The sequence below is a fragment of the Bactrocera neohumeralis genome, unplaced genomic scaffold (genome assembly GCF_024586455.1).
Source record: "Bactrocera neohumeralis isolate Rockhampton unplaced genomic scaffold, APGP_CSIRO_Bneo_wtdbg2-racon-allhic-juicebox.fasta_v2 cluster09, whole genome shotgun sequence".
Taxonomy (NCBI): domain Eukaryota; kingdom Metazoa; phylum Arthropoda; class Insecta; order Diptera; family Tephritidae; genus Bactrocera; species Bactrocera neohumeralis.
The window spans coordinates 25,971,504-26,043,592 of NW_026089622.1; the positions used below are offsets into that span (position 1 = coordinate 25,971,504).

At 38.7% G+C, this 72,089-nt stretch overlaps 3 protein-coding genes across 3 annotated transcripts; 1 reads left to right on the forward strand and 2 right to left on the reverse strand.

Annotated features, from left to right (window-relative positions):
* Positions 1-14,585: 14,585 nt before the first annotated feature.
* On the forward strand, positions 14,586-15,789 carry LOC126764685 (uncharacterized). The gene has a single exon (XM_050482336.1). The coding sequence runs from the start codon at positions 14,586-14,588 to the stop codon at positions 15,771-15,773; it is 1,188 nt and encodes a 395-aa protein (XP_050338293.1). The 3' UTR covers positions 15,774-15,789.
* Positions 15,790-24,228: 8,439 nt separating this feature from the next.
* On the reverse strand, positions 24,229-25,461 carry LOC126764686 (piggyBac transposable element-derived protein 4-like). The gene has a single exon (XM_050482337.1). The coding sequence runs from the start codon at positions 25,459-25,461 to the stop codon at positions 24,229-24,231; it is 1,233 nt and encodes a 410-aa protein (XP_050338294.1).
* Positions 25,462-37,844: 12,383 nt separating this feature from the next.
* On the reverse strand, positions 37,845-40,514 carry LOC126764060 (ATP-dependent DNA helicase pif1-like). The gene has a single exon (XM_050481816.1). It carries the CDS (start codon positions 39,545-39,547, stop codon positions 38,051-38,053), a length of 1,497 nt encoding a protein of 498 aa, XP_050337773.1. The 5' UTR covers positions 39,548-40,514; the 3' UTR covers positions 37,845-38,050.
* Between the last annotated feature and the right edge of the window lie 31,575 nt (positions 40,515-72,089).

Genomic DNA, 72,089 nt, shown 5'->3' on the forward strand with positions numbered 1-72,089 from the left:
TAAAGGCTGGCAACAAATATATTTGGAATCGGTTACGAAAACGAAAAAAAAGTTAATATCGATTCCCAAGTATACGAAAGCCAAACCAATAAATGCGCAAAATGAGCAATAGCACAATAAAGTAATTTGATCGGAAAATGTCCGAACGAAAATCGACAAAAATTGCGAAAAAACGACCGATAATTGCAAACGCGGATCGGAAAAATTGCGAAAAACGAGATAATTTAATTTTGCAATTAATAATTTTTTTTTTTCACCTTTATTTCAAAATAAAGGGCTACCGCAAAATCCCAAAATCCCTTATTCACTTGAATTCGTATATGTAAGTCACAATATACGCAATAATAAGTATAAGTATGTATATATATACATATATGTACAATATTAATAAAATGCAATATGTACTTATAAAGTGAAAAAGGGAGAGCCAAAAACTGAAAGTGCACTTGTTTTGTTGTACTTTGCTTTTCTTTTTTTGCACTGCTTTCAGTAATTCGCACTCGTTACCTGGTGCGTAGGCTGTTTGCCGGCGCTTACGTCCCTTTTGCAGAGAATACAGTGGCAGCTCATTCCCACGACGGCAGCGGCGTTGATGGCAGCAGCGGTTTGATGGTAGCAGCGACGATGGCAGCAGCGGCGATGGTAGCAGCGACGATGGCAGCAGCGACGATGGCAGCAGCGGCGTTGTGGTAGCGGCGGGTTGATGGCAGCGGCGACGATAGCAGCAGCGGTGCGGTAATAGCCAAGTGATGGCAACGAAGTAATTACCGCAGCAACGGATTGGCAGCAACGGATGATACCAACGGTTTTTGGGCTTACCGGTTTTTTACTTTTGCGGCACTTTAAACAGTTTAGAAAACTGTTATATATATATATATATATATATATATATATTTTTTTTTTTTTTGGTTAGGGCAGAAACTTTTCGTTTTTTATTTGCGCCCACCACTGTACCACATAAATAATTCACCTCATACACTCATAAGTACCACTTTTTATTTTCCTTCGTTATGTGCTAAGTATATTTATGTATATACGTATGTCTATGCACACACTTCACAATACTTCCCTTCTCCTTCTTTTTTTTTTTGATTCTACAGTAGGTATATGGGTAAGTATTTATTTAGCACTCCACTTCACGTTTATGTATGTATGTACATATATTTATATTTGGTTTTTATATTATGTTTAAATTCACGTTTCACATATATATTTGCTTTTTATTTAGCCACTTTATTTTTCAAAGTATTCACGTATATGTAAATATTAAATACTTTTCCGCCACTTTTTCTTTTTGTTCTCACTCTCGTTTTGTGTTTTATATGTAAGTAAGTATTAAATAATTTTGCCGCCACTTTTTCTTTGTTTTTGTTTAAGGTTTATGTTTTTTAATTTGGTTTTTCCACTTCACTTCGCGTAGACCGAAAACCGACGATTGACAGGCAATTGAAAACGAGAATGGTTAATGTAAACGAAAGTTAAATAAAATATTCTTAGCTCACGCACTAAGTCCCTCCAAGGGTCCAGGGTTCATGTCCCTGCTCGGGCGCCATGAAAAATTCTCAAGCGTTTTTGAGAAGCGATAATACATATAACTTGGGAATGCGCGAACAAAGTCAATAAGCCTAATTGCCTGTCACAAAAAATGCGATAAAAATGAAAACGCGTGCGTTCGGTCATACGGTTCAATTACAATAGAAAGTTCTTTATTTCTTCATTTAGTTGCTTAGCCTAAATCTTAAACTAACGGCTTAAACTAGTGGTAATGTTCATATGTATAAAGAAGGGGTAAATATAATTATCTTCAACTTTTCGTTCAATATTGTAATAGATTATGGTAAGTATTAAGGTAAGTAGTAGATTAGTAGTATAAATGCATAATTAAGGTAAGTATACAATAATTTAAATAATTCAATATTTTATAATTTTTTATAATTCATTTTTTCTTAATTTTAATTTCAGGTTTAAATATACATATATCTTGTCGCTTGACGCAACAGATGTAATGCTCATCTTACTAATAAAAACAGTTTCTTTATACCGGGATTTAGACTCTATGTTACTAACAACTCAGATGAAAAGGCACATAGTGGAACAGCAGTGTTGGCTTGACAACGACTAAACAACAATATCTATAAAAAAATTGCTGCGACGACTTAAACCTGACGGCTATATACAGCCCTCCTTGATTTAGAATTACAAACATCGAATTTAAAGATTTTTTTTGGATCGCTAGGTCATAGATTTCTAGCTGGTAGAGATTACAATGCAAAACACATGTATTGAGGCTCACGACTAATTCACCCAAAAGGAAGACAGCTGTATCATACTTGTATAAACAGGCACAATATGCTTGACATAATATGTCCTGGTAAGCCGATATAACAAAATACCAGATTTAATTGAATTTGCTGTAATCAAAAATATGATCACTCTCCGGTACTAATAGACATGTGAACAACTCATACTATTCGTTGATCCAAAAGTGGGTCTAATATCTTATAATATGACCTGGTTAAATAAAAAAAATATATGAGTAGCCACTTTAATACTTATTTAGTAAAAAATACAAACATGAAGATATGTTTACGAAAGCATAAGAGAACTCAATGCTATAATAACTAACGCCGCTGCCTTAGCAACACCTAACAAAAACAGTTAGCCGTTTGGTCCCAGAAAAATGACTAATAGAGAAATAGAAAAGCTTGTAAATGAAAAAAGGCGTGCAAGACGAGAGTGGCAGATAAACCGCTCCCCTTCCACTCAGCTTCAATTTAAATCTGCTAAATTAAAAGAAAAATGCTTAAACGCCGGGAATAATTCAATGCCGAAATATAAACATAAAGAATCTGTGTTCAAATTCAAGAAATCGAAATTTCCTTTGGAAAGCCCGAAAGTCCATGAAGCCACCAACTGACTCCAACATGCTTATACGAGACTTAGGTGGAAATTGGGTGGTGAGAAAAAGGCAAATTGTTTTGCAAATCACCTAACAAAGGTATTTCAACCTAATTTGCCAAAGAACAACTTTAAGTTGTCTATCTTACCCAACACAGCTAAAGAGTCGCTCAAGTCTTTTAAGACTTCACCTTCAGAAATTATTGGAATCATAAAAGAACTTAGTCGCCGAGACATGATAATATGTTTTAAATAATATACTATATATCTAAACTCCGAAATCACCAAAACCCTCTTGCTAATGTTTTTGTACATAAACTAAAAGAGAATGGATGGCACAGGAGTATGCGACTCATCAGCGCAACTTGCAACATCTTTGCAGACGGTTCAAAACTGGCTAATGTAGTAAGAGCTGGAATCAAGTTCTCAAGTGATTCTTCCAGTTTCCGGAATACTGCTTTTTCTTCCACATATAAGTGTTTGTAGTCAGGAACGCAGCTGAGATAACTTAGAACGCAGGAAACAACATAAAAAGAATTGCCAGGTGGCAATCAATGCAATAATCTCACTTCGCAGATATCATCCTTATAAAGCGGGTGGATATATATTGTGTTCCAAGCCACAAGGGAATTCTAGAAGCTTCACAGTTCAAAGAACATGACGAAGTATCAGACTTAAGGGGTCAGTAGGATAATCTTTTTTCAAAATTTCTTTTTCTGCATTTTCTGTTCCAAAAAAGGCCCAAAAATAATAATACCGCTCGACGTTCGGAGCGCTCGGAGTGCGCCTTAAACGCGTTTTTCTCAAAACACACTTTTCTAACCTGGCGGACATGATTCCGGTCGAACTACTCAACCGATTTGCTTAATTTTTTTTAATGTTCACAAAACGCCTAGCCATCATCCCTTTTTTTATAAAAAAAAAATTTTATGAAAAATAGGTCAAAAAACAGGCCAGATTACCCTACTGACCCCTTAAATATCGAATCGTTTTTAATAATTGCAAAAAAGTGCATTATGTACATATATTATGTACAATTTGAATCAAGCTGTTGGAAAATTGTAGAGGATGGAGTCATGTGTAGAAGTCACTCAAACTCTCATCGAGACCCTCGGGTCTGGCCAGGCATATTTTGTTTTTAAATGTTATTTAAATATATTTAGATTGTAGCAAACTTGCGCTTCCAGGTAGCTTCCTAGAATTTTATTGTCTATAGAATTCAGAAAAAGAAATCAAGGATATCGTATCGAAAAGGACGAACAAAGGATATTGTAATATTACACCTTAGTGCACCAATGGTGCTTGGCCAGACCCCATATATTTTGTATGAAAATATATGAACTTTCGTATGTTTCTATCACTTCGCACGGTTGATTTATCTGTTTCGTGTTCGTTACATGTCCAAATTGGTTTGTATGTTTATCTAGGTCAAATACTTTAGCCGCTAGAGCGTTTTAAAGGTTAAGAAAAATGTAATTTTTCTCGAAATGTTACATTTTTTGTGAACGCTATTGCCACGCCCCTGGTAGGGATAGAGCGGAGGTTGAGGGCTTTCCTGAACTAACTCGCGAAATGGTTTTGATCCCCCCGGCCCCATACCCCCCCTGTAGTGGAAAATTATACATTTCCTGAAAGCTCTTTAAATTACCTAACCGGTGAAATTTACTTGATCCACCTAGGTCAAATACTTTAGCCGCTAGAGCGTTTTAAAAGGTTAAGAAAAAATATAATTTTGTTCAAAATGTTACATTTTTTGTGAACGCTATTGCCACGCCAAAATTTCAACCAAATCGAGAGGTAAGAAATTTCAAAAATGTATCTATATTGTATATATATGAGCGTAAATACAACACGTATTTCCATACAAATATATGTTAACTAGCCTAGGCCTAGCCAAGCACCATTGGTTTCGACTAAGTGTATCAGACCGTTGGTCTCGACCAGGGTTAAATATGGCTAAAGCATCTCACGACTTTCGGACTTAGACCAAGTATCCTCCGTGAAAGTGTGTGTTCTTAAAAAAATAAAAAAAAAGTAAAAAAAGCCCCAATGAAAAGAAAACAACAGTCTCAACGAGAGTCCCCTCTTTTGGCGACGACCATGGCAAACGCATTAAGAATAATGATTTAAGGGCATGCTCCTGGAATGTCCGATCTCTTAACTGGGAAGGTGCCACTACCCAGCTGGTTGATGTACTCGTGAAAATAAAGGTCGACATCAACGCCGTCCAAGATGTTCCTGCTGATGATATCGATATCATTGGGATCAAAATCGCGCCGTTAATTCTGTTTTCACTAGTGATGAGCGATATTTTACTACCGGTGATTTTTTCACTGTGATTGAAAAATCGCAAATCGCAACTGCGATCACATTTTATAAATAGCAGTTCGCTTCTATGAACTGCGATTGCGATAGCAGTTTGAACCAGTGATTTTCGATAGCAGTTCGAAACAGTGAATGGCGATCACAGTTCGAACTTGTGAATTACGATCACAGTTTAAACCTGTGAATTGCGATCACAGTTCGAAACAGTGAATTGCGATCACAGTTCGAAACAGTGAATTGCGATCACAGTTCGAAACAGTGAATTGAGATCACAGTTCGAACCTGTGAATTGCGATAGCAGTTCGATTTTGTGAACTGTGATTTTTTAATAGTACAGTATATGCGATCACAATAGCAAATAGCAGAAAATTAGCAGCTTTCTTCAGGGTATTGTATACATATATATATGCGTATGTGCTATTTTTCGTCATAGCGGTTTGAAGTTTTGAGTGTAACGTTCTTATAATTGTTAATAATGGCAGGAAATTTATCAAGGAAAAGAAGTAGACTATGGCAGATGTTTCAAGTTGTAGATGAAATATATGCAAAATAAAATATTTTCAAATCAAAAATTTCATATAAAACATCTGTAACAAATTTAAAAAAACATGTCCAGAATAGACATCCTACAATGGAACTACCAGCTCAAAAGGTATATATCTAATAATTTAAAATTTTTTAATATAAAGTTATTAACTTTTGCTCTACTAATAGAAAGAAGCAAATCATATTACAACTACTGTAATTCTAACCCCCTCTAACTCCGAAGCTCCAATAGATATTGATAATGAGCCAGGAACTTCGAGACAAATTGTTACGGTGGCAGAGGAAAGAGTTGAAAGTAAGTTTGAGCTTGTTATACGTTTAAAAATTACTAATAATCGCTTTTATTTTTAGCCACAACTTGTTTAAGACAAACAAAAATAACGGCGGGTTTTGACAAGACAAAAATGTCTACGAATACAAAAAGGGCAATCGATGACGCACTACCTATGCTTTTTATAAAGGATTTACAGCCGTTTAGCATTGTAGAAGATGATGGATTCCGCCAATTTGTAAAAGCTTTAAGGCCAGATTATCAGTTGCCTAGTAGGCATTCAGTTTCTAATACAATAATACCTGTATTGTATGAAACATGCCTTGAACAAATGAAAGAAAAAATATGTGAAGGTTCCCAATTCTGCATAACAACAGATTGTTGGATATCGCGTAGTACCGTTAGCTTTATTGCCAGCACAGTTCATTTTCTCAATGCAAAATTTGATATGTGCAATATATTATTGGAATGCTGTCCAATGACTGAATCGCATACTTCAAAAAGTTTGGCAGGTGAATTATTGAGAGTTACTGAGGAATGGGTGATCACTAATAAAATTTTGCTAGCGGTCTCTGACAATGCCTCCAATATTAAAAATGCGATTCAGAACGATTTAAAGTGGCGGCATCTTGGATGTTTTGCACATATGCTCAATCTGACAGTAAACAAGTAAGGAAGGGCTAAGTTCGGGTGTCACCGAACATTTTATACTCTCGCATGATAAAGTGATAATCGAGATTTCATTATACGTCATTTACATATTTTTCAAATACCGTATTTTTGTAAAGTTTTATTCCGCTATAATCATTGGTTCCTAATGTAAGTATATACTCGTATTATACAGAAAAGGCATCAGATGGAATTCAAAATAGCGTTATATTGGAAGAAGGCGTGGTTGTGAACCGATTTCACCTATATTTCGTACATGTCATCAGGGTGTTAAGAAAATATTATATACCGAATTTCATTGAAATCGGTGTGGTAGTTCCTGAGATATGGTTTTTGGTTCATAAGTGGGCGAGGCCACGCCCATTTTCAATTTTTGAAATAAGCCTGGGTGCAGCTTCCTTCTGCCATTTCTTCCGTAAAATTTAGTGTTTCTGACGTTTTTTGTTAGTCGGTTAACGCACTTTTAGTGATTTTCAACATAACCTTTGTATGGGAGGTGGGCGTGGTTATTATCGGATTTCTTCCATTTTTGAACTGTATATGGAAATGCCTGAAGGAAACGATTCTATAGAGGTTGGTCGACATAGCTATAGTAGTTTCCGAGATATGTACAAAAAACTTAGTAGGGGACGAGGCCACGCCCACTTTTCCAAAAAAAAGACGTCCAAATATGCCCCTCCTTAATGTGATCCTTTGTGCCAAATTTCACTTTAATATCTTTATTTACGGCTTAGTTATGACACTTTATAGGTTTTCGGTTTCCGCCATTTTGTGGGCGTGGCAGTGGGCCGATTTTGCCCATCTTCGAAGTTAACCTTCTTATGAAGCCAAGGAATACGTGTACCACGTTTCATCATGATATCTCAATTTTTACTCAAGTTACGGCTTGCACGGACGGACAGACAGACATCCGGATTTAAACTCTACTCGTCACCCTGATCACTTTGGTGTATGTAACCCTATATCTGACTCTTATAGTTTTAGGACTTACAAACAACCGTTATGTGAACAAAACTATAATACTCTCCTTAGCAACTTTGTTGCGAGAGTATAAAAATAGTCTTATTAAGCACCGCTTTGGGCAGAACGAATTCAAAGGTAGCTTCATATTAGATGACAGTAGTTACGTCGTTAACAAATATAGCATATAATAACTTCACTTTCACATCCAGAAACTGCTGCATAGCTGTTATGTAATGAGTTATAAATATGTATTGATAAGCTTTCCGCTTTGGTGTTCAGCGGCTATTTCCAGTACTTTTCATTCGATTGCGACCTAAGCAACAAACGACTATGGTACTTATTAATGATTGCGGAATTTTACTCAACATTATACATCAGAACCAAAAATGCACATCCATCTGAAGAATAAAATTCTAATTTTAAAGAGTCATACTATGCTTGCATGTGAGTCTTCTTTAAATGGAACTTGTATAATGAATCTCACACAAGCACTTTGTGGTTGATAATTCGGGTGGTGGAGCACGGTGCTCGTTCGTTCCAAAGATGTGGTTGGCCGTGGAGAAACGGTCGGCGCAAATGATTCCACAAAGTTAAATAAAAACCAAAAAGTTTCATATAATATATATATTTTAAATAAATAAATTGGACAAACACTTACCACGTCTGTATCTCTGAACGGTCGCAAAAGGAGAGAGCGCGCGCACTTTTAGTTAGAGTTTAGTTGCGCGCTAATTAAAACTCCGAAAAGAAAGAAAAGATTACTCTGCTGATACAGACGTGGCAAAGAAATTGAGCGGGGACGGCGTCAACATTCTCCCCGCCTTGCAGTATTACTGCAAATGCAGTTTACAATAAATTGCTTAAAACTAACTTAACTAACTGGGTCCTGCACTTCCTCTTCCACGTCTTCTCTGCAGATGGGGTGGCCGACGAGACGAATCGAGTCTGGTTCGGTCCGGGAAATGCCGCTGAGATGAATCGAACCTCAGTCGGTCATTGCCATGCCGCCATTTTGCATAGAAGTCACCACCTTCCGAGGTCGGCGAGACGACTCGAGTCTAACTCGATCCTTGGTAGGTGGTGAATGTGAGAGGCGTTGGCAGCCAGTGCACTTTATTGTGCCGATGTTATACGACACCGGATATTATATATCCCAGTGTCGTATTTTGGGCGATGAGTTGGCCCATTGACGCTGGTTGTAACCCTGGCAATATGAGCCGGGAGTACACGTCCGCTCCCAAGATTACTTCTACTGGCGCTGCTCTGTGGAACTCATTATCTGCCAGTCTTAAGTTGCGAAATTGTTGAAATAAATTCTCTTCCAGAGACCTTACTGGCGTTGGTGGTAACGGACGACGTTGTATTTGGGCACTCACGGAGACTTCTGTTTCTCCACCCCGGTTGTCCCGAAACATGAGTTCGCACACTCGGCTGTCTCCTCGGGCATGCGTATGCAATCGCAATCGTGCAATTGTGGAGGCGAGGATAACCGTGGCTGGACTAACTGGGCTAATCATGGCCCGCACTGTTACGAACCTCGTTGCAGTTCGAACGCTTATTAAGGCGGTTGGTGATAGCGCAAGTCTTTGCTGCCAAGGTTGTGTTGCATGCCTGTTCTTTATGATACGGCGTGCATCGGCTTGACGACGAACGTCTCGTCCACGCCTTCGCTTCGGATGGGGTGGCCGACGAGACGAATCGAGTCTGGTTCGGTCCGGACAATGTCGCTGAGACGAATCGAGTCTCAGTCGATCGGTGCCATGCCGCCAATCCGAAAGGAAGTTTCCAGCACGCCGAAGTCAGCGAGACGACTCGAGTCTGGCTCGATCTTGGGCGTGTGGTATGCGGGAGAGGCATCGTTGGTCAGAGCTTTGCGGCTGCTTGACTGTTGACGTTGGTGGACATGGTTGATTGGGCTCCGAATACGTCGGGCCGATTGCCAATGAATTCTCCTCCATTTCCGCTGCCTCGACTTGCTGTGCCCATGTCAATTAAATAACATTGTCGTCTTGTTCTTCGGCGTCTGACCCGATGCCATGAAGCATCGTGTGGTGTGGGTTGCCGCAACGTTTGCAGCGTATTACGCTGTCGCATTCATTTTTCGAATGGCTCGACGCGAGGCAGTTGCTGCAAAATCTGTTCATCAATGTGGTCCTCAGCCTATCTTCTGGGGACATCTGACGGAACTTTGGACACCAGCGGAGTAGATGGCTATCTACGCATAGGGGGCAGTTGATTGTTGACATTTTAAATAATTTTCTAACGAAAAGAAAGATTATTAACGTGAGAGTTTATAATATGAAGTTAACATTGATTGGGTACAATGACAATCTTTGTGATAGGCCGACAAATTAAACCGCGTTGAGTTTGGATGTCCACCACCCGAACTCGTTGATCCAACCCTGGATATACTTCGATGATGCTGCCTAATCTCCATTCATTTGGAGGTACATTTTCATCACGAACTGCCACCAGGTCGTTGACTTGGACGTTCTGTTGGGAATGTTTCCATTTCTTTCGTTTCTGCAGTTCCTTTAAGTATTTGGTCTTCCATCTCTGACAAAAGTGCTGACTTAAGTCCTTTAAATTTTCACATTGGTTTACGAATGATAGCGGTCTGTCGGTTATTTCTGGTTCTGCCAATGCATTTCTATTCCGCTGATTGCTATTGTGTTGTTGCTGCTGATGATGTTTGCGTTGTTGTTGTTGTTTAGGTAAAAAATTTGTAATTTTTACACTACAAAAATGATTTTGTGTTTGTTGTTGAGATATTGTTGAATTTATTTTTGTTTCTTCGGAGGGAACGGAACCTGTTAAAATCCAACCGAACACCGTACGTTGTGCAGCGATGGATCCGAAAATTTTCGATTTTACCCCGTTTAGTATAATTTTCGGGTAAAGATCTGCTCCGATCAACAAGTCAACCTTTTGACTCGTATAGAAATTTTTATCCGCTAAGGGGATATTGGGTAACCTTTTAACAATCGAAGGGTTTATTGATCTGGATGGAAGCAGTCCAGTCAATTTTGGCAGTACCAATGCCTCCGCTTCTAGTCTTAAACTTTTGTTACGGGGCGAGCCAATTGTAATCGAGCATACCGATTGAACTCGTCCTGATACGGTATTATTCAATCCTGAAACTCGCGCGCTGATATTTTTGCTTGCCAGATGTAAGCGTTTTTGCAGACTATTGCTTACGAAGGTGGCTTCAGATCCTAAATCAATCAGGGCTCTGACAGTGAAGGTGCTCTCGTTGTGACATACGGTCACCATGGCTGTACCTAAGAGCATGCTTCGACTGGTAGGCACATTTGAAATATTGGCCTTAATAGAGGCCACATGAGATTTAGTAGAAATCTCAGTAGGGTTTGTGCTGTCGGACATCTGAGCTATTTCCTCACTCTGATCCCGGTGAATCATGGAGTGATGTCTCTGTTTACATTTATTACAATTAAACATACTTTTGCAATTTTTGACTTCATGTGAGTCCGATAAACAATTTAAGCAGACGTGAAATTTTCTGACAGCATTTAATCGTGCATTAGGCTGCATCTCAATGAATCTTTGACAACTTTTCAAAATGTGCGATTGAGATGAGCACAGTTTACATTTGATATTATTTGTCTTGGCGTGATGGGAATTGATGGGTTTGGATCCAATCCTTGACTGCAATATTGGTATCCGACCTTCACCATCAGCCGATTTAATCTTGGGTTGAGTACCCAAATCGCCTTTGAGGTTTGATACTCTCTCAAGCGTTTAACCCGTTTGGTTAGAAATTTGTCTAAGTCAACCCATTTTGGGATCTCTGAATCCAAATCCAGAGATTGTTCCCAAAGCCACAGTGTATAATCCGGGTGTCGGATAGAACACAAATACGTAAATATGGCATCCCAACTATCTACATTGATGCCATGTATTTGTAAAGCTGAAATGCAGCTATTAATCTCCCGCTGTAAATTTCTGAGTTCGGTCTCAGATTCTGTTGAAATGTGCGGGAGCTTGAACAATACATTTAATTGTGTGTTAACAAGCACTCGCTTGTTTTCATACCTACACAACAAATTGTTCCAAGCCAATGCAAATCCGTCATTCGTCAATGGCGCTTTCGAAACGATATCTTTTGCCTCACCTCGCGTTTTTTGATTCATATGGAATAACTTTTCTACCGGAGATAGCCTTGGGTTATTCCCAATAAATGGCGGCAAATAAATCCCTAAATGAGGGCCATTGTAAAACATCGCCATGAAATATTTCGGTATCACATGGCGGTAAGTTGATTGTATACCTCACGGGTTCTACCGTTTGTTGTAACCGTTCAGGTTGAATCACCGTAGAATTTGAAGTTGGGCTTTGGTTGAACGCCGTGAGGTTGTGCATGTGTTCGCCCATCAAGGCCGCGCAACACACATACGCGTGGTAACAGCTTGAATATTAAAGCTTAATGTCGTCAATTGAGCTTGTGTCGGAAGGATCCACTTTTGGCAAACACAACTTGTATTCTGACTTTACCTCTGCCCACAGAGATTTCAGTTCAGTTTGTTGTACTTCCAGAGAGTAGGCACTTTGGTTGTTTGCTGTTGGAGTAAAAGACTCCTCAAACTCCAGTAGAGCGTCTGCAGCTGTGTTAAATGCTCTGATGGCTTCCATTGTGTTCAAAAATTGAACCGGAACTGCAAAAATGTTGCACAAAGTCGGATCTAAAACTTGAAATTAAAATTAAAAAAATATTTGCAAATATGTTGCAAAAGTTCAAAAGTTACAGAAGCACTCACGGACAAACTAAAAATTGAGTTGTTGAAAAGTAGTGCGTTGTTTCTTTGTGAAGCGTGAATTTTCGAAAGAACAAAAAATTAATAAATTTCGTAAAGTATTTTTGCTTGCTGGGTAATCGGCCCAATGCACTTGTACTTGCACTTGCAAATTTAGTGAAGTATTTTTTCAAAGTATTTTTCCAAATTTAATTTGAATGTGCTTGCTGGGTAATCGGCCCAATGCACTTGCACGCCTAGTACTTGACTATGTACACAAACAAAATTGCTTTGTGCTTAATTGCTTTATTAAAATCCAAATACAAATATAAATAAAATTCACAAGCACTTTACTTTCACATTTGATCACGGGGTTATTTTTGAATTCCCCACTACACTATTCTATTTGTTGCTGTCCTTCTGGGATGGCTGCTGCGCTGCTTTGCCTTTCTGCTCTCCCTTTGCTGCTTCGCCTGTGCGTCTTTGCTTTTGCTGCTTTGCCTTCGCTGCTCTCCCTTTGCTGCTTGGTCTTTGGGTCTTCGCCTTTGCTGCTCTGACTTTGCAGTTTGACTGTGCTGCTTGGCTTTCTCGCTGTCGCTCACTTCACTTGAAATTTTGTAATATTTTTTTGTTTGTTTGCACTCGCGAAACTGCAGCTGCGCTATTGCTGCTTGCCTTTATTGCTATTGGAGCAATATATGGAAAGGCAGAGTTGAGCGACTAGACTCAAATTAATCACAAGAAAAAAACAAAAAACCGAGAGAGTTTGCCGACGCTCCAGTCGGGGCTTGTGCGTCCAAGAATTTTATAATTTTACTTGAATAACAGTGTGTGTTTTTTTTTATATGTAAAGTGAAATAATCAGTGCATTTGCCAGGTGTATTTATTGTTGTACTTAAATGAAGTACAATACTACCTGCAATCTTGTGCGTTGATTTAGTGGGTAGAGTGCCAAAAATAAGTTTTAGTCTCCACTTCACACAGCACAATTGGTTTTGTACATAAATGATGCACAAATTAACCAATCTATTGCCTTTTAGCTTGCAGAGCACAAATCCAAAATATGTTTGGCTGTAACTTGCGTGTTGCTAAATTGGGCAAATTATGCACTTTCACTTTAAATAAAAAATCAACTTGTTACCTGTTATCCGGCTCGAAGGACCAATGATAATTCGGGTGGTGGAGCACGGTGCTCGTTCGTTCCAAAGATGTGGTTGGCCGTGGAGAAACGGTCGGCGCAAATGATTCCACAAAGTTAAATAAAAACCAAAAAGTTTCATATAATAAAATGTATTTTAAATAAATAAATTGGACAAACACTTACCACGTCTGTATCTCTGAACGGTCGCAAAAGGAGAGAGCGCGCGCACTTTTAGTTAGAGTTTAGTTGCGCGCTAATTAAAACTCCGAAAAGAAAGAAAAGATTACTCTGCTGATACAGACGTGGCAAAGAAATTGAGCGGGGGCGGCGTCAACAGTGGTATTTTCAAATTGCTATAAAGTTAAGATAGCCTTGGGATGTAGTGCAGGTCGCCTCCACGCTGGTGCATCCTGGGTAACGCCAAATGGCCTGCGGCCTTCACGGCCTTACAACTCCCTAGACGACCTTAGGCATCGAACTGGTTTTAGAATAGGAAACTTATCTGGATCTGTTAGAACCCTGGGCTGGTGGTGGCGGCATTCTGGCACCTGAGTATGATAGGGTGACACCTAGTCAGAAATGGCTGTCGGGCTAATGTCGAAACTGCCTCCGTCCCGTTAAAACCCTGGCAGGCCTCGGAGTACGTTCCCCCCCCGTCGTCGTTAAGTTGGCGTGGTAGGTGTAAGTTGAGAGGACTCCTTCTTTACGCTGGTCGGCTCTGAACGTATTGCCTCATAAGGGCGTACGTCAACCCTCGCCTTGGCCTCATCACTGAGATAACCTTGGGACCATAAAAGGCGACTACCTTTCCGGGGGACGGATAGCGGCTCTGAGTGGGGACCCTTATTGCATGGACACTTCATTAAACACGGACGAGAAGGTGACGAAGGGAGGTGATGGGGCGTCGAAATCGACACCCAGATCTGTCCCAGGCGGGGCTGCTGCTCCCGGGGCGACGAAATCGTCGCCAGGCAGCAATAGAACTAAGACCCTGGTAGGAGTCTCCGCATCAAGCGGCAGGATGGGGAAGCCGGCAAAAAAGGTAGTGAAGGGTGGAGCCTTCATACGCGGCGGAGTCGCCAGCACTAGTAGAGGAACTTCTGCTAGAATCATGAAGGGCTCCACAGGGGGCATTAGCAAGGGGGCTTTAGCTAGGAAGCTGAAGTCGGACCGTCGATTAGCGGCGAAGATAGTGGAACGCTACGGTGGTGAGCATGCTGGTCAGGTATCTGAGCAGCATGCTAACACGCTTGAGTGGGCCAAGAAGGTGCTTAGAGAGAGCGAGACCGACGAGTCACGACTCGAAGTAAAGAGGCAGGGACCAGCGGTTAAGCGACAAAGGTCGCACGAGGGAGAAACCTCCCTCGGCAAAAAACCGAGAACGGGCGCGGCGCCAACTTTCAGCGAGATTGCTAAAGGTGCTGGTGCAAGGGTATTGGGCGTGCTTGATCGCAGCAGGGAGGACGGGGCTATCTCCCATGAGGAGTGGAAGAGAGTAACGGCGGCTATCTCTTCGGTCTTCCTCAAGGTGGTCAAGGAAAACCCGGGGCCACCTCCAAAATGTGTCAGTGCCGGTTGGCACCATGGGCTGCACAAGCTTACTGGGTGTGCCGATGAAAGATCGGCCATCTTATATAAGAAGGCGGTGTCTCTGGTGGGGGAGGTTTGGAAGGGGGCCAGACTGGAGGCCGTGGACAAAGAGGATCTTCCCCTTCGCCCTAGGGCTCGCGTCTGGCTGCCAGCTGAACCATCCACTGCGAAAGAGATCGAGGAAATCCTCAGATACTGCAACCCCTCACTCCCCGCGCATGACTGGAGGGTCATAAGGCTGGAGAGAACCGATAAACCATATCGGCAGGCGCTGATAATGCTTAACGCGGAGTCTATCGGTCCTCTCAGCAAAACCAAGGGAGCCATCAGCTATGGGTTCGAAATGGTGGTACTTAAGGTACTCCCAACGGATGCCAGGGCTGATGGCACTCAAGCTGCAGGTGCGGGGGAGAAGGAGGAAGGCGTTAGCGATGGTCAAATGACCTTGGAAAACGACCCAAACCTCTCGGACGTGGCGAGCTCTGGAGGCGGATCGTCGATGGGCGACTCCGTTTTCAGCCTCGAACAATTGTTCGAGGAGGTGAGGGTCGATCAGGACTTTAGCGCTGAACTAGCGCTACTAGAGGAGAGTCTGAAGGATGAAATTCCTCCAGATTAACCTCCATCACGCAAAGGCGGCCTCCGCCAATCTACTGCTTCGTCTGGAGCAAGACGAAGCCGATGTGGTCCTGATCCAGGAACCGTGGCTAACTAGCAACGGTATATCTGGACTGAGGACGAAGAACCATAAGCTGCTGGTGGCCAAGGATGCAGGTAGAAACAGAGCCTGTATGCTGGTCAGAAATGAACTAACGGTATTTATTTTACCTAATTTCAGCAACGCTGACGTAGTTACAGCAAAGCTAGAGTGCGGCACCGGAAATATCTGGCTAGTCTCGGCGTACATGCCTCACGACGATGAGGTAGAGCCGCCTCCCGCATTACTGAGGAGGACCTTGACTGAAGCGTCCCGGAATGGTGCCGGTGTTATCATCGGTTCGGACGCCAACTCGCGGCATTCAATCTGGGGGAGCTCGGATACCAACACTAGAGGTGAGTCGCTTTTTAACTTTATTGTTAGCGAAAATCTTCGCATATGTAACAGGGGAAATTCTCCTACCTTCGTGACCGCGGGTAGGGAGGAGGTCCTCGACCTCACCCTTGCCTCACACGGGATTGCTCCGCTGATCTCGAACTGGAGGGTTCTCGATGACCACTCCTTTTCTGATCATAGGTATATCGGGTTTAGTCTTGACGGAGAGGGTCCGCCTAGAAAATCTTTCAGAAATCCCAGAAACACGGACTGGGAAGGTTACCGCAGAAGGCTTCGGCAAACTCTTCCACGCGCACCGGGGGTGGGCGCGCTGGCCACCGCCGATGTGGTGGATGGGTGGGTCGAAGCTTTCAGCTCGGCGTGCAACACTGCATTGGAGAGCTCCTGTCCATTAAAAACACCGAAGGGCAGAGGGAAACCTCAATGGTGGACTGTGGAGCTCTCGGAAATTAGGGCGTCCTGTAGGCGCTTATTTAACAAGGCCCGTAGGAGCGGGCTACCTGATGATTGGGTCCTGTATAAAACAGGACTTTCAATATATAAGTCCGAGCTTAGAAGGGCTAAAAGGATCTCGTGGAAGAGCTTCTGCGAAAAAGTGGAAGGCTGTCACGAGTCCTCTAGATTCAGGCGAATCCTCGCGAAAAATCCTGTGTCCCTGGGGTATCTTAGGGATGCAAATGGGAAGTGGGCGCCGAGCAGTGAAGAAACTCTACAGATGCTCCTTGATGCTCACTTCCCTACTAACACGTCCTCTATGGAGGTATCTCTCGGAACGTTGCATGCTGACTACACAGCCTTTGTCGGCCTTCTGGATGAGCGTCACTTGACTTGGGCGATAAATTCGTTCAAACCGTTCAAGTCCCCGGGACCGGACGGCATCATACCAGCGCAGCTGCAGCAGGCTGTTAAGGTATCTTGCGGCTGGTTGGCACCGATCTATGCGAACTGCATCAGATTAGGTTACATTCCGGGGACCCTGAGACGAGTCAGAGTGACGTTCATCCCGAAGGCGGGCAGGGGCTCGCACGTCACGGCCAAGGATTTCAGGCCCATCAGTCTCTCCTCTTTTTTATTAAAAACTTTGGAGAGACTGCTGGACTGGTATTTGAGAAGGCGCATTCCGAGGGACTATCTATCAGGAGCGCAACATGCGTATCGTAAAGGAAGGTCGGTGGACACTGCCTTGCACACTATCGTGTCGTGGCTTGAGGAAGCAATTGAGGCTAAGGACTTCGCAGTTGGGACCTTCCTTGATATTGAGGGAGCTTTCAACAATGTCCTGCCAGAGGCAGTCGTAACTGCTCTAGACGGTCTTGGGGTTGAATCGAACCTCAAGCACCTCATTTTCAGTCTTCTGTGCGACAGAGTGGTTGAAACAGAATGGGGCAGCGCGAGCGCGCGGCGGAGGGTAAGCAGGGGAACCCCTCAAGGAGGGGTTCTTTCCCCTCTTCTATGGATTCTAGTCGTTAACGACCTTCTCAAAAGGCTGGAGGATCTTGGCTGCAAGGTTATTGCCTATGCAGACGATGTAGCACTTATGGTGAAAGGAAAGTTTCTAAGCACCGTGTATGAGTTGACGCAGGGATATCTCGGCGTGGTAACAAAATGGGCGGTCGAAAGTGGACTCGCCATAAATCCAAATAAAACAGAAATGGTTTTATTTAGTAGAAGATACAAGATCCCTGAGGCGCCGTTGCCGCTATTGGGAGGTATTCGCTTGCAACCGGCGGATACTGTGAAGTATTTAGGGCTCATCCTGGATAGAAAGCTTTCATGGAAGCCGAATATCGAGGAGAGAGCCAAAAAGGCATCGATTGCCCTTTACTGCTGTAGAGGAGCTATTGGCAAGAGATGGGGCCTCTCACCGAAGGTGGTACTCTGGCTCTATGACACCATAGTCAAGCCCATAATGTTCTATGGAGTCTTCATGTGGTGGAGGGCTTTACAGAAGATCACACTTGCAAAGAAACTTGAGAGCGTTCAACGAGCTGCGCTCATCAGCATATGTGGTGCATTAAAGTCCACCCCAACCATTGCACTTAATGCAATTCTGAACATAACGCCGGTGGATATTGCCGGAAGGTGTATGGCCGCAAAGGTGGCCATTAGGCTCAGGGAGTATGGATTCCTAAAGGAGCGGGTATCTGAACACTCGGATATCCTCACAAGCTTCGACTGCATACCGGATCACCTGGATCATGGAGTCGCCATATCGAACTCCGGTGGCTCCTTCTCTGCACATATACCGACGAGGGAGGCTTGGCAGGGAAGAAGCCGTTGGAGGAGAGGGGCAGCAAGCTTCTTTACGGATGGGTCGAAGCTTGGGGGGAAGGTTGGTGGAGGAGTGTACTGTCGGGAGCTCTCCATAAAATCCAGCTTCAGACTTCCCGACTATTGCAGTGTTTTCCAGGCTGAGGTTGCAGCCATCAAGGTAGCAGCAGATATGCTGCTCAGTAGAGCGTCTAACTTCAGGGAGGTGACCATTCACTCGGATAGCAGAGCGGCGATTCTAGCCTTGAACTCATTCACAGTGCGTTCAGGGCTGGTCGAAGAGTGTCTGGCGTCACTGTCTCTGGCGGCGAGAGCTTTCATTATAAGACTTGTATGGGTGCCGGGCCACAGCGGAATCGCGGGTAACTGCAAAGCTGATGAGCTAGCAAGGAAAGGCACCCTAGAATCACTATCGGTAGAATGGGAACGGGTAGGTGCTCCGGCATCCTTTTGTGTTCTACTACTAGATAGCTGGGCCTCGCGGCTGCTCGGTCAGCGATGGGCCAGCATTAGTACCTGCGCGGTCGCAAAAGCCTTTTGGCCAAAGATAGATCGAAGGAGATCTAGGGATCTCTTTGCCCTCAACAAGGCTAGCCTCTCATTAATGATGGGGCTCTTGACGGGCCACTGTCCCATTGGCATACACGCTGTAAGACTGAGAATTTTACCGGACGCCGCATGCAGAAGCTGCTTGGAAGAAGATGCAGTGGAAACTAGCCAGCACTTCCTTCTTGACTGCCCTGCTTTTGGGAGATCAAGACTGAGGCACTTGGGGGCACATACTTTCAGATATCCCACCGATCTGGCGGGCATTGAAATTAAGCGCCTCTGTAAATTTTTATTGGGTACTAAACGGTTTGCCGATCTCTAAGTTCGAACACGGGAGTTCGAGTTTCAACGGCTTCACAAAGGACTACTTCTAGTCCATGTGCGATCTCCGATCAGCCGTCTTACCTAACCTAACCTAACCTAAGATAGCCTTTTTGTATGTTCTTGTTAGTTTGTACCTCTTCCAATTCTCAAAAATGTTCCAGATTATTTATGGCTGTTGACACTTTTTCATAAAGTTTTTTGTTTTTCATTCCAGATAATTTCCACTCACTTTTCAGCGCCGAATATTTTTGTCGAATTCCGTTTTCGATTATATTGCTAAATAACATATCCGCCAATCCCGGTGTCATTTCCATCTAATATTTTAAAGTTGGTTAGATTTTTCTCTGGTCAGAATTGGTAGAACTCGTTATTCACCTTGTTTGTTCATTGACTTTGTATTTCGATTAATGAAGTGAATCATATAACTTTTACTAGGGTAATTGCTTCAAAAGTGGCCTCAAATTTCTCATCTGTTATGATTGGCCTTGAACTTTAGCTGCTTATGACTTTTCGAATTTTGTAAACATATTTTCGGTCACTGCTTCCAATATCATCGTTGTTACATAACGATTTACGAATTATGCCACACTGAGCACCCCTGTCAATAAATGCCATAAGAGAATGGATTTCGATTTACACTTTGAATCATCGATCGCATGTACTTTGTTACATCTTTGCTTACGTTAAAGTTTTTGGTAATGTATGTATGTATATGTGTCCAAATTTTTTTTGTAATATTAGTTAACCTTTTTTTTATTAGAATTTCGTATTGCAGTGGGCTGTTACAAGAAGATAAAGCGTGCCACCCGAGTACGAGCGACACGGACCCTTCATCTTTCCTGTGTGTTAAACAGCACTCATGATTACGCAGTCCTTCCCTCGCATATATTGCTGTTTCACTTAATTTATTACGTCGCTTAACCCATTTACAACCAAGGAGTCAAAAAATAAGTTTATTTAAAATTTTCAGTTTTTATTGATTTATACCATCGCAGAGATGAACAAAAAATTTTATTTTTTCTTACATAAACGAAAATTTTTTCTGTACCCACACGAGTACAATGGTCAAAAGTGTATAAAATATTTATGAGTGGGCTATTCTAAAACAGTCGCGTTCCACGCACAAAGCAGTACCACATAGCTCGCAAATCCACCTGATTCGTTTATGGCAGACAATATTTTATTATTGTGGTCGTATTTGATCTTGAAATATCCTCTTGCTTGTTTTTGGAAATATTTTTTTGGATTCAAAGGACATTTTTTAGTTCTATTTTCTCTCGTTGCTCCTACGGCTTTATCAAACAGTGTCTCAAATACCTCAACGGGACTTCTACCATCCAAATCCATTTTCATTTTCATCTTATTTTCTAAATATGTATACAGTGCACTTTATTGTGCCGATATTATACGACACCGGATATTATATATCCCAGTGTCGTATTTTGGGCGATGAGTTGGCCCATTGACGCTGGTTGTAACCCTGGCAATATGAGCCGGGAGTACACGTCCGCTCCCAAGATTACTTCTACTGGCGCTGCTCTGTGGAACTCATTATCTGCCAGTCTTAAGTTGCGAAATTGTTGAAATAAATTCTCTTCCAGAGACCTTACTGGCGTTGGTGGTAACGGACGACGTTGTATTTGGGCACTCACGGAGACTTCTGTTTCTCCACCCTGGTTGTCCCGAAACATGAGTTCGCACACTCGGCTGTCTCCTCGTGCATGCGTATGCAGTCGCAATCGTGCAATTGTGGAGGCGAGGATAACCGTGGCTGGACTAACTGGGCTAATCATGGCCCGCACTGTTACGAACCTCGTTGCAGTTCGAACGCTTATTAAGGCGGTTAGTGATAGCGCAAGTCTTTGCTGCCAAGGTTGTGTTGCATGCCTGTTCTTTATGATACGGCGTGCATCGGCTTGACGACGAACGTCTCGTCCACGCCTTCGCTTCGGATGGTCAAAAGTGTATAAAATATTTATGAGTGGGCTATTTTAAAACAGTCGCGTTCCACGCACAAAGCAGTACCACATAGCTCGCAAATCCACCTGATTCGTTTATGGCAGACAATATTTTATTATTGTGGTCGTATTTGATCTTGAAATATCCTCTTGCTTGTTTTTGGAAATATTTTTTTTGGATTCAAAGGACATTTTTTAGTTCTATTTTCTCTCGTTGCTCCTACGGCTTTATCAAACAGTGTCTCAAATACCTCAACGGGACTTCTACCATCCAAATCCATTTTCATTTTCATCTTATTTTCTATATATATAGTAGTCGCATCCATTGTCAAGTTGCATGCTTCGTTGTTCCAAATAGGGCTTACAGAACGTATTTCAGCACCCATTCTTTGTAGCTGGGCAATCGGTATTTCATCTTCGCTGTCAAAGTTTATGCTGTTATTGAATACTTCAACGCATCCAGCAACGTCGCCAGGCAAGTTTATTTCATTTATGTTATCTTCATCACCTTCCTCTTCGTCAGTATTGACATCGACATCAGGAGGAATCATAACGATATCGACGTCATCTGCCTCATCATCATCCGCAATGTCAGCTAAAGCCTGTGAAAGTTGTTTATATCTCTTTCCATAAAAACACGAAGTGGAAATAGCCATCCTAACCTAAAGATACAATTTTTTATTTCAACTACACATTTTGCCATTGTACCTAAGCGGGTACACAACTTTTAAAAGGCACATACCTCAAATAAGAATAGGTTTTTCAAATGGGTTTTTTGTAAAATTTATCTCTTTGGTCTTATCTCACACAACACACAATTTTAAAACTAACAATTCACAGATAATAGCTCATCAACAGCAAAATAATGACTAAAGACACAAAATCACACAATATGAAAAAACCGCACAGAAGTTGACGCCACAAAAAGTGCCGTTATGAATTCGCGTGAAGCGAATGTATTTTTTTTGTTGTTTGTAGGACAAAACTACGCATATGATCAAAAATTTGTGTGCAAATACTTAGCATTGAGTTACGCCACATGCCTAAACTTGACTGATTTTCTGTACACAAGCGAGTACAATGGTTGTAAATGGGTTAAGCGCACAAACATGACATACCTACTTTTTCGTTTTGTCTACGCATAGCACCAGACGTTTCAAAATGCATGTATTTCTACTTCATAAAGTGAATTACTGAACTTGTGTTTCAAGTATTTTGCGAACATATCCCATTTGGAAGGTAGCCTTTCTTACGCATCGAACAGTGGGCATTTCTCATCGCATTCATACGCACTCATAACACTTCTTTCTTCAAAGAATTGTTCTCCTGACATTGAACCATCATTTGCCAAATTAGATTTTGGTTTTCGTTAATTTGAGTTACTGCTGCATTTGTACTAGCATAAGGGGAAATGATATTACACGATTGCACATATGTATATCTGTACATGTGCTGACATTATCTGCAAAATAAATAGCGACAGCGGTCCTCATACGGAAAAAGAGACCTGCATACTTCTTGAACTAAAAAATCAGAGAACACAAGAATCGTTCAAAATAGTCTTAGAGGAAGAGGTGGGTGAAAAACCTCATAACGTTACAATATTGCGTAAGGATCTAGACGAAACTACAACACTTGAATAAATCTCCGAGGCACTACTAAAAGATTTGAGTAAACAAGCGTCAAAAGTATGAGAAAACCCCGCAGACTTGTACAAATAGCTTTTGTATGCCAGTATACTACCGATTCCAAGGCTTCACTCAACTTGGACAAAGTTAAGATAGTGTAGTCTATCTGTCGCCTCCGGGAACACTTCATTGTTTTAGGTATTTCAACCTGTGACATATGGAACTGAAACTGGAACACAAGTTGCAAATATATGCACAAACGCTACAAGATGCATGCTCTGGAAATGTGATTATTCGGCCTTGAGTACGACTTGTCACAAGTATCTGAAGACGATGACATCAGTAAATAATTAAAAATTTTGCAGTTAAATCTTAATCACTCTGTTGAACATATGTAGGATGTGCTTGAATAAACGATTTCAGAAAAAATAGCTGCGAGCAATACTGGCGGCTGCAAAGGCACTAAGCGAAGATGCAGCTCCAACGCAACTATGCTATTATAATGATATATTTTTAACCCTGGTCGAGACCAACGACCCCTATGTGTTTACGTACATTTGTATGGAAATACGTGTTGTATTTACGCTCATATATGTACAATATAGATACATTTTTGAAATTTCTTACTTCTCGATTTGATTTGGGCATACTCTGAACTACCTGAAAAAGAAAAATGAAACTCGTATGCGGCTTTTAAAATGAAATAGAACGCATTCCTTTTAGCTCATTTTTTGATTTATTTAGGAGCATATGAATCATTTTGGAGCGATTTTTCAATTGATTTTATGATGATGGGTCCTGAGGAATACAAAAAAAATATATGTAATCAATTTTCGAATGCTGTTGACAAACTGGATTTGAACATTTAGAACAGAATCGAGTTTTACGACGCAATTTATCGCTTTCTTGCAAACAAAGTCTGCAATCTCTCCTTCCTTTGAGTGTGTCAGCACTTTTTGATGTTGAAGCTACTAATTGTGATGGGATGTTGAGTGAACGACCGAAAAAGGATTCAAAAGCCAAACGACAAGATAGATGTTTGATGACATTGGGATTGTTCATACGATTTTCGATATTGGGCGTTGCCAATGTTCTCGATAAATTGTAAAGAAAAGTGCGTCGTGCATCCTTTTTATCTAGATGGTCGATTTCTTTGCAAACTACGAAAGCAGCCAATCCCGTCAAATCCAACAAGTTGCAAAAAAGGCAAATGACCATCGTTTCGTTGGCCGTTTTGTAGTGTAATGGGTAACCATCTGATCCATGCACTCAACGCCGACCTTTGTTGAATTATAATATAACCAAAGGACCAGACGGATTTTTTTTCAATTCTTCGGGTAAACACTTCTTATTGGCGCGAATAGTACCGACGAAAGCAAGTCCAATGGTAGCCAATTGTTTGGCTCCTGTCAGTGTTGTGAAAAAGTTGTCAGCTACTATTGTTCTGCCGGTGTTTTGGTATCGTTTCACAAGTTTGAGCAATACGTTTTCTACTTGGTTCACTTTACGCTCTCCGCCATCCTTTTTCCCCGTGTACAATATACCTTGCAATGGGTATTTTGTTTGTGAGTCACATGCCCACCAGATTTTCACACCGTATTTGGCTGGTTTTGATGGTATGAATTGCGTAAACTTTGTCTTGCCACGATACGGAAACAATTGCTCATCAATCGTTACATTTTCATGCGGCTCATAGTTTCTGGCGAGGTTTTCATTTAAAAAATTCCATATATCGCGAATTGCGGCAGCCTTATCAGATTGTAGTCGGAATGAACGTGTGCGGCCATCATCGAAACGGATATATCGCGTCAATAACTTGAATCGTTTGAGTGGCATCGCCGCTCGAAAGATGGGAAGAGAATCTGTTTGCCACAAAAGTGGTGTAAACTGCATATTATTGTGCGTTACACCAGAAGCAACAAGAATGCCAATAAATGCATCAAGTTCGGTGCTAGTGAAATCCACCCAAACTTTAGGTTTTGAGGTTAGATTTTCTGCATTACATTTTGCAAATTGGTCTCTTCCACAACGATTTGTTTGACTGATGATAATGAATGAAATGTTGGTAATAAAAAACTGTTTGAATACCTCGATGGGAACAGAGTTTTGTTGCTTCGGTCCAGGCCGAAAGCACATAATATTGTGTGCACGAGTACGAATTGCTTCATTAGACTCTTTTTTCCATTCTGTCCCATCTTTACCGTAGTAAGAAATTTCAGTAGCAGCTGGAGTTTCACGCTCTTCTTCTTCCACACCATCGATTACTTCCTCTTCGTCGCTATCTAATATTTCATTCGGCTCGATTTCGATTTCATTTTCAATATCCGATGCATCTTCAAATGGCACATAATCGACATCTGTATCATCGTCATCGCTTTCGTATGGATCCACTTCTTCACGCACAACATCATTATTTTCATTTTGAATGTCATTTACCAATGCTGATGTTAAGCGATCATAAAAATCTGCACTGATGTTTCTAGAACGTAATCGTGTATTATACACATAAGTATTCCACTTCATCACTCATTATTATAACCAAAGCGAACAGAATAATAAAAAACAAGATGAGAACTGGCGCGAAATATGCGTATTTTCACAGTAATATCGGGTGATTTTTTAAGAGCTTGATAACTTTTTAAAAAAAAAAAACGCATAAAATTTGCAAAATCTCATCGGTTCTTTATTTGAAACGTTAGATTGGTTCATGACATTTACTTTTTGAAGATAATTTCATTTAAATGTTGACCGCGGCTGCGTCTTAGGTGGTCCATTCGGAAAGTCCAATTTTGGGCAACTTTTTCGAGCATTTCGGCCGGAATAGCCCGAATTTCTTCGGAAATGTTGTCTTCCAAAGCTGGAATAGTTGCTGGCTTATTTCTGTAGACTTTAGACTTGACGTAGCCCCACAAAAAATAGTCTAAAGGCGTTAAATCGCATGATCTTGGTGGCCAACTTACGGGTCCATTTCTTGAGATGTATTGTTCTCCGAAGTTTTCCCTCAAAATGGCCATAGAATCGCGAGCTGTGTGGCATGTAGCGCCATCTTGTTGAAACCACATGAGTCAACATTTAAATGAAATTATCTTCAAAAAGTAAATGTCATGAACCAATCTAACGTTTCAAATAAAGAACCGATGAGATTTTGCAAATTTTATGCGTTTTTTTTTAAAAAAAGTTATCAAGCTCTTAAAAAATCACCCGATACTATCGGCAGAGAGCACTCAGTGCTACACCACAAACTGCCTGAGCAGAAGTATCAGAAGTAATATCAGATTTCAAATTAAAATTTAAGAAACAATTGCCGTATACTTCTGGTAAAGCAAACAAAATCTGTAATCCTCTATCGAGAGTGATGGTCAAAATACATAGAGTACATTCAGCCATTCATTTGTAGATCGACAGACGAGATGGGAACTTGAATTTCCACCTAACCCAAATACGAAGTGAGCATGGTTGCTTTCGAAGGTATCTGTTCCAAATTAATCATGACGTTGGTTCCTACTGTCCGACGTGTACAGAGTGCATAGAAAACTCTGAACACGTATTTTCTCAGTGCCCCGTTTCTTAAGCCTAAAGGAAAAGTTAAAATTTCTAATATGCGTGAACACTTCACTTCTGAAATGAAAGGATCCGAGTCAATTTAAAACTTTACATATCGTTATTGAAATTAACTATTAAAGTTCAATTATTAAAAACATCAAAATAAGTAAACATAGGAAATGAATTCACGGACGCCTTAAAAAAGATACAATAAATCAACATTGTAAATATTGTTGAAGCAATGTCTTTAGCACCTATCTGTAAAAAATGGTCAAAACAAGTACATAATTTTTCACAGCCCATTGTTACTTGTTATTTGCATAACTAATATACATATGTAAGTATTACAAAGCTTCGGGTGGGCTTTATCATTTATAGCCATATTTTTTATAAATAATGTGTAAATCGAAAAAAATTGTTATTTTACTAACCGCCATAAGGTTTAATGTTGAATGTGCACGTTTCTTTCAAATACCTAATATAATAAATTTAATTTTAGGTTAAAAGTAATAGAGAAACTCAGATTGACACTATGCCACTTGGTTGTAGAAATAATAATCATTGATATTAACCTTCCCACATCACTAATATGATGAATATAGTAATTTGTATAAGTTAAGTTTATCTATACGTTATAGTGTATTATCTATTTACAATAATTCAAAACAGCGCCATTGATAACTTGTTCGGACAACTAATTATGTATATGGTATTATTTTTGTAATATTCAACGGTTTTAAAACTTCCCGTTACTTTTGTACCTTATTATTTTACATATCGGTAAATATATAAGATATCTTAGATAAATTAAGCAAGGATGCATAGGGAGACCCAAAACTAACTCCAATTTAATTATTGACGAAGTTCAAGCACAAATCCGACCATAATTTGTATGAAATTTTCGAACTACAACCACTAAGCTCTTATAATTTTTGAAATTTTGTTTTATAACGAAGACAGGTTCTTCCATCGTATAATAATTTTTACTACGTCATACTTAATGATGGCAAGATTAAACGAATAATTAATTTTAGCTAATTATTTTCTCTTACCTACCGGTTTAATTGTATCCTAAATGATCGTTCGTTAATTGGAAATTTAACCGATTATTTCAAAATAATCGTAAGTGCGTCACCACCAAAATTTATGCTTTTGCATATATGTATAATATTTTTAAGCATCTAAAATTAATGAAGTAAAGCGAAAATGCTTCCAATAGTTATGCTTTTGCATATATAAAATTATTAAGCATCTAAAATTAATGAAGTAAAGCGAAAATGCTTCGAACACTTAGTGCAGTATGGAAATAATTTTCCAAAGAAAATTCATTCAATATACGATGGAAATTGTGCTGTAAAATATTAAAATGCTTGAATAATACATCAAATATGAACTGCAACGAGTAATAAATTTTTGTCCATAATCGGGTATTGATACTCTGTCCGATTCTGTCACTTCGATTCATGTACACGAATCGAACCGTTTCTCTTCAGATCAGCGATAGCGAAAAACTTTGAATCACTAGCGATCAGCTTATACATGCATTAGCAGAAAATACCCGAAATGATGCATACTTACATTTGACAGATGTCGCTTGCAGTCTGTCGCACTCTACATGTTCAGAGCGTGAGTATGCATCATTCCGGGTATTTTAAGCTAATGCGAACGTTCATGAACAAATCATGTATAGCTGATCGCTAGTGATTCAAAGTTCTCTATCGCTGATGACATACAAACCGAACGTTGTCGACCATTTCAATCAAAGAAACATGGCGCTCTGAACACATAGACCACGACGGACTGCAAGCGATATCTGTCAAATATTAAAATACACACGTTCTTATGGGCACAGTTATTGAGACAGCTGCACAACTATATATTCGATCGGTTGGAAATCGTTTCGCCAAACACGACATACATAAGTGCCACAAGCAAAATTCTTCGTGGTGATCTTTCCTACTCGGCGACACGAGAAAAATACATTTTCTCGAACATGGATTGGTATGCGCACAAGCCCATACACGAGTAAATTGCAATCACATGTGAGTCGTGTATGGCCACTTTTACTCGATCGTGACTGCCGAAGGACAGATTGTTCATGTTGCATCAAATCAGTTGGCACTAGTGGGTACGCGAATTGATCAAAAATGTTGTCTGTGATGAACTGAATTGATTTGATTGTGTTTTTGGTACGAGTGTTTTTTCTGATTTAATCGTACTCGTTGCAGCTCTCTGAAGTAAATAAAAACTTTTTCTGCATTTATATTTATGTAAATAATGATCATTATGCGAATTAGGCACCATTTGAAAACAGTGAACCCAGATGTAACACAGACAGTTGTGAATTGCCCAGCACGAGCGAGAATTCAGCAGCAAAGCACAAACAGCTCAATATTCATTCGGTTTTTTCAAATGTGCATAGCTTAGCATCAGTTAGTTCCAAAAATACAAAATTGACGCAATCAATAGTAGAAATTATTGTAATGGATAGTTTGCCATTTTCACATGTTGTATGTATTTTTCCTACCATTCTTATTTTTGCATTGTAGTAACTCTTATATATATTTTCAGGAAAAGTTTTTTTTGTAGGTAAGGAACAACATTTTCCACTTTACAAAGTTCTAGCTAGGAATAAAATAAAAGCAGAAATGGTAAAAATATAGGGGAAACTGGGGTACCTTTGACTTTGGGGCACATTTGACTATGGCATTTTCGAAGTCAAGCCAGTAAAATCAATCGCATTTATAAATTGGGAATGGTGCAGTAATTGATTTTATTCAATATGTTGAAGTTTACCAGTTAGTGTTTATACATTTTGGTGAAGCAACACGTGTTTTTCTCTTTTCTCTGCGTTCTGTGTTATTTTGTGGCAGTGATATGCAAGACATTTGTGAAGTCAATTGAACACCATTATAAAGTGCTAAGTGAACTTAACTAGTATTATTATCAATAATTTTGAAAAGATTTGGAAATTTAAGAATAAAAGAATTGAAAGGGTAAGAAAATTGAAATTTCTAAAGTAAACTCAGTTGGGGTACATTTGACATTTTTGAATGGGGCACATTTGACTTTTGTCAAATGTACCCCGTCTCTGTTTTGACTAAGTAATGAATGCACTTTATTCAATTTAGTGTTGATATTCAGCAGGAAAATGGTACGCAATTACAAAAAAAAGACTAATCGGTGTGCCATAAATGAAGATAATATTAGAAAGGCAATAACGGATATCAGAAATGGGACTGAAACGCAAACTACAGCTGCCATCAAATACGGAATAAATAGAACAACTCTAATCATGCGTTTAAAACATAAGGCACCTTCTGGCAATCTTTCAGATTCTGGCAATGATAGCAGCTCTGATGATTATTTTAAATTTCAATCGAAATTCACATCTCGCCAGACATTTAATAAGCAACAAGAAACCGATATTTGTGATTACGTCAAGAATTGTGCTTTTTATTCTTACGGCTTAACTTATCAAACTTTAAAAAAGTTTGCATATGATTACGCTAAAGCTAAAAATTTGGTTACTCCAACTGCCTGGGAAAAATCCAAAGAAGCTGGAGAAGATTGGCTTTACGGATTTCTTAAAAGAAATGATTCTATATCTCTTCGTAAACCTGAAAAGATCAGTTTGGCAAGATTACGCGGTTTTACTAAATCAGCAGTGGAAAGTTTTTTCAAAAACCTTACTACGTTGTTTGAAAAGTACTCATTTCAGCCAAAAGATATCTATAATTTGGACGAAACTGGTTTAACTACCGTGATGGAGCCTATTAAGGTAAGATAGGCTTATAAATTTAGTCGTATTTTTAGCCTGGTTGAAAATACACGTTAATGACTTTAAATAACATATTTCTTCTCTAGATTTGTGCTGCAAAAGGACAACGTTCTGTTTCTCAAGCATGTTCCGCTGAGCGCGGCAGCTTGGTTACAATCGTTGGCATAGTTAACGCTTGCGGAAATCGTTTGCCTCCGGCTTATATATTTCCTCGTGTACGTTTCAGTGAAAGATTCGGAAATGGATGCATGCCCGGTTCGTTGATATTGAATACAAAATCCGGATGGATGATTTCCGAACTCTTTGCAAATGTGCTGAAACACATTAAAAACTTTACGAACTGTTCAGTTGAAAACCCAATTCTAATTCTGCTTGATAATCATGCGTCACATTGCAGTTTGGAAAGCATTAACTATTGCGCCGAGGCTGGAATTGTATTACTTTCTTTTCCTCCACATACATCCCATCGTCTACAACGCTTGGATGTATCAGTTTTCGGACCCTTTAAGCAATTTTGTCGCAAAGCCTTTAACGATTTTTTAACCACAAATCCTGGAAAACAAATCAGTATATATGATATCGGCACCTTAACTCAACAACCATTTCAAAGAGCATTTTCCCCAGAAAACATAATGAACGGATTCAAAGTAACAGGAATTTGTCCTCTCAATACGCAGGTTTTTCAAGATGAAACATTTGCGCTGGAGTCTGTAACAGATGAGGAAGTTGAACGCGTTCATCCTGATAGATCAGATGATATGAATTCATCACAAAATGCTACAAAAAATCCACAAAGCAACCTATATTATAACTCACCATGTACTACGCCAGAATCAGTTAGGCCTATATCGCAACTGCATGCATCCACGAAATCTTCGAGAAGTGGAACTTCCCGAATCCTTACTTCTTCAACTGAAAAAAGAAGGATTGAGCAGCTTACTACTATAAAGAAAAATTTTAAAACCGCCAAGCGCACTCTCAAGTTTTCACAGAAGAGAACACAGCAGGCTAAAAAGAAGAAACTAAAAAGAAAACCTCAACTGAAAATCGAATCTTCAGACGAAAGTACGGGTAACATTAGCTACGTTGACACAATTAACTCTAATGGATTCCCTCCTGATGATGAAGGTTACCTTGAATCCCGGGCAGATGATTTAGAGACACACAAAATAACTGATGATGATAATTTGACTGTGGGAGACTACGTTCTGGTAAAATTCCAAGAAAACATCAAAAACACCGTTTTCTATGTAGGTCGAATAATAGAAACGTTTGGCAACTGCACTTATAACATCAAATTTTTCCGAAAGACATCTCCTTCAAGCATGGCTTTTGTTTATCCAGAAATTGAAGATTTGGCTATAATTATGCGCAGTGAAATAGAGCTGAAGTTGCCAGTTCCTGAAAATCCTGCTTCAACTTCACGGTGTCGTACAAAATACATTTTTAAACTGGACTTATCAAAGTATTATATAAAATAATTTTTTATCAAAACTTATAATTCATTTCCTTTAAATTTTTCTTTTCTTTTAATTCAAAACTTGTAACTGAAATATTTTTTGCTTTCCAAAATTAAAATAAAATGAGTTTATATACAAAATGCTGGTTTTATTTTAATTTAATGTAGGTGTCAAATGCTCCCCTCCTAAAGTCAAATGTACCCCGTGACAGGGGCACATTTGACAAAATGGCTTTTTTTTTAAAACTGTAAATTAAAGTGTAAAAGGGAGTCGCTGAAAAAAAAACTCCGGCAATATTATAAAGCTGAATAATTGCTCTAAAGCAGGTAACAACTTATTTTATGATAATTCAAACACATTTCGAGAAATTTTATTTCAAAAAAAGGTGTCAAAGGTACCCCAGTTTCCCCTACGCCAAGGATACTGAAAAATTTAAAACAATGTTGCCGCATGTGCCTAATTCTATTTGACCACTAACATATGGAAGAACATTCAGATGAACAGCATGCTCGGTGTGACGGTCCACGGTTTGTTTGAAAACAACCAATTTTATGGAACAAGTGGCGTTTTAAAATTGACAAATGCTTATATAGCTGCACATATTTCGAAAGTATAACAAAAGTAATGTTCTCGCATTGGTAACAGATAATGGCTATAAAATTCTTAAAACTATTTACAACACTTTCGAGAAAAACCACCATATTCCATGTTTTGGGCTTTAACTTTATTTTGTGACGGTTTATTGACTGCAACAACTGCGAGCTGCCGCTGGAATACTTGAAGGTAAAATGCTAAAACCTGTTCTAAATGTGAAAACCAGATGGAATTATATATGTGGGAACAGGTGAGGATGATGCGTTATGCTTGACGTCCAATCGCAGAAGAGATTTATTTCTTATTCGTTATAACTTAAGAGCTAGTAAGAACGTAATAATAAAAGGAATGAAAGATTACAAACATATGATAGTGCTGCCTTTAGGAGTTAGGTAGAGTTGTATTTTAAGAGTGCTGCGCCGAAGATTAAATTAACGCCGTAATGATCCTTCGAGGTTGCCACAATACTCCCCTCCTAGACACTCTGTGGAGTGGCGATGAAAGCAGGTTTCAAACGATCTATTGAAACTTTAATAACGCTGTTGTTTACTTCCACTAAGAAGTATTTGGGAAATCGTTGAATAATTTTGTATGGTCCTTTGTATGGAGGCGATAGCGATGGTCGCACCAGATCGTCTCGAATAAAGACTTGTTGGCAGGTTTTTAACCCGGAATGAACGAATACTTTTTGTTTCGCGTGCCAAGTGGTGTCGACTGGTCGCAGATCTCGCATACAAGAACGTAGTTGCTTGACCATATCAGCTTCGCTGTATGTTGGTTTGCTATCGATGAAAAATTCTGAAGGTAGTCGCAGGTTCTCGCCATATACTAGATCGGCTGGTGCTGCATCCAAGTCGTTTTTGTATGTGGATCGTAAGCCCAGTAAAATAAGTGGTAAATATGAAGTCCACTGACTAGTGTTATGGCATAGAAGCGCTGCTTTTAACGTACGATGCCATCTTTCGACAAGACCATTTGCTTGGGGGTGGTAAGGCGTGGTTCGAAAATGTCGTGTACCCAATAGCTGTAGTAATTGTTGAAACAGGGCACTCTCGAACTGACGTCCTAAGTCTGATGTGATGGTTACAGGTACACCAAACCGTGAAATCCAGCCGTTTAGTAGTGCTTTGGCAACAGTAGGAGCTGTTATATCTGGTATAGGTAACGCTTCTGGCCAGCGTGTGAATCTATCCAGAATAGTAAGACAATAGCGGTTTCCTTCGGATGGTGGAAATGGTCCGACTAAGTCGATATGGATGTGCGCGAAACGAAGTGTTGGACATTTTTGACGCTGTAACAAACTTCGGTTGTGTCGTATAGTTTTATTCCGCTGACACTGCAAACAGCAGCGAGCAAAATTTCTACTGTCTAGCTGGACACCAGGCCAAACAAATCGCTCTGTTACTAATCGTGTAGTCCCCCTTATGCCTGGGTGTGAAAGATTGTGAGTTGACCGTAAAAACGTTTCTCTAAAGTTTTTGGTTATGAACGGTCGAACACGGCCAGTTGAGGTGTCGCAGCATAAGCTTCTGGAACTAAAAGGAAGAGCGAAATTTTGTAGGTTAAGAGAGTGTTTTATTTTACCATTTAAAAGATTTCGAAGCTCCTCGTCCTTGGACTGGTCCTCAGCCAAGTTATCATAGTTTAAAGTTTCTGCGGAAATTGAGTTTATTCGTGACAGCAGGTCTGCTGTTACATTATCTTCGCCGCTTACATGTCGAATGTCGGTGGTGATCTGAGCTATGAAGTCGAGTTGACGTATTTGTCGGTTAGAAGCTCGATCTAGCTTTTGTTGAAATGCATATATCAGCGGCTTATGGTCTGTGTAAATATGGCAACGGCGACCTTCGACCATGTATTGAAAATGTCGTAATGCTAGGTATACAGCAGTCAGCTCCCTGTCGTAAGTACTGTATCTTTTCTCACACTAGTGAATCTGCGAGAGAAAAATCCTAATGGTTGTAGACTACCATCCACGAATTGATTTAATACTGCGCCAGCAGCGAAATCTGATGCATCCACCCATAAAGAAAGATCCGCGTTGTGCGAAGGATGAGCGAGTAATGCACAATTGACCAGTTGTTCCCTACATGCAGCAAAATTGTCTGCTGCTTCCACTGACCAAGAAAGTGGTGTAGTATCGTTTCGTCTATTACCACGAACCATATCGAAAAGGCAAGCTTGTGTCTTCAGTGCATGTGGTATGAAACGACGGTAGAAATTAAGCATCGCTAAAAAACGCTTTAAGTCCTTTGCGATAACCGGTCGTTTAAAATTACGTAGAGCCTCAACGCGTTCTGGGAGTGGCCGAGTACCATCTTTAGTGATAGAATGTCCGAGGAATCGTAGTTCCGAGACGCCAAACTCCGATTTACTAACGTTAATAGTTAGGTTGTTTTCCCTGAGTCGTTGGAAAACTTGGCGCAAGTGGTTTTGATGCTCTTCTTCTGAAACGGATGCAATACATACATCATCAAGATAAACAAATACGAAGTTTAAACCACGAAAGACTTCGTTAATAAGTCTTTGGAATGTCTGTGCTGCATTCCTCAAACCAAACGTCATATGCGTAAATTCGTAGAGTCCGAAGGGAGTCGTTATCGCCGTTTTACAAATGTCTTCTTTGTTTATTGGCACTTGATGAAAGGCCTTTTTTAAATCGATTTTAGAAAACACGCGTTTTCCGGCCAAGATATTGGAGAAATCGTGCAAAAATGGCAACGGATATCGATCAGGAACAGTTACTGCATTTAGTCCACGATAATCCCCGCATGGTCTCCACGTTCCATCGGGCTTACGTACCATATGTAATGGGCTTGCCCAGTTACTACTGGATGGGCGACAAATGCCCAGTTTCATCAGCGAATCAAATTCAGCTTTTGCGGCGGTTAGCTTCTCGGGTGAAAGACGTCGAGGTCGTGCGAAGACGGGTTGACCGGTGGTAATAATTCGATGTTCTACCGACGATTTTGTTGGTGAATTTAGCGGATGAGAGCGGGTGATATCACTATAATCTGCGAGAATATTCGAATAATTAGATTTCACGTTAAAAGATTTTATGCTGAATATACACTTTTTTTTCAATTTCGCAAACCGTTCTTAATTCGGTTTTGCGATCAAGTAGACATCTGTTTTTGAGATCGACCAAAAGCTCGAAATGAGACAGAAAGTCAGCGCCAATAATTGCTTGAGAAACATCAGCAATAATGAAATTCCACAAAAATTCGCGTCGTAAATTTAGATTAAGTTTCAGAATCGCCTCACCGAATACAGAAATCGGCGATCCATTTGCGGCAAACAATTTCATACCGTTAGGAGAAGCTCGAGCTGTGTTGTTGCATTTTGGTATAACGGAAACGTCCGCACCGGTATCTATTAAAAAATTTAATTTTGCTGACGTATCGTATATGCGTAAACGGTATGTCTTGAAGGTTTTAGACTGTTTGCCCAACTCTAAAACCGTAGCAGCCGAGCGCCCCTATAAAGGTTTCTTCAACAAAACATAATTGCACGGCTCTCGGCATTTAGTTGCTTTCGTACCGTATTTACTATGGTACCAGCAAATCGGTTTATCCGATTTACCTAAAGACGCTTGAGGTCCACGTGACTTAGATCGAGACCGCGAACGAAAATTTGATCCTTTGTTATTGAAAAGCTTATGCACTTGCCTAGTCAATTCCGCTATTTCGAGTTTCAAGCTCGAAACTTCATTAAGTGCCAGACCCTCTTGCGCGTGGTTGGGTCGCATCCCAATAGTTTCGATGATGGAATCCGCTATCTTTAGTTTTTCCACGGTAGCGACGTTTGTAGCAATAATCGCTGCTTGTACATACGGAGGAAGTCTGCTTACCCATAGATCGTGTAAAATGCTGTCATTCAGAGTCGTCCCGGCTGCGTGTTTCATGTCGTTAAATAACTCTCTGGGGCGTCGGTCGCCTAGAACCATATCTTTAAGAACACGTTGCAGCCGCCGCTGTTGGCTGTCCGAAAAATGCTCAATGATCTTGTCCTGAATGTATTTGTGTTTAAAATTTGTCGGTGCAGCGTCTATGATGCAGCGGAGCTCTATCAGCTTGTTAGGCGGTACACATGCAAGAACGATGTCGAATTTCCTATTATCGTTGGAAATTGAAGAAGCGCTAAACCAAAAGTCCAGAGAATAAAAATAAGCTTCGATGTTGTCTTCGGTCATTGTTGGTAGTGGTAGACGTGGAGTTGAATTTGGTAAATCCCCAATATTGACGTCGGAGTACCGGTTGCCAGAAACCACATGGCTATCGTTTAGCGCCATTGCTATAAAATTAATATATTCAATTTACCTACGGGGTCACCAGATGTGGGAACAAGTGAGGATGATGCGTTATGCTTGACGTCCAATCGCAGAAGAGATTTATTTCTTATTCGTTATAACTTAAGAGCTAGTAAGAACGTAATAATAAAAGGAATGAAAGATTACAAACATATGATAGTGTTGCCTTTAGGAGTTAGGTAGAGTTGTATTTTAAGAGTGCTGCGCCGAAGATTAAATTAACGCCGTAATGATCCTTCGAGGTTGCCACATATATATTAAATATATCAGCCAAATTCTAATAAACTAACTAAAAGACAACATTAAATAATTTAAATTAATGACGACTCAAATAAGTGGATTTATGGTCCTTTGCGCATTGGCAATGGCAAATATCGCATTCAATAGAACGATGAACTGTACGATTTATACGACGACATTGACATAGTTCACCGAATTAAGAGACCGCTACTACGCTGGCTAGGTCGTGTCATACGAGTACTGAAAGTATTCGACGTAGTATCCACCCGTGAAGCAGAGAAAGAGAAAGACCTTAACTCCGTTGAAAAGATCAGGACAAGAAGGACCTGGCTACATTTGGAATTGAAGAAATCTTTGGTCTTATCGTGTTTCTCTTCCGTCAGGGCGTGAGCCGACGATATGTTGAACAACTTCGTTTTGATGCCGATTACGGCTAGACGTTCAACCATCGAAGTGAATGCCAGGACTCGGCGTCCAAGTCACTCTCACACCACGAATGCCACAAAGACAAACTCCTCTCAGTTCTTTGTTCCGTCCATTGCATTTCTTGAATGGCGGCTGTTGTCCGATTTCATTCATTTTCGCAATGTGACATAAGAATTTAAAAATAACACGTACTAAGTTTTGTTGAGATCGGTTGGTCGGGTCCCGATACATGGGCGGTGCCACGTCCATCGTCCAATTTTCAACTCAGTTGAAATAAAGCACTGTCATACCATCTCGGGTGTAAAATTTAATGTCTCTGGCGTATTTAGTCATTGATTTATCGCACTTTTAGTAGTTTTTAAGTGTTTTAGCGTTATATGGGAACTGTGCGGTGTTATCCTCCGCATTCGTGCATTTTCACACTGTCGGTGGAAGTTCTGATAAGATTTTCACTCAGCAAATTTGGTTGTTGTAGCTTAAGTGCCTTAGAAGATATGTACATTAAACTTGTTAGAAATGGTTTGAAACCTTTTATTAGTCCATGTCCAGGATTTTTCAAACCTTTTTCTAAAATTTTGAAGTTTCCTTCATACAAACTTACATATTTCGAATTTCTGAAAATTTGAGAAAAAGCAATATTTAACTTTTTTTATAAATATGACCCAATGACCACAAAACCATCAATCAGAAGTAATAGATATATGTATACGTTTTTAGCTATGTTCGATATGTACATGTATTTATTAACTTAACATTTTTTTACAAAACTTCCTTAAATACAATATTCGACGTAAAAATAAATTCATTTTCAATTTTTTGCTTGAATGTCGCTTGGGCTGAAAAAGTGATATCTTCGAATCGCCTGACTCTAGAAAAGGCCACATATAACTGTCCATGTGAAAATACTGGGCTAGGTAAATATAAACCGGCTTTATCGAATGTTTGACCTTGGGCTTTGTTTATAGTCATAGCGAAAGCGACTTTTAAAGGAAACTGTTTTCTAGTCATCTGGAAGGGTACAGTTGGATCTGAAGGAGTTAGTTTAACTCGCGGTATGATAGCTATTTTTCCCGAATCGATTAATTTGACAGTTATTGCGTTCTCGCCTAAATGGCTGACGACCATCCTGGCACCATTTATAAGTCCTTCTTTGGCATTAAGATTACGAATCAACATAACGATTGTATTTTTCTTCAAAATTAGTTTATGTGGAGGTAAGCCGGAAGGATTTAGAGAATTAAGAAACTCAGTTGGATAACACTGAGCATCATAACTTTCATTTTTTTCGACTGTATCGCAACTTAGATAAATTTTAATATCCCCGGGCAATAACTTTGATACTATATACTCATTAAAAGTCGAGCATTCGTCATTTTTTGGACATAAAATAGCTGTTGAGTAAAACTTAGATATGTTACTGTCATTTATTTCATTTGTGCCGTAAACCTTAGCAATTAGGTTATCATAATCAGCGTAGTATTGTCGTGGAATTTTAATAGTATCTTCGGATATTTCATGTTGGATTTCTAAGTCACCATTTCCCAGTTTGAGTAGCCAGTTTTTAAACTCAGGGTCATTATTGGCTCGCATATTTTGAACTAATCTACGAATTTTCACCTTTGACCACAACGGTGAGCGTTTAATGCAATTTTCAATAATTGAAGTTCTGGTGGCATGTCTAACAACTGGAAGAACTTGTCTAAAATCACCTCCAAATACAAATATTTTTCCTCCAAATGGCAAATTCACATTTGTTATATCTTTGAAAAGCTTATCAACAATGTTTATTGCATCCTTAGGTACCATAGATACTTCGTCCCAAATAAATAAATCTGTTTTCCGTAAAAGCTGTGCTTCTTTTGAGTTGGGCCGCATAGATGACACTGAAGTATCTAAAATAGGCACAGGTAGCTTAAAAAGAGCATGTGAAGTTCGTCCCCCAGGTAACAGATTCGCAGCAATGCCTGTCCATGCAACTGGTAAAACCACCTTATTTTCCCCTCGTAGGATGTGACATAGCGCAGTGTAAATAAATGTTTCTCCTGAACCACCTGGTTCGTCAATGAAATAGCAGTTTGGAGATTCATTTCTAACCGAACTCAAGACTTCTTCCACTATTAACGTTTGCTCTTGATTCAGTTTGCTAAAAGCTTCTTGTCCATATTGACGTTCTTGTTCAACGTTGTAGAGTATGTTAGGCTGGTCAACTATAGTTGGTTGAGGCAAGCAAAAGTGTTGACACGTTCTGCCATGCATTTTAAAAATGTATTCTAAATCTAGTAAAGCAGGTGTTGTTTTTGGCAATCCTCTGATAATGCATCACGAAATATACATATGACAAAGCTCCAAAATGTTGGTTGGTGAACAGAAAACGCAAATAATTGCAAAAAGCCATCTCAACTGAGTTGGCATTTGGTAAGTTACAGCTTCCTGCAAACATTCTTTCCACTCAGCATTGTTACCTAGTAAATGCAATTTTTCCGCAGCTGCTTGAAAGCTATCATAGACTACATCATTTACCGTACGTATTTCCGTGTATGACTTTGGTCCTTTGGTATGGAGAAGTAAAAGACGAAGGAAATACCTTTCATAATCCATTGGATTTACGGTGTACATCCGACCAATGCACTTACTGTTTCTCGCCCTTATGCACCATTTGCCTTTCGACCATACGTAGTGTTCGGGAATTTCGTGGTATAAATACTGACGGGCGTCCTCCTCTTCGTTGCAAAGCTTGAAAAACGCCATGAGTTTGGAGTCCTTGCTAATATTGGTTTCAGCTTCGCGACCAGCTCGGAAGTAAATCATTTGTTCTTCTTGTAAATGGACAGGTAGCCGCTCAATAGTATGTGAACGATGAAAGAGTTGGCGCTCATGAAGTCGCCACATTGCCTCTGGAGGACTAACATAACGACAGTCTACGAATGTATTAACTTCGTCTACATTTACTTCCCTTTTCTCGTCAGAGTTAATGCTCAATTTCAGTGAAGCACAGTCATGACCCTTATAAACGTATTTGTACTAATACTTAACAGATTTAATTGAGGAACAATGCTCGACATTAATGTGAGCCTGATATTTCGACTTAGGTAAGAATTATACGGTACGATCCAGCGATTGTCGATTTCCTGATTTTCAGTAGTTGCTGTAACATAATTCTCACGACGTCTATAAAGAGGGTAACCATTTTCGTTTATGTTTGTTTCACTTCTACACTGACCGTCTTTCATACAGGGGCTGTTTGGATTTAAAATACCGCATGGGCCGTGCGTCATAGTTTGCTTTATAATTGTAAAAAGTTGCGGGTCTTCCTCATTGTTTGGAAGCTCGGCAGAAATTAAGCAATCCACATCTTCATTTGAACGGAACTTGTCGACTTCTCGAAGCATAAGAAGAATATGCGCGTGCGGTAGGCCTCTTTTTTGGAATTCGATTACACTAACATACGCAAGAACTACACCTAGTACGTGCTTTTTTAATAAATCATCTAAAAGTGATTTGAGTTTTAAGTGAAATACTCTTGAGATTAAATCAGGCCTGTTTTCTGTCCTCTCATACGGCTTATGTTCTGATGTTATTTCAATCCATTTAGGGTTGCAAGTAAATGTAAGGAAAATGTCTGGTTTGCCAAAGCGGGATACTATAGTCATAGCATCTTGATAATTTTGAAGCATGTTTCGCGGGCTACCAATAAACGAAGACGGAAGAATAACAGGAAGTCCTGTAGCTGCACCTCTTTGTTGAGCATCTGCATGAAGGAAATCCATTAACCCTTTATAGCTTTCAACTCTTAAATCTTTTTGATGTGATCTAATGTATGCAACTCTGGAGCCCTCCACTTTGACATAACTGTCTACAACGTATCGCTGAAATAATTTGCCTGAAGCTTGTATTATATTAAATTCACCTCTTATTGCTAAACGGTATCAATAATATTGCAATTGAGTGGTAACGCTTCGTATTGCAGTTGCGTGGATGTCGACATGTTGCATACCTGGTCTCCATCCTGCGTCTCCACAGGGAAAGAGCAGAGGATAGCACATTGGATTCAGATACGATATTTTACTAAATGATCCATCTGACTTATAAGAAATTGTAAAGTCAAATTTGCCTGGTGGAACGCCATCTTGACCCAAAAAAACTGCCGCAACTTCAGATACAGTGGGTGCATTATATCTTCCGGGATGGAAAGCATTTTCCGTACTAAATTGTATTTGCATATCAGCAATATTATTAGACATATCTTTGACACAATTGAATAAACTCGCATACGGATTGTAGGCTATAAGCATTGTTTGTAGTTGGTTCATAAGAAATTGGCAACAACTGTTATTAACCTCTCGGTTTGTACGATAGTGCAAAGCATCATCATTGTCTAAAATAAATAGGCCAGCATATGAGGGTGTTTCGCCCTCAGGTGGTTGTAAACCTCCAATTCTATGATATACTTGACCGTTTAGCTTGAAACAAAAGGGGCCTCTTCCAGGGATGTTAACAAAGTTTACTTGAACTGATGCAAATGCTAGAGCGTTGTTAAATTTTCTTATGTTTTCCAAATAGTTTTTTGTTACAGAATCATTGCGTTGGATTATAGTTTTAATTTCTTCACATACAGAAATTTCTGGCAAACTCACCTTCCCTTTGTGACAACAAATTGAAGAACTTCTATCGCTAACTTCACTTGCAAATAGTTTTGCAATACAAAATATACATTGTTGATCCATACGCCCAACGCTATGTGGTTCTTGGATGATTCCGAGGCATGCGGAACAATAAGTTTTTGGAAGCTTTTCCTGTATTCTCCTAGAATTTGTGTCACTGCTTAACTTTAAAATATATGATGGTACCAAGTCACTCCAACGCTGGACTACCATTTGATGACTTTGTTCCTGTCGGCAGTTACGCATTGTTTGCCTTGCATGGGCTAGATGAATATTTCTTTGCTGGCTTGGTCGACTTCTTCTAGCTTCTTGACGTCTTCTTCCCTCAGTTGAAGGATTTAAGGTGGCCCTAGGCATTATAATCTAACAATATGAACAAAATGTGAACACATGTAATTCATGTAAAAATGCACATCTTAGAACTTACCAATTTTGTATTTTATCACAGGTATATAAAAAAAGATTTTCAATTAGCTACACTATACGAGTACATACAAATATGCGCAAACCGCTATTTGAAATTCCACCACTTATATTACATTCACATTGAGCCATAAACTTGAGTTGATTTTCGACTTTTTTTATTCTCAAGATAAAACATTTTCCGTTAGTAATAACTTCTATTTTCAACTTTTTTTTTGCGTAGTAAGAGTTTTTCACTGTCCCTTTTCTTAGCGACATCTTATTCACAACTACTATTCAAGTTGCAGCTACGAATTCACAATAGCGTTGCAGTACAAATTGATTTTTTTGTGCATTCACAATCATTTTTTTTAAATAATTAATTTTTATAAAACCGATTAAACAAAAGCACCCCGCTAATTAAAACATGGTTTTGCATGTAGAGCTAACCGCCACCTTTAAAACGATACCTTATTTATTAATATTTATCCCTTCCTCTTCTTTTGACGGCATCCTACGGCAAAGTGAGAAGAGAGTAGCGTTTTTTGCTGTTCACTTACATTGCGCGCCTACGTTTTTGGCTGTAATAGAGGAGTACAACAAATGTCTTACTAAAAATGAAGAACAATTGCAATATTTATTGCAAGTTGTTAAAAATCACCGACAAAAATTTCCCGATTGTAACAAAAAGATCTTAGTTTAATTTTGAAATAATCAATATGTAAGTAAGAGATATGAAAAAAGGCGATGTTCGAGTCTCAATCACCGCGGCAATATTGCAAAGCATCATATTCTACGCAAAAATGTAGCAACTTTTGCAAATGTCAAACGTTCGAGCAACTGAAATTTTGATATTTCTTGCTGATGGAAAAAATGAAGCAAGCGAAATCGATCTTTATTTTTGTTTACAACAAATTATTATCATTAATTGTGTTTCACAAGACATCCGAAAATGTGATAAATATATATCTGGAGGATAAAATCGAATTGTTTGAAAGAAGTATTGCGATTTTACTATTTCCCTTTGCTTTAAAATTTCAGTCGTAAGCCACTTTTTACGCAAAAAACTTTGTTTCCTTGCTTTTCTGTATTTAAGAAGCAAACTACATCCCCTTTCCACCAAGTTATCCACTGTTAAATTGATTCTAAAATTCATTTTTAAGACTTCTTAAACTTCACTTCTTCAATGCACCTGCACGCCGCGCAAAATATTTGCAAAATATTAGTTTAAGTATCAGCTGAGTATCTGCAAAAAAACATCAGGGTTGCAATATTGCCGCAGTTATTTGCTAGCTCGAACATCCCCAAAAAGTTGTGATGCAATCAAAAAATTACTGAAAAATGGCTATTATTAATTTACATTTCCCGAGAGTCAGGAGCAAATAGGACACATTATTTTTTCAGGCAACGATTAATGTTTCTAAGTCATCACTCACACAGAGTAGAGTTCAAAGTTTTTGTCTAAATTTAGTACTTAAAAAATTAATTTTATTAAACGATTATCGCTATTTTGTGAAAGTTCTATAGTTACATCGCTAAACACTCGATAAGTTTTACGAAAAATATGATTTGTTATGTCTATTAGTCATTAAATTGTAATAAAAGATAAAAAGTTGTGGAAATCATTTTTTATAATTTTCTGCTGGACTTTAACCCTAGAACACACACCCGGGTACAAATGTATCCACTTTCAACTTTGAAGTGTTGTAAATTTTGAACCGCTATACCTCAATACCGCTAACTTCGGATCTAGGAAGATTATTTGGTTTTGAGTTCAAATTTAAAATTTGAACCAGATCCAGCCTTCCAAACACATTATATACGTAAACACACACCCGGGATACGTTTGTACCCCAATAGTAAAAATCCTCATAATAATCAAAAAAAAACATTTTTTATATTATTTTTTTATTTGAAAAATTTAAAATATTCATTTCACACATTATATTATTGACTTTTATTATAAAAATGATAAAAATGCATCTTATATCTAAGGAAAATCATGGCAAATAGAGCAATTTGTTGATGTGACCGAATGTTCAAGACACATTGGCTTCTTACATTTGTCGCACAGCTTTTTGGTTTTTCTACGGCGTTTTTCCTCTTGTGCGTAACATAAATAGCAAGATCCGGACACAGGTTTTGGCGTGCGCGCTGCGGCAGATGTTGATGCTGCTGTTGACACCATTGATTCCACCGGTCGGTTGAAATATGCTTCAATAGGAATTTTAGTCGAAAAATTTCGCGTCACTTGACGATTTATGGCTCTGGCTTCAATAATGGCCATACACAATGCTTCAGCCAAGCTGCGCAGGATCTGCTTACGCGTGTTGTTTGTTCTCAAAGGCAACATAGGGTTATTCAAATCGTAGACAATGTAGGCTGCAAGAGCTGTAATGTCCAACATGTTGAAGAAAATCGCTAGGGGCCATCGTTTTGTTTGTCTTTGTGTTGGATATTCCGCAAACATTTGGTCCATTCGATCAACACCGATTATAATATTCAATTATTTCAGGTTTCCCACTGTCAGCTATTTCAGCATCATTATGCATGGTCGAAAGCAAAATTACTGCTCTATTATTTTTGGAACATAAGAGCACATTGTCACATTATTTTTGAAGCCAAATGTCGTTGAACCAATTGTCCTGTTTTTGTTCTGCTTCATTTCTTGAAGAATATATGATTTGTTTTTGCGCAAAGTTCCAACAATCGTGAATTTCCAGGTGAGAAGCTGTTCTGCAACTGGCAAGGTCGTAAACAAATTGTCCATTGTAATGTTTCGGCCACTTCCTTGGTATTTGGCAGACAAATCCTTCACCACTCGTTCGCCTTGGTTCGTTTCCCTACCAGTTTCTGCTTGGCCAGTATATATTTGTCCATGCAGTGGATATGCATTTGTGGCATCGCAAATCCACCAAACCTTGACACCATATTTAGCAGGTTTTGACGGTATGTACTGCGTAAACCGTGTGCGTCCACGGTAAGGTGTTCATCAATCGTCAAGCATGAGCTGGGCTTGTAATGTGCAGCAAGATTATTGTTCATCATCGTCCACAACTCACTGATCGGTGCTGCTTTATCAGTTAGTAAGCGTGTTGCACGAGTGTTTTTATCGTCAAATCTTAGGAACCGCAATATCGAACAGAAACGGTTGACTCTCATTGTGGCGCGTTATAAAGAATAGTTTTTGACGCTCCATAAATCTCGAACATGTTCCCCATTGCTATGGTTCGCACCAGTCATAATAAGTAAGCCAAAAAATGCATACAGTTCTGTTATTGACACAGGCGTCCATGACTTAGGAGTTGTGTTTGGATGCGCATTGTTGTAAGCATTATAAGTTTCTTTTGCTAACTTATTTGTGTGGCGCATAATTATATCAGCCATTTCAACGTTCATGAAACATTTGAATGTTTGCTCTATTGACAACATTTCAGTGCATCTAGCTGGTCCAGAACGTTCTCTTATAATATTTTGTCTGAGTACCAGACGACTTACATTTGCTTCTTTCATCCACTCAGTACCATCACGTGCAAAAAATTTTTCGGCACCAACAGGTAATTCATTATTTTCTTCTACTTCTTCTTCTTCATCGTCTTCTTCATCATCCTCATAGTCCGCATAATCAGGTAATACTTCTGCGGCACTTTGCGAAACTTCAGCATCGTCATTAGCAATTTCAATGTCACTGATTTGAATTTCTTCTTCATCTTCTGAGTCAAAGTCATAGGGAGCGTCATCTTCACAAATTTCATCAAATAAAGATTGTATATATGATTCTCGCTGTTTCTCAGTTAGCCTGCATAATAAAAAAAATTAGTATATGTTTACATTGTTGCTTATTTTACATTTTTTACCTTCTATATGCTGCACTTGATAAATATTCGCTTCTTCTTGAAGTTATTTCGTATCCAGTTATTTATAGTTTCAGTTATATTTATTTTCACTTATATTTTCACTTCTTACACTTTTGAGCACCAAAACAATAATGAAAATATCAACAGGCAACATTTATAACAACACCTCGTGTGAAAACAACCCTTGCAGCTGCATATAAAATACAAAAACCAGTTATACCAGTGTATTTGCTACCTACGTACCCATACCTTGCGCGACCTTTTTGCACATAGCTTTTGAACCAGGTAGAATATTTCAATGAAATAAAAGCCAAAATGTATATTCGTTGTTAGTCTACAAGTATATTATTATAAACTGTATTATTTTGTTTTGCATTTATCAGGACAACAACAAAAACAAAAATCCACTGTTGCATGTCCTGACTTTATTTGCCTACATATATCGCTCGAACCAGTAGGAATATTCGAATAAAACAAAAGACAAAATATTTGTTATATATTAAAATATACATTTCAAAAAGAAATCATAGAAATCGGTTGAATAAGCATTAAAAAAACCGCAAAATTAGGTCCCGGGTACAAACGTATCCCGGGTGTGTGTTTACGTGGTATTTTCTGGGTGTGTGTTCTAGGGTTAACTACGAATAACTTTGAAAGAGTTGACTCAGTCAAAAAATGTTCTAAACCTTTTTTGTAGATCGGTAAATTTCGCTTACCAATTATTTGTTTGTGTACATTAAAAATTCCAACCAAAAAAAAACAAAATTTCCTGTGTTATTTATATTGGTAATCGAAAATGTCTATGAGGCACCTCTTAATATTAATATTACGAGTAAGAGCTCAGGTCTTACCAGAACTTGTTTTTAGTCATGTCGGATGAGATTTTCATGGTAACTAAGAAAAAAAAAATAAAAACTATTTTTGGCCCACCTTAATGTATACATATATAACCCTTTATCTATCTCGATTAGTTTTAGGTGAAACGTACAACCGTTAAACCGTAAACAAAACTATAATACATACTCTGTATCTACTGTATGCAAGGGTATAAAAATACACAATTTTGATTTTTTTTTTGGTTTTATTTAAAAATATGCCACTTTCACTGTGATTTGTGCGGATCGAAACGAAAACTAGATGATTCTGCGACGGACGTTCGGCCGGTGCAAAATCGAGGAAAAAAAGGATTCCTCTACTTCTGGAGCAGTCGTTTTGTTTGTTGGGTATTGTAGAGTTGTGGTGTGATGTCTGCATGAGTGGTGTATATTAGTGTGTGGTGTCTTCATGAGTGGATCGCGTTGATGTGGTGTGTTATCGTCCAGTAAGGATAAAGGAAATTTCAGCTTTTCTGATACCAATCGAAGAACATCCCATACAATACAGAATCTTTTGCATCCTCGGAATCTTTATTATAACATTATCCACAACTAAATTCTGCGAATGCTACAAGATAAAAGTAAAGGAATACAGAAGGAAGAGAATCGATGAAATGTATAAATTAGAATTTTCAAGAATCCAACAAACCCGCATTTACACTAAAGCGAAGACGCTTAATTTTAAGAAGGGAGTGAATGGCTATCTCAAATCTGTACCTATGACCTTATCTACTACAAGAAAAATTTAACAATAATATTTGCGATTTATGTGAACGTCATAGCAAACACGCTTCATCAATGCATTATAACCTAATGCGCAAAGCAAACAATAGGTTCGAAAATATCCTCAAAAGAGGATAAGCAGCAGATAAGGTGCAATAAAAAAATCAATGGATGTTTCCTAGCATATATTCTGGCCTAGTTCAACACTAAGTGTTGCCAGGTGAAATCTGACATTTCCATTGGAAAGTTTGACATTTTTTAGCATAACATCACTCAGAACGTTTTGTCATTTAATCGTGAATTGTTTTATTTACAGGGAATTAAAAAATTCATCTCGGCCAAAAAATGGAATTAACTCGTGAACATTTTCGTGCGATCATTTTTCACAACTTTCGACGTGGATTATCACGACAAGAGTGCATCGATGAACTAAAATCTTTGTATGGCTATGAAGCACCATCCTATAGCACTGTGAAAAACTTGTACAACGAATTCAATCGTGGCCGACGCTCGCTCAAAGACGAATTCCGTGAAGGTCGTCCAAAAACAGCCGTTGTGCCAGAAAACATCGATGCCGTACGTGAACTGATAATGCAAGACCGTCATGTAACATACCTTCAGTTAGAGGCATGCCTATGCATTTCTCCCACCAGCATACATCCGATATTGGATGAACACCTGGTCGTAAAAAAGGTTTGTTCTCGTTGGATCCCGCACAATTTGAAATCGCTCAAAAAAGGCTTGCGTGGATTGGTGTAAAGAAATGCTAAAAAAATACGATCACGGTGCTTCAAAAGACGTTTATAAGATCGTCACAGGTGACGAATCATGGATCTACGCGTATGAGCTCGAAACAAAACAGCAATCGACAAAAAAAAAATAATAAAAAAATAAAAAAAAAAAAAAAAAAAAATAAACCCATTTTCGTTGATAAATATGCCTATTACATTATTAGGCCAGAAATATATATAGCAACCTACGTAGCAGTAAGGGTATGAATGCATACAGTAAGAATTGAAATTAATAAAGCAGAGTCGAACTGCTCTGAAGCGAAACGGGTTTTTCTGAACTCAACGCGAAACCACTCGTTTAACTAGCGCTAAACCATAAATATAAAGTCAGGAAAAAAGTCGATATGGCATTACGCATGCAAAAAATAACATTTTCTACAACTTAATATAAAATCTGTCCAAAAAAATTAAAACGTGTGAAATAAATCTTATTTTACATGCAAATCTATCTATTCGTACAGTGAGAACTTTCACAATTAAAACACGTTTATGATTTGAAAAAAGGCGTCATTAATCACTGTGTCTTATTTGCTTTTACTTCTTCACACAACTGACGGTATCATTACTGCTTAATTTAATTGGTGCTGAAATTTTGCATACCGTTCTGTGTCTGAGTCAAATTGATTAAATAGTTTTCTGTTTAGAAATGTATTACGATAACATATTTTAAAATTAAGCTGTACTTACACTTGGAATATTGTTTTTATTGCAAACTCTTGCAACTTGCAGAAATCAATTCCAGGGAAACACCTTGAGGTGTAAATCGTTAACCAGAGGATCGGAATCTAAGCAATTTTATACATAGATATACTATATTCAACTCATACACTGGCCGACATATTAGACATAAGGTTTGTTAGAAAAACCTAAAATCATTATATGTGACCTGGTCTACGGAAAGGGGGCTTAGGTGTCAAAAAAGGAGAACAATTAATGAGATAACGAGAAACTGACGATTATTTTTAACAGCTTTTCCCAGAAAACTAGTTTTCGCACGTTAGCTCCCTTTTCGTAGACCAGGTCACATATATAGTATATGAGAGTTGGGGCCACATTCTCAAAAAATGTTCCCTGGATTTCGTTAAGGTACCTCACATACAGTCAACAATCATATAGAGTCAAAGTCATTTCCGGATGTTCGAAAATTTTGGTAAAAATTAAATTGAAATAGGTCAAGTTTTCGCATAATCGTTCATTCGTATCTATTTTAGGTACAAAACCACACTGTTATGTATAAAACGCTTTGTCATTTTCGTTGAGATAACTTAAATATTGGCCGATAAAATCAACTGAGAGTTCGAAAAACTGTTTATTAGATATATGGGGCTCATGGAAGTATTGACCTGATTAAACACATTTTTGATACACAGAATTATTATTGTCAGAAAAGCATACTGTCTGAATTTCAATTGTATACCTCTCACATCAACCGATGTTTTCGGTCAGAAGTTAACTATATATACCGGAGTCCACGTATTCGGTTGGATTTAAACAAATTTTTGGCCATAAGGTGGCATATTTTAAAGAAATAATTACTGAAAAAAATTATCCTGTTTTATTAATTACTTCTTGATTTGTGTACTGGAAAATGAAAGAAAAAAGTGGGATTTTAAATTTGGTCATGTGGAAAGTAGGCGCGATTTTAGTCCTATTTCGCCTATTTTCACATTATTATCTCTAGTAAATATGAGTTACCCCACACATTTTTCTTCGTAGACTAAATTTACAAATTCTCGGCATTAAACTATGGTCCTATCCTCATTTTACGTTAATTTTGCTAAATATCTTTTATATTAACTTATATATGTATTGTCTGTTCAACCGAAAGTTTTAAAATCTTATAATAGGTATTTGGATATAGAGGTAGTACTGAACTGATTCTGAATATCAGTAATTTGGGGCTAGGTAAAGGTTTCGCCTGTTTTATTTTCAATTTCGTTTGAATTACAAAGGTACACTGTTATTAGACAAACACGGTTCTTAAAGGCCTAATTTGTGCAAGGTTTTAGCTTGATATTAGGATTATTTGCAGCTTGATTTATATACTGGAAAGCGAGAGATGATTTTAAAATTATGTTACATAATAGGTAGGCTTGGTTGAAGTCTGATTTCGTTACGTGTCGAGTTTGGTTGAAACTGTTCGGGTAGGTCCGGAGATATATGATTTCACCTCAAGGTAGACGGTACCATGCCCATGATCAACATTGACACCGGCTCCTATAAAGTCCTTTCGTATTATCTCGTGTGTAAAAATTTATGTCTCTAACGTTATTTATGATTTATCGCACTTCTAGTAGTTTTTAAGAAAGCGGTTATATGGGGAGTGGCGAGAGGATTTGTTCTTAGCCGATATGGTTTTTGTGGTCATAGTGGTTTAGATGATAAGTTATTATGTATGCATGTATACTAAACTCATTAGAGGCCACAATCATAATCAGTTGGGTTCCATTACATAGATTTGGCGAAACATAAAAATGATAAATCCAACTTTGAGACGCAAATGATGCAGCGGCATTCCAAGCCTCTCCAAAAAAGTTAGAAATTCCACTGGATAATTCACGGCTTCGTCTTCATTGTCAAGACGATAGATCGATTTTTATGAGCGCAAACCTCCTGGAATTTGAGTTTTCGGGTAGATTGTATAAATTAGTCCCAACGCATTAGTGGAGAACACAAATGGATGACCATCTACTGTTTGGTTCCATGTATAATATCAAGTCATTTCCGAGTAGAGCAATGTTCTCGCAAACGGATCACTGACGTAAGATGAGAAAAATCTCGTCAATGACGATTTTTTGTTGGTAGTGTTTCCTTTGCCTGTACTGTATTATCTGGGCTTAAATACACTCTTCGGACTTCTCTAAATGAACTGCGAGATGCACAACGGTCGGAAAACGTTCATGAATTACAAAACTAAATATCTTACAAAACGTTTCATTGCAGTTCACGCATCGACCCATTTGAAACTTGCTGATCTCATCGCGTTCAAGACCAATTTTTGGTGACGTACTTACAAACGTATTTTATCGATTTCACCAAACTGCAATACTCAAATTTGATATGAGTTTCGAATGTGGATTAGACAAGAATGGGGAATATGGTACAATCCATGTGTTGTGAACCTCGATATTCACTTCTCTAAATTGAATGCTGAATGTTCTGCCATTGGCGTCTGGTGGGCGACGCCGATACAATGGATATCCATCATTTCCAGTTTGTGTTTCCGAATGAAAAGCACGTGGATAGACTTTCGTGCGTTTATTGTCAGACATACAAACCGAAGTGGGATTGTGGTATCCGCAAGGTTCATTAACCATATTGGTTTTCACCACTTCGTATAATTCGGGATCTGTTTCTGGATCAGGAATTTCCGCAGAAATCTTTGCATCAATTTGATCTGGTGAAACCACCATCCACCATCCAAAAAAGAATGTGTGATCTGTAATTGATCACTTTGTACGAAATAGTCATAAAGTTTTCACTGAATAATATTCAATAATTTACCTTTTGGTTAGCCTAAATAAAGGAAGCAAACGAACGAAATTGAACAGTTCAAAAAATTTACAAATAAATCAATTAAAACACAGTACCAAAAAAATAGAAAAAAATTTTATGAAAATGCCACTTTTTGGAAATTTACGCTCGTAAGTCGGTTAAAATCATCATCTTACATTCTAGGAAGTGTAGAGCTTAAGTGTTAGATGATGTGCTGTTTAATTCTACTTAAAGCATGCCATAAGCTAAGTTGATGGCCGCTTCCTAATTGACGATCTGTCAATGATATATTTGACACATTCGTTTAATAAAGAAATTATATACTTCTTGTGTTTTTTATACACAAATGGTGGTAGCTATTGGTGGCGTTAACTCTGCCACCTCTAAATAAAAGCGTCCCGTCTTCAAATACATATTCTGTATGTTACTAATTTGCATTAATTCAGTGATGGTTTTTATTATTTTCTATTAAATCATTTAGTTTGTTTGTAATTTTCATAAAATCATCATGGTCAGGTGTACCTGAAATCCATTTCCGTACGGTATGGATTTGTTATGCATCTTTTTGGTCTGTTATTTTTTATTTTTAATTATCTTAATAATGTTTTTATTATTTGTATTTCAAAGTCTATACTTGAATTGTCAATTACTATTATTTCTTCGCAGGTTTTATATTTTTCTATTAGTATATTTGCAAATAATGATAAACTTGTTAAATGGTATATTAATCTGTAATTTTTTTAATTTTGGAGGATGGAGTCATGTGTAGAAGTTCACGCAAGTGAGGAAAGTTTTCTGATCGCCATTCACTTGGGAGTGGCCAGAAACGATTCTCTTACACATGGCTCAAGCAGCTCACTACTTCCGGTCTTTGACCAAGTATCCTCTGGGTAGCCTAAGAACATCCGTTCGAAGGCGAGCTAATGTGAGAAGGCGAAACATCCCCTGCTTAGGGTTGTGCGCTGGGTTTGGGACCCGCCACGTAAAAAAACACCCCCAATGAAGGGAAGCAACAAGCCTCGGACGAGAGACCCCCCTTTTGATGACGACCATGGCAAACGAAATAAGGACTACGATTTGAGGGCATGCACCTGGAATGTCCGGACCCTTAACTGGGAAGGTGCCGCTGCCCAGCTGGTTGATGTCCTCACGAAAATAAAGGCTGACATCACCGCCGTCCAAGAAATGCGATGTACGGGACAAGGACAGAGACGAGTAGGTCCTTGTGACATTTAGTAAAGTGGCCATATAAAGGAGCGCAAGTTTGGTGTTGGATTCGTGGTGGGAGAGAGACTCCGTCGCCGAGTACTATCATTCACTCCGGTGAATGAACGTCTAGCCACAATCCGCATCAAAGCGAGGTTCTTCAACATATCGCTAATTTGCGCCCACGCCCCGACGGAAGAGAAGGACGAGGTGACCAAAGATGCCTTCTATGAGAGCCTTCACTTATGAGAGCTGCCCCCGCCACGATGTCCAAATCGTGCTTGGCGACTTTAACGCCAAGGTGTGCAAAGAAGGTATCTTTGGCACTGCGGTCGGTAAATTCAGCCTCCACGACGAAACTTCCCCCAATGGGTTGAGGCTGATTGACTTCGCCGGGGCCCGAAATATGGTTATCTGTAGTACTAGATTCCAGCATAAGAAGATTCATCAAGCTACCTGGCTGTCTCCGGATCGAAAAACTACCAACCAGATCGATCATCATAGGCGGAAGACACGTCTCCAGTGTTTTAGATGTGCGTGCGCTCCGAGGTCCTAACATCGACTCGGACCACTATCTTGTTGCAGCCAAGATTCGCACCCGCCTCTATGCAGCAAAAAACTCACGCCACCAAACACAAGGAAGGTTCGACGTCGAGAAGCTGCAATCACAACATACAGCCGAAGGATTTTCTACTCGGCTTGCACTCCTGCTCTCTAAGAGCACTCGTCAACAACTCGGTATAAGGGAACTGTGGGACGGCATTTCACACTGCTTACGTACAGCTGCAACCGAAACCATTGGTTTTCGGGAAGTGCAAAAGAACAGCTGGTACGATGAGGAGTGCCGCGTCGCAACGGAGAGAAAACAGGCTGCCTACCTCGCTATGATCGACAACTACACGTGCGGGATGGGATAGATACCGAGAGTTGAAGAGGGAAGCGAGACGCATTTGTAGACAGAAGAAGAAAGAGGCCGAAATGCGTGAGTACGAAGAGCTTGATAAGCTGGCCGACAGCGGTAATGCTCGAAAATTCTACGAAAAAATGCGGCGGCTTACAGAAGGTTTCAAAGCCGGAGCATACTCTTGTAGAACCCCAAAAGGTGATCTAGTGACCGATGCCCAGAGCATAGTTAAATTATGGAGGGAACACTTCTCCAGCCTGCTGAATGGGAGTGAACGCACAACGCCAGGAGAAGGCGAACCCGATTCCCCAATCGATAACGATGGAGCAGACGTTCCACTGCCCGACCATGAAGAAGTTCGAATAGCAACTGCCCGCCTGAAGAACAACAAAGCGGCAGGGGCCGACGGATTGCCGGCCGAGCTATTCAAACACGGCGGCCAAGAACTGATAAGGAGCATGCATCTGCTTCTTTGTAAAATATGGTCGGACGAAAGCATGCCCAATGATTGGAATTTAAGTGTGCTATGCCCAATCTATAAAAAAGGAGACCCCACAATCTGCGCCAACTACCGTGGGATTAGCCTCCTCAACATCGCATATAAGGTTCTATCGAGCGTATTGTGTGAAAGATTAAGGCCCACCGTCAACAAACTGATTGGACCTTATCAGTGTGGCCTCAGACCTGGAAAATCAACAACCGACCAGATATTCACCAGGCACCAAATCTTGGAAAAGACCCGTGCAAGAAGAATCGACACACACCACCTCTACATCGATTTCAAAGCTGCTTTCGACAGCACGAAACGGAGCTGCCTTTGTGCCGCGATGTCTGAATTTGGTATCCCCGCAAAACTAATACGACTGTGTAAACTGACGTTGAGTAACACCAAAAGCTCCGTCAGGATCGGGAAGGACCTCTCCGAGCCGTTCGATACCAAACGAGGTTTCAGACAAGGTGACTCCCTATCGTTGGACTTCTTCAACCTGCTTCTGGAGAAAATAGTTCGAGCTGCAGAACTAAGTAGAGATGGTACCATCTTCTATAAAAGTGTACAACTGCTGGCGTATGCCGATGATATTGATATCATCGGCCTCAACACCCGCGACGTTAGTTCTGCTTTCTCCAGGCTGGACAAGGAAGCACATAAAATGGGTCTGGCAGTGAACGAGGGTAAAACGAAATATCTCCTGTCATCAAACAAACAGTCGTCGCACTCGCGACTTGGCTCTCACGTCACTGTTGACAATCATTACTTTGAAGTTGTAGATATTTTCGTCTATTCCTAGCATTAACACCACCAACAATGTCAGCCTGGAAAAACGCGGGATTGCTCTTGCCAACAGGTGCTACTTCGGACTGAGTAGGCAATTGAAAAGTAAATTCCTCTCTCGACGAACAAAAGCATAACTCTATAAGTCGCTCATAATTCCCTTCCTGCTATATGGTGCAGAGGCTTAGGCGATGACAGCACGAGAGTTTTCGAGAGAAAGTTTCTGCGAAAGATTTATGGTCCTTTGCGCACGGCGAATATTGCATTCGGTGGAACGATGAGCTGTACGAGATATACGACGACATTGACATAGTTCAGCGAATTAAAAGACAGCGGCTACGCTGGCTAGGTCATGTTGTCCGGATGGACGAAAACACTCCAGCTCTGAAAGTATTCGACGCAGTACCCGCCGGGGGAAGCAGAGGAAGAGGAAGACCTCCACTCCGTTGGAAGGACCAATTGGAGAAGGACCTGGCTTCGCTTAGAATATCCAATTGGCGCCACGTAGCGAAAACAAGAAACGACTGGCCCGCTGTTGTTAACTCGGCTATAATCGCGTAAGCTGTGTCTACGCCAATTAAGAAGAAAAAGAAGAAGAAGAATTTTCAAAAACTGCGGCATCTTCTTCCTCTACAAGTACGTAGTTTTCTCTTGTGTTGTCATTTATGTCTGATTTATTATTGTTGATATACTAAAGTGTCAAAGAAATATGTATTATTGTATTTCTGTTTGGTATTTTTACTTTGTTTTCTATGTCTTCTGCTACTATTTCTTTATTATTTTTAGGATTTATTTTGTACTTTTCTCCATATATTTTTTCATATGTGATTTCTCCTTTATGATAGCTTTTTATAACCCTTTTCTTATTCTCATCTTTTCCTGAGCCTTTTTAACGTGGCTTTCAAGTCCTCATGGGTTTCTTTATTAAATAAAATATTAAGAGATTTTTTTACCTGTTACTGAGTGTATGGTATCATTATATAGCATTGTTGAGACGCTCTAATAATGGCTTCAAAGTTAATCAATCCTAATTAAACTATATTCCTGTTTTAAACCACTTGAAATTTCTATTAATGTCGAATGAACCTTTTCCTGCCATTACTAGTGCTATGGCATGGTGTACACTGTACAGTAATACATTTGTATACTTAGTTTTCCATTAAGGATTTTAATTGAATTTTACTTAAAACTGGTTCGTTGTCGATAAATGCAAGCTTACTTGAATACTATTGATAACTATCTAAGAATGATTGTAAAAGTTCCAGCATTTTTTTCTTCTATATATTTCATTGTCAAAAATTTGGAATAAGAATCACATAAGAAATTTTAATTTCTGTGCAAAACAAATTTCGATATGAAATTGTTCTTCATCTTTTTGTGGTATAGGCGCTTTCCCTATTGGAATTTGATTTTGGTGTCTTTCACATTTATTTGTGTTACATATGCTGCAATTTTTGATTATATATTGATTAATTTACTCTATCATTAAAGGCCAATAATATTGTTGCCTTCTTTGTGCTAAATTTTTTCTATAATTTCTACGCGCTCTGTTTTGGGTTTGTTCAATTATTGCCCATTGATCTTCTTTATTAGTAATATCATTCGGTAATAGTTTGGTATATAAAAATTTGATTGTCGGAAATACTTCTTTCAAAATATTTTTGATTGCGTACAGAACTGTTGGTGTGCAGAATATTCCAGTAACTATTTTTGCATTTATATATTCTTTTAAAATACCAACTTAATTTTCAATTATGTCATATTAAATAAGAAATTTATTGTTTTTAAAATAGGAAATGGTCTCCGAGACTGATATTTTTACCCCATTATCGATTACTATTTGTTGCTTGAAATGATTTAAAGGCTTTTTCATTTCGTAAATTTGGTATTGATCGCTGCTTTTTGCAGAAAGTTGGGTTTCTATTATAGACTTGTTAGAATGACTTAGTTCGCTTCAATTTGTTAAATTATATAAAAATTGCTTTGATAATGCGTCAGCAACCACATTTATTGCTACCGGTTTATAAATAATTTTTGGGGAAAATTCTTCAATGAAAGCTCTCTATCTCCGTTTTTTCGAATTAAACATGGAGATATGTACTCTGATAATAAAAATTATTGGTGTTTCTCAGAGTAGAGTGTTAGGACCCATCCTTTACCTACTGTTGTTTGGGCTGTAAGGCGGCTGCGGAACTATTGGGATGCCGGCCTTCGTTAGGTAACTGTTCACAAGAAAGGCGGTGTGAGCCGGGTTGTTGTCGAGGTGCACCTTCGAATCGGCTGCGATGTCTTGTGGGACCCGTTTGCCCCTTTGTTGGAGTATCTTGAGGAATTCCACGTAAAACTTAGCGTTGACGGTTTGTCCAAGAGGAACAAATTGTGAACGGTGCCCTTGATGTCAAAAATGACAATGAGCATCGTTTTCACTTTGGATTTGCTCATTCATCAACGACCTCTTCCCGGCCCTCCAAAAAGGTTCAGTGTCACCAAAACACACCACTTCTTGCGAAAGCAACATCTAGGTAAGCCTGCTTGATCAAATCAAACGTCTCTTTGTCTGTCTGTTTAATCGCTTATCTCTGCTCTAACGAACGCTGGATTTTCATCTTGTACCACTCACAGAAACACGTTTGTCTTGACTCTCCAAGTGCTCGCAGACAACTGACCAGCCGCTCGAAGTGCAGTCGCAGCGGGAGAAAATCAATCCTACTACTATCCGAACCCTGTACAACGTACAACGTAAACATTGATTTTTCCATGGAAATTTTCATATGAGCTTTTTCAAGTGTTTGTACTATATATTTTGAATGAAACATATGTTCTTTTACTGTTTTCGAGTATACTATGTATAATATTATCAAAATAGAAAATTGTTCATTGCTCTTTGAAATATACTTGGAGCTTTTTTAGATCAAATAGCATTCTAAAATATTCATATTTTCCCTTATTCACAATTCAATATTTGATGAAATCCAGACTCTAGGTCTATTGTGGAGAAATATTTAGATTCCCTCAAATTAAAGAGAGGATTAGGCATTGGATTATACGTTATTGGTTTTTGGGAAATTTTTTAAAATCAATGACCATTCTTAGTTTTGGGCGTTTACTATTCCTTATAATTCCTTTTTCCAATAAACTTTGAACTCCCTGATTGACCAAATTATTCGCGGTTACTGAATATTGATATTGTTTTGAGCATATAGGTTTTTATACTCTCGCAACAAAGTTGCTAACGAGAGTATTATAGTTTTGTTCACATAACGGTTGTTTGTAAGTCCTAAAATTAAGAGTTAGATATAGGATTATATATGTATACCAAAGTGATCAGGGTGACGAGTAGAGTTGAAATCCGGATGTCTGTCTGACCGTCCGTCCGTCTGTCCTGTCCGTCCGTGCAAGCTGTAACTTGAGTAAAAATTGAGATATCATAATGAAACTTGGTACACGTATTTCTTGGCTCCATAAGAAGGCTAAGTTCGAAGATGGTCAAACTCGGCCTACTGCCACGCCCACAAAATGGCGGAAACCGAAAACCTATAAAGTGTCATAACTAAGCCATAAATAAAGGTATTAAAGTGAAACTTGGCACAAAGGATCACATTAGGAAGGGGCATATTTGGACGTAATTTTTTTGGAAAAGTGGGCGTGGCCCCACCCCCTACTAGGTTTTTGTACATATCTCAGAAACTACTGCAGCTATGTCAACCAAACTCTATAGAGTTTCCTCCTTTCCCTTAGGCATTTTCATATACAGTTCAAAAATAGAAGAAATCGGATAATAACCACGCCCACCTCCCATACAAAGGTTATGTTGAAAATCACTAAAAGTGCGTTAACCGACTAACAAAAAACGTCAAAAACACTAAATTTTACGGAAGAAATGGCAGAAGGAAGCTGCACCCAGGCTTTCTTTAAAAATTGAAAATGGGCGTGGCGTCGCCCACTTATGGACCAAAAACCATATCTCAGGAACTACTGACCGATTTCAATGAAATTCGGTATGTAATATTTTCTTAAAACCCTGATGAAATGTACGAAATATGGGTGAAATCGGTTCACAACCACGCCTTCTTCCAATATAACGCTATTTTGAATTCCATCTGATGCCTTCTCTGTATAATATATACATTAGGAACCAATGATGATAGCGGAATAAAACTTTACACAAATACGGTATTTGAAAAATATGTAAATGACGTATAATGAAATCTCGATTATCACTTTATCATGCAAGAGTATAAAATGTTCGGTGACACCCGAACTTAGCTCTTCCTTACTTGTTTTTATTTTGCCACTAAGAACTTCCGCTGGCGCCTTAGGATTTTCTTGTCCCAAGTAGTTAAAATTTTCTTTTTATACTTTCGCAACCAATTGCTACATAGTATTATAGTTTTGTTCACCTAACTGTTGTACGTATCACCTTAAACTAATGGAGATAGATATAGGGTTATATACTATATAAATAAATGATCAGGTTGACGACAAATGTTGAAATCCGCCTGACTGTTTGTCTGTCCGCCCGTCCGTGCAAGCTGTAACTTGAGTAAAAATTGTGATATCTTGATGAAACTTTGTACGCAAGTTTCTTAGTGCAAAAAAAGTTCGAGTTCATAGATGGGCGTAATCGGACTACTGACACGCCCACTAATCGCAATTAACCGAAAACTTATAAGGTAAAATAACTAAACACCTAATTAAGATATAAAACTCATATTTGGCACAGGGGATCACAGTGGGAAGTGACGTAAGAATTTTCCGCTGGGATGGTATAAGAAAGCTTTATGGGAGCCGGTGTGAAAATTAGACGATGGACGTGGCATCGCCCACTTTTTAGTGAATTTCCATATCTCGGGACCCAAGCAACCGATTTCGACAAAATTTGGTACGTAGGTTCTTTTTTTATATTTTTATGTCACGTTGTGAAAATTAACGAAATCGGACAGCAACCACGTCTCCTTCCCAATAGCACAATTTGAAATTCCATTTGATTTGTTTGGAGAATATTTAGATCCCGGTACCTATAGTGAACTTTTGTTAGAAAATATCGGTCAATATCTGAGATCTATAATTGAAATTCAGGGATAGTACTTTTCATACAATGGTAAGCTGTATGTCAAAAATGGAATCGGAGCAATACTTTCCTTAGTCCCCATATATCGAATATAAAGATAATCGAACTTCCAGGTGACTTTGTACCGCATATATCGGCCAAAATGTTAGTTATCTCAATGAAAATCAGCTCACATGTTTAACTGATAACTTAGGTCGATATGATTAGTTTTTTAGTATGTGACATGTTAATAGTTTGTGGCATTGGGTAAAATAGATCAAATTTGGTCGATACTACCTCAAATTCCATTACCGTTGCATGAATTAAAAATGGCCTCAACCACTTTGAAAGTAATCTAATAGAGGTTTGTACAAAAAAAAAAAAAATCAGAAAATATTAATTTTTAACCGACTTACGAGCGTAAATTAAAAAAAAAAAATAGTTATTTACTTGACACCGTGGCTAATATCGAGCACGCAGTCTATGATCCCCAGGAGTTTTTAAATTCATTAATCACTTCTGGATAGCCACCATGAATTGGCTTTAAAAATTGGAACTCCAACTATACTTTTGAGGAATTTAAGTCCTCCAAGCATGTGCAACGGGATGAGGCGGCTTATTAAGGAATTGAAGAACAATTTAATTGTAGCAACAATTATCACCAGCCCAGCAGCTGGTCAATTAGCTCATATACCGAAGATTCCGATGATCCCAAGTGATCTGCTAATCCCATTTAAACGGCTTCAATTTCCAGTGAAAATATCTTTCGCTCTAGATATAAACAAGTCCCAAGGCCAGACTTCCGATTAGTAGGGATTGACCTACGAAAAGAATGTTTTACTCTTGGCCAAATGGTAAGGTATGTTGGTGTATCGCAGGAAGGAGGTCCTGAAAATCAATTTATATTACTGCCATAAAATAAATTAACATCAAATATCGTTTGCAGGGAAGCTCTGATTCAATAAATTATTTTGCAAAATATGCAAAATAAAAAAAAATATTAATAAAATAAAAAATAAACTTAAATCTTTAGACTGTTCTTTAGTTCAACTTAATCTTTAACATTTACAACTGATTCCAACAAAGCAATTTAACGGAATAGTTATATTTTTAATTTCAGTTATGCCTAAAGCTAAGTTAAATAAAAAAACTTAAGTAATCTCGTAGATTTTTATTGTTCATCAGTAAGCAAAATATTTTTAGAAGAGATTTTATTTTAATTCTTTATTTGTTTTATGACAATTAAAGCGTTAATTTCAAAATTTCTCAGTTTTTATGAACTGGCTTGACTGCAAAGAAAAGAATTCTTAAGTGAAAAGTTGCATAAAAACTAAAATTAAATTCTCTTTAAAATGAGGAAAAAAACCTGAAACCGGTGCACCGGTATATTAAATTATTTCTCTGTAAACAATATTTAGAACTTTTTTCTCAGGAGATAAAATAAAAAGATTATTTTTATTAGTGACTCGCGACAAAGCTACGTAAAGCTGGCCATGAGAGAAACAATTGATACTTAGGTCCAGTCCAGCGACTTCTAATGTTTGGCCTTGAGATTTGTTTATTGTCATAGCGAAACAAAGTTTTAAAGGAAATTGGAGGCGTTTGAACTGAAAAGGCAAGTCTGTCGGAATAATAGGTATTCTGGGTATTAATACAATATCTCCAGCGCCACATCCAGTTACAATCTTACACTCTATTAAATAATTTTTGAAAGATACTATGACCAAGCGGGTGCCGTTACAAAGTTTTGGAGGATTTAGGTTTCTTAACAAAATAACTGGTGAGCCTAGTTTAAGATTAAGTTTGTGCGGAGGTGCGCCAGACGGATTTAATGAATTAAGAAATTCGGTTGGAAAATGAACTATTTGCTCAGAATCGACAACTGTGTCGACTGAATAGTAAGTCTTATTAGGGGCGTCAAATTTGCATTGAACCATGTCATTAATTACATAACATTCGTCTTTTGTTGGAGTTAAAATAGCTCTCTCCTTAAACCAATCCAATGTTTTCCCACTTACATTTGAAATATCTGGATAGACCTTTTCTATAAGTTCTTCAATGTTTTTAACAGGTACACAAAGACTTTGATTTATGTCTACTTTACAGTTTGTGTCTGTCATTTGCTCATGACCAATTTGCAGTAGTGTCTTTTTGAATTGGACATTATAGATATGTTTCCACAACTTTGATCTTTTCAAGCACGCATTTACCTCATCTGCCCTTGTTCCCCTAGGAACCACGGGCAAAATTTGACGAAAGTCTCCAGAAAATAGTACTGTGCATCCACCCATAGGTGAAACTTTGTTGCGTAGGTCTTGCAGTGTTTTATCTAAAGCCTCTACTCCTGATTTGTGTGCCATTGTAGCTTCATCCCAAACTATAAGCGAGCAGTCTTGCATAACTTTAGCAGTACTGCTTTGTTTAGGAATGTTGCAAATTTGGCTTATTTCCTCAGTTACCTTAAGTGGAATTTTAAACATTGAATGAGCAGTTCTTCCTCCATCGAGAAGAGTTGCTGCTATGCCTGAGGATGCAACAGCTAACGCGATTTTCCCTAAAGACCGAACTTTTGCCAATAGTAAATTAATAAGAAAGGTTTTCCCAGTACCCCCAGGGGCATCAAGAAAGAATATTTTACCCTCACAATTAAAAGCAGAACTCAAAACTAAATTATATATACTTTTTTGTTCTGAATTAAGCTTATCTTCATTACGTCTAACAATTTCAAGTAGTTGATGTTGATCATATGATTTTTCTCTCTCGTATAGTCTATTATTGACAGTGTTAACGTCAGTTATCAATGCAAGGGAAAAATCGGTAACTGTTTTACCGCAAAGAGAAATTAAAATTTTGTTAAGGTCACACAAAGCCTCATCAAAAATTAATTGATTGTAACCTAAATTTTGATTACCAGCTTCTCGTTTTTTTCTTTGCAATATGTCTTCTGACATACTTTCTTTAAATTTATTCCAAAGTTCAACAGAATCCGAAACTTGACAAAAAGACAAAATTATAGCAAATAAATATCGCATCGAAACAGGCGAAGCACTAATTTCTGCTTCCAGTAGCGTTTGTTCCCAAAGTGAATCATCTTCCAACAAACCCAAAGCTTTGCAGGCTGCTTGATAGGTACTAAAAGCCCTACCTTGAACAGTTTTCAAAAATTGGAAAGAAGTTGGGCCTTCGACTTTATGTAAAAGCATCCTTAGGTAAAAGCATTCACTATTATTGGGATGAACAACATAAACTCTTCCCAAGGCGTCTCCTTTTTTTAAGTTTTCGTAACCCTCAACAGGAGAGCCTATTTTCCTACGTTGGAATTTTTTTGTAGATCCATTCCACGTGTAATAAGCAGGAACTTTGTCGTAGGTTATAGTTTTGGCGAAATCATCATTTGCACATAACTTAAAAAAAGCCGTTAAAGTCGTATCTGTTGGATTATTAACAATATCACGCACGTTATTTTCGTTGAAATATATCCTTTGGCCGTTTTCTAAATGAACTGATAGATGAGTAATAGTAGGATAGCGATCATGGATATCAAAAGAGAAAATTCTCCACAGAGCTTCCGACGTGCATATGTATCTTCCAGACTGAAATTCTTGAATTTCATCTTTCGAATTTATTGTAAAAGTTGCTTGGTCGCTACCCTTATTTATGTATTTACATACGTATTTAATAGATTTTATAGAACTGCAGAGCTCGACATTGATATGGGCATTAAAAGCTTTTAATAACACAGGGTTATATGGTACCACCCAGCTATTATCAACAGTGTAGTTGCGCAACGATGCTGTTTGACCTCCTTCTGCTGGGGATAAACGGCGATATTTTGGATATCCATCATCCCCACAGGATGTGGTATCTTGAAAAGCTTTTGGATATTTTTTTATACAGCGGTTCTCTTTCATACATGGAGCGTTAGGGTTTAAAGCACCGCATGGTCCATGTATCATGTGCTTCACTACCAAATCGTGCAAAATTGGATCGCATTGCTTATTCGGTAATTCGGCGGAAATAACACTATCAACTTGATTTGCTGTTATCTTATTTTTTAACCAAAGCAATAGATGCACATGTGGAAGTCCACGCTTTTGCCATTCCACAGTATACATATGGCACTGAGGCGGGCCAAATATATGAGCTTTGTTAATTAATTTTAACAGCTTTTTAATTTTTAAGTTAAAAACTCTATTGATAATATCATAGCGCTGTTGAACAACAGTGTTTGAATCTAAATTGGTTTTAATTTCTTCCCAGTTAGGGTTGCATGTAATTGTTATGAACAAATCAGGCTTCCCATAATTCCTGACATAAGTCATAGCATCTTGCGTTTTTTCATGAAGATATCTAGGGCCGCCTGTGAATGTTGCAGGGAGAATAACTAATTGACCAATTTGATTTGGTTCTTCATTTGATTTTAAAGCATCCTTCAAATGAATATAGTTCTCTGCACGTAACTGTTTTTGGTTATTTCGTAAATACGCCAGACGCTCTGTCTCAATTTTAGCGTATTGATCAACTATGTACTGATTCATTAACATTCCATACTTATGAATCGGGTTGAACAAATTTTCCTTTACCATTAAACGGTAGCAATAAAAGCTCATGCAGGAAACTGTTTTTGAGATAGGCTCTTTCGAATTAGGATCAATTTGTGGAATATTTGTGTAGTAACCGTTTTCACCGCGACAAAATATTAGTGGGTATTGGAGACTATCATAACTACGATGAAGTTCAGAAATTCGAACTAAATTGTTGCACCGACTTTTTAAAATTATGTCCCTTTTATTAAATTCTTGACCAGTTATCATGACCGCAACTTCACTGGTACATGGTGCATTGTATCGACCAGGATGACTTCCGACAGGCACTTTATTTGCATGAATAATTACTTGGAAATCTGGAGTATTTGGTGGAACACTTTCTAATGCAGTTTTAAATGACGAAATATACGCGTTATGTTCATGCAACATGTCTTGCAAAACCCTTACAACTCCTTTGTCAACTACTTGCGCTGCTCTACTACATCTTACGGACGCTTGTGCTTCAGAGTCTGAAATAAAATAAATCTGAAGGAATTGATGCCCTTGGTCTAATTCCGGAAACAAACTACCTGCTAAGTGGTAAACTTGCCCTTGTATCTTAAACGTAGGCATGTAACCACGCTCGACAATTTGATTACTCCGAAATGAAGTAAATTGGAATGCATTGTTGTAGCTCCGTATATTTTGCAAAAAATGAGTCGATTTTGGATGATTACCTGTTAATAAGGACTTTAGTGGTTCGGGTGGAGGAGGGATTTCTTCTAAACAGACTTTTCCACCAAGGCAGCACATGCCAACTGATTCACCTGGATATCTTTTGGCAGAACAAAAACTACAAACAATTGACATATTTCCAATTGAAATATATTGGTCATTTGCATATTCAATCGCAGCATCGTAGCGCATACCCGAAAGCTTTTTTTCACGCCACAAATGTTGGCTGGCTTCAAACCGGCGCGCATGGTTTCTAACCCTATTTTGCATCAGGCGCGCCTCCCGCTGACTTTCTGTTTCAATAGTACGTGCATTTCGCTGTCTCTTCGCACGTACAGATAGTACGTCGTTATCAGTACGACGTCGAGGCATGCTTTTAATTAAATTTTTAGATTTAGTAGTCGCTATTTATTCAAAAATTCTCGCAATTTTGAGAAAACACGAAAAGCGCTCAGTTCTATTCGCTTGCTAATTCGAGAATGATTAATAATTTCCAGCAGCTGACCACATGTTACAAATATGCCACTCATGTTGCCTCGCAGAGGAACGGAGTGAGAATTTATTCTTTTATGAAGTATCGAACATGCTTGCAAACTGTCGTTCAGCATACAAATACATACATATGGTGTTTTCCGCTACAATGCCCATATCCAGCATTCCATTCCATGTCTTGCCGCGCATGCACATATATACACACAATTATATGGAAATATAAGTATTAATCTCTACGTTGTTATATACAAATGTTTCAATACCACTAATACGCATGGGGCTTTGCGCGAACATGTTGTAATCAAACAAATTTCATTTCTAGCGAGCAGGTTGCGCAAAATTGTTCGCCTTGCCGCGGATGCATAGAACATTAATTGATACATATTGATACTCATGTTTCAATTCAACTCTTTTTTTCATTTATGCTTTGCGCTTCTCCTGCATGCAGCAACAGGCGACAATAATAACGAAGCTCGCATAAAACAGAATAAAAAATGTTAAAAGATGTTTATATTTTAATTTTTTTTCGTATTGATATTAATATGAACAATGCAATAACTGATGCAATTTGCTTAAGAAATATTCAATTCATTACATCGATTTTTCCTTTCTAAATTGATGCAGTAGTTTTAAAGATATTGGAGTGTGAAGATAAAATTAGTCTATTTTTGAGGTTTTTTTGCTTATTGTCGCGCCTTTATAAGGCAAAATATTTTTTAAGGTATCCTACGTTGGAGAGGAGGGCTCAAGGTATGTTTTGCAAAAAACAATAACAATACGGAATAAAATCGGTTAAGATTTAGCTGAGCTGTGAGGTAACATACACATTTTAACGCTTTATTTTATAAGATGTAGAGATATGTATATAAAATTGCTTAGATTTCGATACTCAGCTTGACGTTTCACATCTTAAGGTATTTCCCTTGCTTTGATTACTGAAAGTTTCAAGAGTATAAAACATTCGGTTGCACCCGAACTTAGCCCTTCTTTTCTTGTTTCATATTATTTTTATACTCTCGCAACAATGTTGCTAAGGAGAGTATTATAGTTTTGTTCACATAACGGTTGTTTGTAAGTCCTAAAACTAAAAGAGTCAGATATAGGGTTATATATACCAAAGTGATCAGGGTGACGAGTAGAGTCAAAATCCGGATGTCTGTCTGTCCGTCCGTCTGTCCGTCCGTCCGTGCAAGCTGTAACTTGAGTAAAAATTGAGATATCATGATGAAACTTGGTACACGTATTCCTTGGCTCCATAAGAAGGTTAAGTTCGAAGATGGGCAAAATCAGCCCACTGCCACGCCCACAAAATGGCGGAAACCGAAAACCTATAAAGTGTCATAACTAAGCCATAAATAAAAAGATTAAAGTGAAATTTGGCACAAAGGATCGCATTAGGGAGGGGCATATTTGGACGTAATTTTTTTGGAAAAGTGGGCGTGGCCCCGCCCCCTACTAAGTTTTTTGTACATATCTCGGAAACTACTATAGCTATGTCAACCAAACTCTACACAGTCGTTTTCTTCAGGTATTTCCATATACAGTTCAAAAATGGAAGAAATCGGATAATAACCACGCCCACCTCCCATACAAAGGTTATGTTGAAAATCACTAAAAGTGCGTTAACCGACTAACAAAAAACGTCAGAAACACTAAATTTTACGGAAGAAATTGCAGAATGAAGCTGCACCCAGGCTTTTTTTAAAAAATTGAAAATAGGCGTGGCCTCGCCCACTTATAGACCAAAAACCATATCTCAGGAACTACTAGACCGATTTCAATGAAATTCGGTATATAATATTTTCTTAACACCCTGATGACATGTACGAAATATGGGTGAAATCGGTTCACAACCACGCCTTCTTCCAATATAACGCTATTTTGAATTCCATCTGATGCCTCTTCTGAATAATACGAGTATATACATTAGGAACCAATGATGATAGCGGAATAAAACTTTACAAAAATACGGTATTTGAAAAATATATAAATGACGTATAATGAAATCTCGATTATCACTTTATTGTGCGAGAGTATAAAATGTTCGGTGACACCCGAACTTAGCCCTTCCTTACTTGTTTTCCTTTGTTTTGCCGATAAAAGCTTCGGCTGGCGTCTTAGGACTTTCTCGTCCCAAGGTTTTTAATAAAATTAAAACGTTGAGAAAACGTATTTTCGGTATTTTATTATTTCCATAAGTTAAATCCCGATTTGGAAAATCAATTGTGGCTCCAATTTTGTTTAAGAAATGAATTCCAATTAAAAGATCACTCTCTAGGTTATCAATTTCATAAAAACGTTCTTGTATGCCCCATAATTAATATTATGAAATAATTTCATGATGGTAGAACCATAAATGGTTTTTACCCTCTTCTTTATTATTCAATTGTTTTTATCATTATAAATTCCAGTTCGTACCTACTTGTACGAACTGGTAGTCTCAAATATATTAAAGTTCTAATGATTTATTTATATATGTAATATAGGGCAAATCAAAGTTTACCCTAAAAAATTGTTTTTACCAATGTTATTTTCAAAAAATGAAAAAAAAAATGTTTGGGTCTAATCGATTGAAAAACTATTCAAAAATATAGTCCCAAAGTTTCATTGGTTCGTTCCGAATATTTTCGAAAAATATGCCCCTGCACCATTGCACTTCATGCAGCGGCTGTATAGGTACCAAAACTTTGTAGCTGGTTTCTTCGAAACATCATTTATTACCCGGCCAAAATTGCGAGCGAATTATTTTACCGATTTACTTGAACTTAAGCAAGACAATGTTATACTCAAGTGCGTGATAGAGCGCTTTTCCGAGAAAAATGACATTTTGACAGTTGTTTAACTTTTTTTTTTCAGACTTACTCCCCAATATTTCAAAATTCTAAAAACCCGTCTACTAAAAACTCGATAAAAGCTTGCTAATTAAAAAAAAATACTTTTTTCGTTTCAAGCAAGAAGCCTAGCCAGGAAATTGACGGCCGCAAACAATGTCAATCAACGGGATCGGTGATATTTTCCCCATTTTTATACCCTGAACAGGATATATTAAGGTTGCCACGAAGTTTGTAACGCCCAGAAGGAAGCGTCGGAAACCCTATTTTTATACATAAAAATCACGTGTCACGTTGTTTGTCCGCGATTTACGCCTAAACTACTGAGCCGATTTTATATTTGATTACACAGCGTGCGCTTTTTGATCCAACTTGAGGGACAGAATAGCTTACATCTCAATTTATTATTGCAAATTATTTGTATATTATTTGTCTATTATTTGACAGTCACAATTATTTGTTAGTTAAAAAAGATTCTAACAGATGGCGATAATCATTGATTGGATTGAGTAAGCATTCAACAGATGGCGCTATGTTAAAAATACTGTGGTGCTCGAGTCCACACTTCTGTATTTTTCCTATTTATTATCTTAATTTCCAAGAAAAACGCCTAACGAAATATTTGGCTTCTTTTCTGTTTCTTTATTTCATCAGAATGCTTAAAATAGTTCTGTTCGATTTTCTTACATCAAATAATGTTGCCAGAAGGCTCGTATATTTAAATTAGGTTGCCACAGCTACTCCCTTCCCAGTGATTAAATCACGATTTAGAATTGTCTGCAAATATTACATTTCTTTTTTTATAGGTTCGCAGCGGTGTATTTGGTAACTCGTCACTTCTGGGAAAGAAGTTAATCTTTCCACAGATATGTTGTGTATTGCGTTGTTAATTTTAATTGCATAGAGTCTGTCTGAAATGCGTTCCACAACTTCGAACGGACCCGTGTAAGGAGGCTCTAGTGGTTTTCTCACATGATCCGAGCGGATGAACACATGACTACAATCGTGTAGATTTTTATTGATGAAAAATCGTGTTGAATTGTGGTGTACCGGTGAACTTGGTTTTAGCTGCTGTATATACTCACGAAAGTTGGATATGAACTCCTGTGGATTATATGATCCATCCCCGTTATCAAAAAATTCGCCGGGTAAACGAAGATTAGTGCCATACAGCATTCTGCTGGGGATGCTCCAATGTCTTCTTTATGGGAACAGCGCAGTCCTAACATCACTGTTGGAAGGAGAAGTGGCCATGGAGTTTGTCGATTGCACATGAGTGAAGCTTTTAGCGTACGATGCCATCTCTCAATCATGCCGTTGGACGCCGGATGGTAAGCTGATGTACGTATCTTGTGTGCGCCAACCATTTTTGTCAATGCTTGGAATATTGCGGACTCAAACTGGGAGCCCTGATCTGTTGTTATGGTCTTCGGGGAACCGAAACGTGAGATCCATGCTGAATAAAAGCTTGTCGTTATCGTGTTGGCCGAAATATCTTTTAACGGAACTAGTTCGGGCCAACGTGTGAATCTGTCAATCATGGTTAAACAATATCTGTATCCCTCATGCTCTGGAAGAATGATGATATCAAGGTGGACATGGTCGAAACGTTGATCAGTTTGTTTGAACGGCTTAGGCGCTAGATGATTGTGCTTTTGTACTTTTGATCGTTGGCAACTGATACAAGAGCGAACCATTTCTATTACGTCCTTGTTCATTGACAACCAAATGTATTTGCTTCTAATTTGTTTTAAAGTTGATCTTGTACCAGGGTGTGAGAAATTGTGAATGTGTTGAAATATTTTGTTACGAAGCTTAACTGGAACGTACGGCCGAACCATTGCATTTGATGTATCGCAGTATATTGTATTGTCAGATGGAAGTTTTAGCTTCTGTAAATTTAAACTAGTGTTATTGTTTATGACAATTTGTTGTAACTCTGAATCTCTCTGCTGTTCTTCTTCTATTTCATCCATTGTGACTACTATGGGCATATCAATTTGGCATACTCTGGAGAGTGCGTCTGCTACCTCATTATTTTTACCAGACAGAAAAACGATTTGCTTTGAAAATTGTGCAATTTAATTTAAATGCCTTACCCGCCGTGGTGACGCTTTGTCTGTTTTTTGACGGAATGCATACGTTAAAGGCTTATGATCGGTGCGAATGACGAATTTGCGACCATCAAGTATTGGACGAAAATGTTTAATGGCTAAGTATATTGCATAAAGCTCACGGTCATACGCAGAGTAATTCTTTTGCGCATGTTTTAGCTTGGTTGAGAAGAATGCGATTGGCTTCCATTCCCCATTCACTTGTTGTTCCAGGTGTGCTCCAGCTGCAGTCTCCGACGCATCTTTTGTTAATGCAAACGGCGCATTTGGTACCGGAAAATTTAACAATGTTTGTGTAAGCAAACTGGCTCTGCAGTCACTGAATGCTTTTTCAAGCTCTGCATCCCAATCGATTTTTCGTTTGTCATTTTTTTTAGTCTTTGAAAAGGTTGTGTAGAGGTGCTTGAATTTGTGCGGCGTTAGGAATATGTTTCCTGTAGAAATTTACCATTCCTACAAACCGGCGGAGTTCAACAATTGTATTCGGCTTTGGATATTGACAGATTGCTTCTACTCTTTCTTTCGGTGGCTGTATACTTTCCGCTGAGATGTGGTATCCTAGGAAGTTTAGCTCGCTAACGCAAAACTCACACTTGGATAAGTTGATACATAGTTTTGCCTCTTTCAGTTTCTGCAGCACCAACTGGACATGCTTGTGATGTTCTTTTTCATTTTCTGAAAATATGAGAATATCATCTAGGTAACAGAAAACAAAGTCGATATTTCTGAATGTGATGTCTATGTATCTTTGGAACGTTTGAGTGGCATTTTTTAGCCCAAATGGCATAACGACAAACTCAAAAAGTCCAATTGGCGTACGCACTGCTGTTTTCGCTATATCTTTTTCACACATGCATATATTG

Coding starts and splice junctions, on each gene's coding strand:
- LOC126764685 (XM_050482336.1), top strand. CDS start 14,586: ATGGGGAAGCCGGCAAAAAAGGTAGTGAAGGGTGGAGCCTTCATACGC.
- LOC126764686 (XM_050482337.1), bottom strand. CDS start 25,461: ATGAAGTGGAATACTTATGTGTATAATACACGATTACGTTCTAGAAAC.
- LOC126764060 (XM_050481816.1), bottom strand. CDS start 39,547: ATGCATGGCAGAACGTGTCAACACTTTTGCTTGCCTCAACCAACTATA.